General features: G+C 37.3%; 1 non-coding gene across 1 annotated transcript; it reads right to left on the reverse strand.

Moving 5' to 3' along the window:
* Nucleotides 1-28,979: 28,979 nt before the first annotated feature.
* LOC131175184 (small nucleolar RNA R71) lies at nucleotides 28,980-29,086 on the reverse strand. The gene has a single exon (XR_009145346.1). It is a non-coding gene; the product is annotated as a small nucleolar RNA R71 (small nucleolar RNA).
* Between the last annotated feature and the right edge of the window lie 43,003 nt (nucleotides 29,087-72,089).

Below are 72,089 nucleotides of genomic sequence, written 5' to 3' on the forward strand. Positions count from 1 at the left end.
TTTTGGTCATGGTGCATACCCAATCCGAATTTGGCTTTGATTCAAACACTTCTAACATACTTAATTAGGTCACAAATGACCATTTCTTTCCTTAAACTATGTCAAAGACATCATTTACCCCTTCTTCACATTTTTGGTCTCTAAACCCTAATGTCCAAACCCTAATTCACACTAATTTTTGCATTTACTTGATTCCATGCCTTTAACCATAGTCATTCAACTAACTAAGGTTTATATAACCATTCAAACTATTCAAATCATGCAAATCACCCTCCCCCTTATGCTGGTCGAAATTCAGTAATGGTCCCTCACAATTTTTTCTTTTTATTATAAGCATATTTACAAGCTAAATAAGTTAGAAATATAAGAATCAAACTCAATTTATCAAATTTGATTACTAACCTTTTTATGCAGAATTTCCTTTTCGTCAAAACTCCTTCCTTTCTTTTTCTTTTTGTTGTCAAGCTCCTTATCTAGGTCTAACTATAATATTTAATGTTGGAGAGTAAGGTTTTTATGGTGGAATTGAAGGTTTATGAAGCTTGACTTAAGAGCTCTAATGGAGTTTGAGAGAGAGAGCTAAGGGAAAGAGAGAGAAAATCTTGGAAGGGAAGAAGAAGACAATGAATTTTTTTTTCTCCTTTCTTTTATTTATTTTGTCTTATGGAAGAACCCAAAAATCCATTTAATTTATTTTATTAATTATAGGATTTATGGCATCATGCATGATGTCATGCATGATGTCATCTTCCTACACTTTTTTCATTTTCTTTCTTTTTTTTTTCTATTAGTTCTTTAATTTAATTCTCGATTCCAAAATTTTCTTTTCTCCGATTTTATTTGCTAGTTAGATCAGGAGTCAGCTCTCGAGGTCAATTGACCAAATTGCCCCTCGTTGGTTCATCCCGGTTTGCAATTAATTCCATATTTCTTCTGGCTCCCTGACCTAATTATTTGACTGGCTTAATAGTTCTTTTTCGTGATTTTCTCTTTTCCACTGTGTTCATAAGGGTCCTAAGGACCGCAGCATCACATTTTACGGTTTGAAATTTGAGTTTAAAATGGCTTCGTAGTTCTTCCTGAGATGGTAACCCATCGCTGTGACTCTCGGCTCGTTTAACTTCTTATGTTCTGGTTTTCTTATTTATACCTAACTAATTGGCAATTACTAATTATTTGTGTTTATAGGTTATCTAGTTGTCTAAAGTGTGGTTCTAATCCCCTTAATTGTTCGGATCGACACCGATCACCGGAACAGTGAAATATACAAGGCTATGCAAATAGGGGTTTTACAATTCTCCCTCCCTTAAAATAAATTTTGTCTCGAAATTTTACCTGGTATCAATCTCTGATTAGCTGTGGGCGCTGTCTCCTCATGCCCTCCTCACGTTCCCAAGTAGCCTCCTAGCCCGAATGATGGTTCCACAGCACTTTTACCAATGGTATCTACTTGTTCCGTAGCTGCTTTGCCTCATAAGCCAGAATCTCTATGGGTTCTTCTTCATATGTGAGGTCTGGATTTACTTCAATTTCCTCTACTGGTAGTACATGAGATGGGTCTGATTAATACCTCCTCAACATAGACACATGGAAGACATTATGTATCTTCTCCAACTCTGGAGGTAGTGCCAAACGATATGCCAAAGGACCCACTCTTTCCAGAACCTTGTATGGCCCGATAAAACGAGGACTCAGTTTCCCCTTTTTGCTAAATCTCATAATTCTCTTCCATGGAGAAACTTTGAGGAAAACTTTCTCACCCACTGCATACTAAATATCTCTTCTCTTCAAATCAATGTAGGACTTCTAACGGTCTGATGCAGTCTTAAGTCGATCTCGGATCACCCTGATTTTCTCTTCAGTTTGTTAAACAATTTCGGGTCCAATCATCTTTCTTTCACCCACGTCATCCCAACACAATGGGGTTCTACATTTTCTGCCATACAAAGCTTCATATGGAGGCATCCCAATACTTGATTGGTAGCTGTTGTTGTAAGCAAACTCAATCAAAGGCAAGTGTGTATCCCAACTGCCCTTAAACTCAATCACACAAGCCCGCAACATATCTTCCAATATCTGAATTACCCTCTCAGACTGGCCATCTGTTTGTGGGTGGAATGCAGCACTGAAGTTCAATCTAGTTCCTAGGGCTCTCTGAAGACTACCCCAGAATCTAGAAGTGAACCTAGGATCTCTGTCTGATACGATGGATATTGGCACTCCATGCAGTCTCACAATCTCATCAATGTACAACTTGGCCAATCTTTCTAAACTGTAGTCCATCCGGACTGGTAGAAAATGAGCAGACTTGGTCAGTCTCTCAACAATGACCCATACTGCATCATGACTCTTCTGTGTCCTCGAAAGTCTCATCACAAAATCCATTATTATTCTCTCCAATTTCCACTCTGGTACTGATAGTGGATGTAACAACCCAGTGGGTACTTGATGCTCTGCCTTCACTTGCTGACAAGTTAGGCATTTGGAAACAAACTCTGCCACATCTCTCTTCATACCCATCCACCAGTAATGATCCTTTAGTCCTCTATACATTTTTGTGCCACCAGGGTGCATGGCAAAAGGAGACTCATGTGCTTCCTTTAAAATGATTTGCCTCAAATCAACATCATTAGGAACACACATTCTGCCTTGGTGTAGTAGTAGACCATCATCTCTAATTGAGAATTCTGGTTTCTTGCCCTACCTGACTTCTTCCAATAGCTTTTGATACTTTTGATCATTCTGAGCAGCCATTCTGATCTAATCAATTAACACTGGCTGTACATGCCATGCAACTGCTGTCTGCCCATCATCATTAATCTCTAAGGTGGCATGCTATGATCTTAACTCATGTACCAAAGACAAAGGAGTAACCCGTAGACTTACCATAGTCTTGTGACTTAAGGCATCAGCCACCACATTAGCTTTCCTTGGCTGATAGTCTATCTGACAATCATAGTCTTTTATTAACTCTAACCATCTCCTCTGTCTCAAATTCAGCTCTTTCTGGGTGCCCAAATACTTCAAACTCTTATGATCTGTGTAGATGTAACACTTTTCTCCATACAAATAATGTCTCCAGATCTTAAGAGCAAACACAATAGCTACAAGCTCCAAGTCATGTGTTGGATAATTCCTCTCATGCGGTTTTACCTGGCATGATGCATAGGCAATGACATTCCGATCTTGCATCAACACGCAACCTAGCCCATTGTGAGAAGCATCGCTGTAAACTGTATATTCTTTACCCGGTATAGGTAAAGTCAGGACTGGAGCTTCAGTCAAACATCTTTTCAATTCATCAAAACTCTGTTGGCATTTATCTGTCCACTGAAATTTTACATCTTTTCGGAGTAGCTTAGTCAATGGAGATGCCAACATGGAAAATCCCTTTACAAATCTACGGTAGTATCCAGTTAAACCCAGAAAACTGCGAATCTCTGTGACATTTCTGGGTGGCCTCCAATTAAGGACAACTTCAATCTTACTTGGATCTACCTTGATGCCCTCTTTTGATACTACATGCCCCAAGAAAGATATTTCTTTCAGCCAAAATTCACACTTTGACAATTTGGCATATAGCTGTTTCTCCCTTAAAGTTTGCAGTATAATCCGCAGATGTCTATCATGCTCTTCTGTATTCCTCGAATAGACCAATATATCATCAATGAATACCACAACAAACTGGTCGAGGTATGGTCTGAAGATAGTGTTTATCAGATCCATAAAAGCAGCCGGAGCATTAGTTAACCCGAATGGCATGACCAAGAACTCATAATGGCCATAACGGGTTCTGAAGGCAGTTTTAGGAATACTTTGCTCTTGTACTTTCAACTGATAATAACTTGATCTCATGTCAATTTTGGAGAACACAGCTGCACCTCTCAACTGATCAAACAAGTCATCAATGCAGGGCAATGGATATCTATTCTTTATTGTCACCTTATTCAACTGTCGGTAGTCAATACATAAGCGGAGAGTGCCATCCTTCTTCTTTACAAACAGCACTGGCACTCCCCAAGGTGACACACTAGGGCGGATAAAGCCCTTGTCAAGCAACTCTTGCAATTGTACTTTCAACTCTTTTAGTTCTGCAGATGCCATTCTATATGGTGCTATGGAGATTGGGTCCACACCAGGCAAAACATCAATCTCAAACTGCACCTCTCTTTCTGGAGGTAAGCCTGGCAATTCATCAAGAAACACATCCGGAAAGTCACATACAGTAGGGATGTCCCTTAGTGCTGGGCTCCCCACTTGGGTGTCTATCACGTGTGCCAATTTGCTAAGTATGCTTCACACCCCTTTCTGATCATCCTTCTGGCTAGTGCAGCCGAAATGATGTTTGATGGTAGTAAATGCCTCTCTCCATGTATTACCATATCACCGTACAAAGGGAGACCAAAAGTGACTGTCTTCAGTCTACAGTCAATCATGGCGTGATGCCTGGCTAACCAATCCATGCCCAAGATAATATCATACTCTCTGAAGGGCATTTTAATCAAGTCTGACAGGAAAACATGTCCTTGGATTACCAAAGGACAGTCCCTATAAATTCTGTTGACCCGGACCTCTTGTTCTAATGGACTAGTTACTAGCACTTCAAAACCCATTTGCACACATGGAACAGCAAGTGAACTGACTATGCTAGCACTAACATATGAATGGGTTGAACCCGGATCAAATAATACAAATACTTCTTGATCAGAGATAAAAAATATACTAGCTACTACATCGGAAGTCTCAGCCTCTTCTCGTTGTCTCATTGAATAAACCCTGACTGAAGCACTTCCCTGTGCTGACTGACCAACTATGCCCTAACTGCCTGAAGCAATGCCTCTACCTCTGCCTTTTCCTCTGCCAACTGACTGTGAACCTCTGGGAGCAGGACTCTGAATAGATCCCTCGGCAGTAGTAGGAGCTGGACCATATCTCGAAGACGGAGCACTAGTGCAGTCTCTTGCTAAATGACCCTTGCCTCCGCAGTTAAAGCAGGCTCCAGTGGCCCAATAACACTCCCCCCCATGAATCTTGCCACAAGTCTCACAGGGGTAGGCAGAATGTGAAACCCTGCTCGACTGCTGATCAGACCTAGGGGGTCTCTGTTTAGAAAATCTACCCCTACCAAATCTTCCACCTCGACCCCTGCTGGGTCCACTAAATTTCTTCTTCTTCCCAGAAGTCCCACTAGAACTCTGTTCTACTAACTTTTCCCCCTTTTCTTTTTTTGATTTCTCAGCTTTCTCTGATTTTTCTTTCACTGGGGTTGCTTCTGATTCAATTCTCTCCAGCTCAAGTGCTTGAGACATAAGTTCTGAAAAATTGCTGTGTCGAAATCCCACAACTTGCATCCTTATGCTAGGCTTCAAACCCATCTCAAATCTCTTGCACCTTGCCTTGCTGGTAGTAAGGAGACTCCCTGCATAATGACTTAAGCGGGAGAACTCCCTCTCATAACTGCCACTGATCTATTCCCTTGTTTCAAACTCAAAAATTCTTGCAGTTTCTGATCAACATATGCATCTGGGATGTATTTCTGTTTGAATTCTCTGATGAAGTCATCCCAAGTCAGCACTGGTGGTTCAGCCAAGCTGTGGGGGATGGTCTTCCACCAATCATACGCATTCCCTTACAGTAGCGACACAGAATACTCAAACTTTAGTTCATCTTGGCAGTGCAGCTTCTTAAATACTCTGTCCATTCTTTCAAGCCATTGCTCTGCCTCTAAAGGGTCCACTGTACCCTTAAATTCTGCAGCCCCATACTTCAATAATTTATCATACTGTCTGGCTGGAGGCAGTGGTTGTGCCACAGCTGTCTGAGGTGAAGCTTGAGCAGGCATACCCCCAGCTATTTGTTGAAACATCACGACCATCTCAGCGCGAATCAGGCAGAAATCGCGCATTTGCGGGGCTGGTGCTACTGACCCACTGACATTCGATAAAGCTGGGACTTCCCCTTGTGCCTTAGCTTCAATAGATTGCTCAACTGAGCGATCCCCCTCTTCCATTTCAGTTTGAAGTTAGGGTATCTCCTGAACAAGTAACACATGGAGATTTCCTTCCATTAGTTCATATTTATGATGTAATGCACTGTATGTAAAAAATATGGACATTGAGCAGTTGTACTTAACAAGGAAAGACACAAATTCATAAGTTAAAACACATTTCAAAAATTTTACTCTGATACCACTAAAACATGTCACACCTTATCCCTCTGTAAGGCATAACATGATCCCGTAGAATACCTAATGAACTACCGCATTTCATCTACCGATAACTCATTAAGTATCCTACAAGGGATTTTAAAACAATTTTCTTATTTTTGATAAGTGGTAAGCGTTTTCTAATAGGTATTTAAAACATTTAATTAAGTTTGAAAGCTAGTTGGAAATTTTGGCCCATTTTATTTTTTTGCAAATTTTATAAAAATTTTGACAGAGTTCTGTCTGTATTTTAAGAAAACAGTTCTTCAAATACCTGTAAAAAGCACTTTTAAAAAATTTTTTCTCAACCACTACTTCAATTTCACAATCAAACTCAATCAATTTCAACAACTCCACAATCATTTCAATCAAAGTTCAAAATTTAATAATCCTCAAGGTACAATCAATCAATTGCATACATTCATATTTCTTTAAAGATAAACAATTTATATATACATCATACAAAAATTTACATTAAGAAAATCTAAACTAAAATTTGTTACAAATTTTATACAGATTTTGTACAAGCTACTCAAGACCCATTTTCACATCTCCATACATTTCTGTGCATTACATACATTAAAATAAATATTTACAATCAGGGTATATATTATACCTAATAGCCTCAAAGCGGGAAGATCCTCAATCCTCAGCAGCTCAGTCTGCTGCTCCTCTAGTCTCTATATCTGCGACAGCAATAAAAGCTATCGCTGAGTACTAGGACTCAGTGGTGCACAACATACTAAAATAATCTTTATGCAAAATATAAATCACATTTATTCAAAAATTTGACTAAACATGAGCATTAAACACAAAGCATGAATTATGAGATTTTAATGCAAACCAAATTCATTTCAAAGTATTAAAACACATTTCATAAAACCTACAGTTAGATCATGCCATTCGAAACAAATAGAATCTCAATAGCCAAAGGCTAAAGAGAAATCACATCACAAGTCTAGCTAGCTCAAATATATGGATATTCATTCACATCCTCTTCTACTGGCACAACTCAACACTTCTCCAGAGAAGGAATCAAAATTCGAAACTAATTACCCCCACCAGTCGTGCTAGTGAGGTGTTCAAATATATGGTCATGACACTGTGGTTTCAAAATTTATCTTAACAATTTGCTAAACATTGTCATTTCAAATATACACAATAACTTTCAATAATTTAAGTCAAAACATCATAACTAATGTCACAAATAAATTTTCAACAATTCAAAGCAAATGTAAAATACATATTTCATTCACTTTATCAATGAATTTTAAAGCATAGTAATGTTGTGCACAAACCTCAAGCGAGTCACCTCTTGGCCTTGACTCGGTTCCTTGGGTTCCTTCCAGGTATTCTTTTCAACTGAGACACACAATTTTATAGTATTTCAGTATCATAACTTAGCATAAATCCAAAAATAAATTTAACTTCACTTTTACCTAACTCTAACGTGCTAAACTCGACGTTCTTGAAATTTTGTGTTTTGGGTTACTATTCACTATACTATTCAAGTCAAATTATTGATTTTCTAAGGCTTAATAGGTATGGGAATTCCAACTTTACCCACATACCACATTTTGGTCACCAAACTTGTTGGTTTTGGTTGTTTTCTAAAAACTTAGGTCTTTTAGGCAAAATTGCCAATTTTCAATTTTGGAGTCCTAAGTTGCACTGTTCCATTGGTCACTTACTATTAGAATTTAGCAAAACATTCTTCATAGAAAATGTTCCCTAATGTCTTAAGTTTATTCTCCTTTTTGAATCACCCCAATTGGAGTTTTTTTAGCTCAAGTTATGGCCATTTGAACCATAGCTGCCGGATTGGACACAACCCAGAATTCTAGGTAATTTTCTGGTGCTGGCAGATTTGAGTCACCAACTTTGGGTGGCCAAATGACTTGGTTAATGGCATAATTTGGGTTTGTGTTCTTCATGAAAGTTTTAGGTCTATATCTCATCTAACCACTGGTAACATTTTAGGTCATTTAGACCTTCCTAGCTCAAGTTATGACCCAAACACGATTACTGTTCATGTGTACTGTTCATACTACAGATTTTCAAGTTTGGTCAATTTGTTCACTAGGTTTTGGTCACTTTTTGGGCATGCTTCCGAAATGAAAATTGTGTCATTTAGTGCCTAGTTTCAGTCCCAATTGGTCCCATACCAATTGGACTTGTAAAATTCCATTTTTGGTCCCTCAAAGTTGACTTTTGGTCATGGTGCATACCCAATCCGAATTTGGCTTTGATTCAAACACTTCTAACACACTTAATTAGCTCACAAATGACCATTTCTTTCCTTAAACTATGTCAAAGACATCATTTAGCACTTCTTCACATTTTTGGTCCCTAAACCCTAATGTCTAAACCCTAATTCACACTAAGTTTTGCATTTACTTGATTCCATGCCTTTAACCATAGTCATTCAACTAACTAAGGTTTATATACCCATTCAAACTATTCAAATCATGCAAATCACCCTCCCCCTTATGCTGGCCGAAATTCAGTAATGGTCCCTCACAATTTTTTCTTTTTATTATAAGCATATTTACAAGCTAAATAAGTTAGAAATGTAAGAATCAAACTCAATTTATCAAATTTGATTACTAACCTTTTTATGCAGAATTTCCTTTTCTTCAAAACTCCTTCCTTTCTTTTTCTTTTTGTTGTCAAGCTCCTTATCTAGGTCTAACTATAAGATTTAATGTTGGAGAGTAAGGTTTTTATGGTGGAATTGAAGGTTTATGAAGCTTGACTTAAGAGCTCTAATGGAGTTTGAGAGAGAGAGCTAAGGGAGAGAGAAAACGTCTTGGAAGGGAAGAAGAAGACAATGAATTTTTTTTTCTCCTTTCTTTTATTTATTTTGTCTTATGGAAGACCCCAAAAATCCATTTATTTTAATTTATTAATTATAGGATTTATGGCATCATGCATGATGTCATGCATGATGTCATCTTCCTATACCTTTTTCATTTTCTTTCTTTTTTTTTATTTTTCTATTAGTTCTTTAATTTAATTCTCGATTCCAAAATTTTCTTTTCTCCGATTTTATTTGACAATTAGATCAGGAGTCAGCTCTCGGGGTCAATTGACCAAATTGCCCCTCGCCGGTTCATCCCGGTTTGCAATTAATTCCATATTTCTTCCGGCTCCCTGACCTAGTTATTTGACTTGCTTAACAGTTCTTTTTCGTGATTTTCTCTTTTCCACTGTGTTCATAAGGGTCCTAAGGACCGCAGCGTCACATTTTAAGGTTTGAAATTTGAGTTTAAAATGACTTCGCAGTCCTTCCAGAGAAGGTCACCCATCGCTGTAACTCTCGGCTCGTTTAACTTCTTATGTGCTGTTTTTCTTATTTATACTTAACTAATTGGCAATTACTAATTATTTGTGTTTATAGGTTATCTAGTTGTCTTAAGTGTAGTTCTAATCCCCTTAATTGTCCGGACTGACACCGATCACCGGAACAGTGAAATATACCAGGCTATGCAAATAGGGGTGTTACACCTCGTGTGCCAAGTTTCTTATGAGCTTCTGTCATAAGTTAGATTCAAATTCATTTCAATTTTAGAGGTAAGCAAATCTGTGTGCTAGTGGATCCACTCTTTCTAGGACCTCGTACGATCCTATGGGTGAGAACTTAGTTTCACTCTTTTCTTATCAAATCTCTTGATCATTTGATGCAACCTTCAGTTTAGTTTAGAATATTTTAGTCTTTTCTTGTTGTTGTTTTAGCAATTATTTTCCTTTGTAGTCTTTTTTCTTTTTTTTTTTTTAAAATGACCTTGTTGGTTATATATGAATTGCTTATCTCTTTATTAGCCATAGGTCCATAACCATTATCTTACCATCTCCATTTATGACCAATGCCTATGTGCGATTTTGCACCATCTTGTTTGCTTTTGTTTAACTTATTTCCTTCTTGATAAAATAGTTTGGGATATCGTTACGCATCTTAAGTAGGTTGTTTGCCCTAGTGGCAATTCCTCATCTGGTGTTTTTCTCATTTCTTATTGTTCTATTTGTTTTTTTTTTTCACAGCTTAACTTTAATTATTTTATTCCTCAATCTTATCTTTTTCCTTAACTTGACTGTCGAGTCATGATTTAGCACCTCTTATCATCCCTAATAAATCCACTATACTTCAATATTACTTTGATTTGGTCCTCTAACCATTCTAGTCAACACGTTAACTAATATTCATAATGTTTCTTTATTACATTTGCACCAACTATTCTAATTTTTACTTCCACAACTCATTTATCTATCAATATTCTATAGCTTATTTTTCGCTGGTTTGCGATCATTACCCTTTTTTTTTTTCAACCATAAACAATTTTGTAATCTTAAGAAGGGAGTCTACCAGACTCTCCTGTTTCCCATGCTATTCAAAAGTTTTGCTTTAATTCTAATCTAATCCTTATGATCCGCACAATAAAATTGTGCTCTTCCTAAAGAATACCTGGCCAACTAGGTCCTATCGAATAACTATTATCAGTAGAATATCATTTCTTAACTGTTTTATAAGTTATAATTGTCATCCATAGCATCCTGTCTCTTATAGGGGAACAAAATTATATTTTGTGTCTTAATGCTACACAAATAGAATACTGTTCCTTACTAAACTTTGAGCAAAAGATCCATTGCAATACCAAAACAACTATAAACCCCATATCGGAGACTGGATGACTTAGCCCTATAGGTGTTATTTTTAAATTTTTACCATGCTAAAATCTCTAGTCCCATAACAATTCTTGATGTACTATAATTCATACTAGGGTAACGGAGTCTTTAACTCTCACTACCTTGCAACTATGATCTTTTGATATTCTAATTATAGAGTTTTAAATCCCAAATTAGGATTTTCAAACTCAGTTCTAGTAATAAAACTCTATTCTGGTATATTTATACCAGAGCGAAAGTCATTTATAACTATTCTTATCCTTATGTACTATTGGGTAGTACGTAGCTCTATACAATAAATCTCAAGTCAGTACTGTAATCTGCAGCTTACAGCACAAACATCAAGAATATTGCATAGTTACTATGATACATCCCAATAGATCAAACTTCCCTATATCTTATGTCTTTCAAATCCACTAATATCTTAAACTTATTTTGATTATGGTACCCACTGACATCTATCAGCAGTAAAACCTTTACCTGCATCTATGGTAGCTATATTACTATAACTTACTTTTAGGTCCTTTTGCCTTACCTAATTAGGCTTATTAATTAATTTTATAATTTATCATAGTCTAGGAGATGTATCTCACTAGAAACTTTTCCAAAATTAATTCCAATCATGCTTATTATCGCAATTCTTATCTTAAAAGACTAATTACTAACACATAAAAATTTATCTCTATGTAAGGGAATAGCAGTAGAACATATAATTTTAGCATTAGCATATAAACAAGTAGAGCCGGAATCAAATAGTACATAATTGTTCCTTTCACAAGTTAAGAATATATCGGCAACTACATCTGAAGTCTCTGCTTCTTCCCCTCGATGCATGGCGTTCCCTCTTTCTAATGTATTCCTCTGCTAGGGTTGGTCCATTGTGCAAGGATTACTCGAAGTGCTGTCTCTACTTCTATCTCTACCCCTACTAACTATTAATGAGCTTCTAAAATTAGAATCTTGAACTGATTCCTCTGGTGTAGTATGTGGCATAAATCGACGTGCACTAGTACAATCTCGAGCGAAATGTCCAATTCCACCACAATTGAAGCAGGCTCCAGTGACCCTATGGCAAATACCCCCATGAAATTTTCCACAAACGTCATAGATACGGATAGGGTAGGAACTTCTGGTTCTTTGACGAATGGTTCTTGATTGCTTCCACTCTAAAGATTCGCCTCTGTCATACTTAGGAGCTTAGGGTCCCTCAAAATCTTTTCTTTTTCCCAAATTACTACTTGAACTTTGACTGATGGGTTTCCCACTTTTCTCTTTTTCATGCTGCTCTTGAGGGGTTTGGGTTTGTACTTGGGCCTGGGCTGACAGATTATCAGCTATTTGCTAAAAGAACATGACCATCTGCTGGGCCATTTGTGCAGTAATTCGTATAGGAGGGACTGGTGCAATTGGACCTTCAACACTCTGCGAAACTAGGGCCTCTCCTTGTATGTTAGCTATATCAGACTGCTCTACTGTTTTATCCCCCTTGTCCATATCTATTCACAGGATTTTTTTTTCCTATTTCTTGTACAACCAACACAAGGAGATTTCTCCCCGTTAGTTCATATTTATGATGTAAATGTACTATATGTATCAAACATTAGAGCAGTTGTACTTATCGAAAAATATTTCAAATTCACAGGTCAAAATTTACTTAAAAACCTTTGCTCTGATACCACTAAAACATGTCACACCCTACTCCTCGTAAGATGTAACATGCTCCCATAGTACACCTAATGAATTATCGTACTTCGCCTACCGATAACCCATTAAATATACTACAAGGGATTTTGAAAAAATTTTCATTTATTTTTAAATTGGTGGGTAAAATTTTCTCAGATATTAAAAATCTTTATTTAAAGTCCAAACATAAATCTATTTTTTTATATTTAAAATCTCTGCAATTTTTACAAAAATTTCGGCAGAGTACTGTCTGTATTTTGATAAAATAGTTCTTCAAAATCTGAAAATAAAGACACTCCCAATATTTTTCTCAATCACAACTCCATTATTTAATCTCATTTCACAAAACAATACAAATAACTCAATACACAGTTTAAATTAAATCAAACATTGAAATATATTATTAAGGTAACGAAATTAATATTTACATTCATGGGATCATAAAAAATTTAGTAGTGCAAAACTTTATAAATACATAAAATCTCAAGATAACCTTATAATAATTTGTATTTCATTACAATCCAAAAATATATTACAAAAGAGTTAGTACAACTGCTCATATTAAATTTCATACAAACAATTACAGAATTACATCAAAATCTAAAGTACAAGGGTATACCTATGATATACTCGAAGATAGTCTCACTATGCCTTTTAGTAATCTTGCTCAGCTGCTTTATATTTTTCTTTCACCTGTTACAGCATACAAAGCTATCGCTGAGTGGTGAACTCAGTGGTGCATAAATTAATAATTTAAAACTTAATACAAGTTATGCTTGATAATTCATAACAAATAAAAATTTAAAATTTCTAAATTTTTCAAAATTCATAACATTCAGAAATCAATATTTTCATTCATGCAAATTATTCATTTGAATAACATTTTGATCAAATAGTAACTATTTATCTACATTTTTTTTAAATCCCAAAACAATACAAAAATATTTTAAATCACTGATAAATTATTTATTTCAACCACAATTTATCAAACTATGCATAATTTAAAGGGCGTTGCCAACAATTCACACAGTTGAACCCATGACCCAAAATTCAAATAGATGTCGTGTTGTACACCATGACATTTCACACTCTCCCAATAACCGAGGCTAAAAGGGAGGAACAAAGACTAGCTAGTATATATGAGTACTCATTCAAACTCTTCCCCAACTGGCAAGCAAGAGAGGAAGGAACTCGCCCCATCTAGTGGAGGAGATATCTCACTAGACAAGCTAATGAGAATTCACAACATTTTTTGCCATGTCAACTGTGGTTTCAAATCATATTCAAAACAATTTCTGTTTACAAATTGTTTACAAATCATCAACATATTTAATCATCATCAATTCATGCTCAAGGTTGGTAACACATCAAACTTAAAATTTACAATCCTCAAAACCATGTAATAAATCCTTAAATGCATAAGAAAATTTACATTATACAATTTCATTCAACAAATTAAAATTCTCAATACAACAAAATTATAAATCATAAAATAAACTTGTTCAAATCAATTTAGAAGTGAAAAGTAACAAAATAGTTAGTTGTGCACAAACCTTATACGAGTCGCCTCTCGGCCTTGACTCGATGTCTCGGGTTCTTTCCCGGTATTCTTTTCCACTGAAACACACTGTTTCATAGTGTTTCAGTATCACCATTTATCATAACTCCAAAAATAAATTCAAATCTACTTATACCTAGCTTTAATATGCTAAACTTGACGTTCTTTAAAATTTGTATTTCGGGGTTACTATTCATGATATTATTCAAGTCAATTTGTTAACTTTCTAATGCTTAATAGGTATGGGAATTTCAACTTCACCTACATACCACATTTTGGTTACTAAATTTGTTGGTTTTGGTTGTTTTCTCAAATTCTAAGTCTTTTAAGCGGATTTGCAAATTTTCAGTTTTGGTGTCTTTTATTGCATTGTTCCATTGCTCATTTTTCTGTTAGAATTTGGCAAACTTTTCTTCATAGAAAATGTTCCCTATTGTCTTAAATTTATTCTCCTTTTTGAATAACTCCTTTTGGAGTTTTTTAGCTCAAGTTATAGCCATTTGAATCATGGCTACCGAATTGGACTTAACCCAGATTTTTGGGCACCAAACTGGTTCTGGCAGTTTTAAGTCACTAACTTTGGGGAGCCAAATGACTTGGTTAAGGGCATAATTTGGGTTTGTATTCTTCATAAAAGTTTTAGGTCTATATCTTAGCTGTCCACTGGTAAAATTTCAGGTCATTTAGACCTACCTAGCCCAAGTTATGGCCAAATGAATAAACACTGTTCATTTGGTCATTTTTGTACAGGTCAGACTGCATAAATCTGGGTTTGATCAATTTGTTCACTAGGTTTTGGTCACTTTTTGGGCATGATTCCTAAATGAAAATTGTGTCATTTTGTGTCTATTTTCATTCCCAATTGGCCTCACACCAATTGGACTTGTAAATTTTCAGTTTTGGTCTCTCAAAGGGACCTTGGTCCTGCTGCCTGCAGCATGACCCTAAGCAATCCGAATTTGCATTTGGTTCCAATACTTCTAACATACTCCAATTGGTCACAAATGAACATTTCTCACCTCAAACCAAGTCCAAACACCGTTTAACACATTCTCACATTTTTGTCTTCTAAACCCTAAGTGCCAAACCCTAATTCACCAATATGTTGCATTTAACTACTACAATGCATCCCAACATCACTTCCATACTGATACCCACTTACCTACACTTTGAATTCAATCAAATTCATGCACATACACATCAAAACCCTAGCTAGCCAAATTTTCCTCTTGTCCTCCAACAATTATTTTCTTTTAATTTTAAGTTAAAATCTAAGCTACTTGAACCAAAAACATAAAAATTAAACTAAGAAATGGAAGTTTGCTTACTAACCTTACTTTGAATTTTCACCTCTTCAAAACCTCTTCCTTTCTTCTTCTTTTTGTTGTCAAGTTCTCTATCAAAGCTTGAAATCAAGATATAATGATGGAAGTTTAACTTTCTATGGTGGGATTTAAGGTTTGATCAAGCTCAAAATGAGCTTCCATGGAGTTTTGGTGAGGGAGAGGTGAGAGAGAGATGGTTCATGTTTTTTAAGAAGATGAAGCCTTTTTTTTTCTTTTCTTTTTCTTTTATGAATTTATCCTTTAGGAAGACCATAAATTAAATTAATTAAATTTTAATTATAATATTTATTGTATCATGCATGAGGTCATGCATGATGTCATCACTTTTTACTTTTTCTTTTTTTTATTTTTCTATTAGTCCTTTAATTTAATTCCCGATTCTGAAATTTTCTTTTCTCCAATTTTATTTGACAGTTAGATCAGGAGTCAGCTCTCGGGGTCAATTGACCAAATTGCCCCTCGCCGGTTCAACCTGATTTGTAAATAATTTAATATTTCTTTCGGCTCCCTGACCTAATTATTTAACTGGCTTAACAATTTTTTTTTTCGTGATTTTCTCTTTTCCAATGTGTTTGTAATAGTCCTAAGGACCGCAGCGTCACATTTTACGTTTTGAAATTTGAGTTTAAATCTACTTCGCAGTCCTTCCCGAGAAGGTCACCCATCGTTGTGACTCTCGGCTCATTTAACTTTTTATGTTATATTTTTCTCATTTTTACTTTTTTATCTGGTAATCACTGTTTATTTTCAATCAGGGCTTTTCTAGGTGTCTTAAACACAGTTCTAATCCTCTTAATTGTCCAGACCGATACCGGTCACCAGAATAGTAACATATACCAGGCTATGCAAATAGGGGTGTTACATCATATCTGCAGTGCACTTGGTAGGACATTAGGATTCTGGATTGTATTTTGTATTTTGCATTTTGTATTAGTTTTTTATTGTAATTACAAACTCATGAAATTATATGATAATGTAAATATATGAAATTTCATGTTATTACATTATCATGTTACTGAAATTATTTGTATACTATGTTGAAAAATGAAATGTTGGGAAATATTCATGAATGTGATTCGAATTGTGATGTGAACAAAGATTTGGAAAATTGTGTTGAGATGTGTATATTAGAGTTCTGAATCTGAAAACCATATTGGAAGTGTCTTTTAAATAGGTTCAGAAGAACTGTTTTCCAATTTACAGCCGGCACTCTGCCAGATTTTCCATAAAAATTTATGAAAATTTCAGATTAATCAAATTTGAAAATAAATGATATAATTGGTAAATTTTGCACTTGGTGAATAATAAATAAATAAATTATGGAGGTAAATTGTTAGGAAATAAGTTATGGTGCTCCGCACACTGTGTGGCATATCTTGCTCAGCTACACTATAGATGGGTAAGAGGTGTCACAAATATGGTACATTATATGAATAGTAAAATAATTGAGGCAAATGTGCAATTTATGAAACTTTGAATAATTAAATAATAAAATTTACTTAAGCACTCCACTAACTCAAATCTTGGTACACCTATATATGTCATTTTTGCATAGAAACCATCATCTTCAACCTTGAAAATAAACCAGCTGATTGAATCTCCATCGAAGTCCACCATGGCCGAATGAGTTCCATCACCATGCACCATTGATTTAGCCATTATTTCCACTTGGTTTCTTTATTAAAGCTTGCACACTCACCTTGAAGAAGCTTTTGGGAGTAAGAAAGGAAGGATTTGGTGAGGTTTGGGGAAAGCTCTCAAGAGGTAAGTGTCCAATTTCTCTTCCTTTCTTTAGTAAAAGTGATGCATGAGTTAAGGGATATTGTTTAGTGAGGAAAATTTGATGAATTGTTAAGTATTGGGATTGAGCCATTTTCAGCAGCCATGAAAGCATGAATTGCTTGAGCTTTTCTTACCACTAATGGATGGAAATTAGGGTTGATTAAGTCAATTTGAAGTTGTAGCAAATTAATTTCTATGTATATGTATGTTAGCATTTGAATTTAGGAGTTTGAAAGGAAAACTTGATACCTTTGCAAACTGCCACTTTTCGCAGCCTATAAATTCATGAATTAATTTTTGATTTTATGAAATTCATTGATTAATTATGCTGATGATGAATTAAGGGCAGTGTATATGTGAATGTTAGAGGAAGTGTATGTATAAATTAAGAGATTATGTGTATTGATATTAGGTTGAATTAAACTTTGAAAATTAAGGGTGTAATGTGTGCATTGAGCACTTGTGTATTCTGCCCAAATTGCCTTAATTGAGTTGTATTGAATGGTATAGAAGTTCCATGAATGTAATATTATAGTATTAGGAGGAGGAGAATTGCCAAATTGGGAGTGTAATTTTCATGTGCAGTTTGAGTTGTTGTTGGCAGTAGCTAAATTAAGCTATAAGTGCAAATTTATGACCTCAATTGGTATGAGGCCAATTAGAGGTAAAATTAGACATAAAATAGGCCAACTTTTATGCAAAAATATTGACCAAATTCTGCGTGGAAAGTGACCATTAATTTGCCCTAATCCGGATTTGGTAATGTGTAAAACCAAAAATCTGACCATATGAACAGTAATCACATAATTGGCCATAACTCCCTGTAGATAAGTCCAAATGGCCTGAAATTTATACCGATGAAAAGCTTAGACATAGGGCAAGTCAAATTGCTTGCATAAGTTGAGGTATCAAAATTGTCTAGAACCATTATAACCCAGAATTTGACCATATGAACAGTAGCCATTCAATTAGCCATAACTCACTCAAAACAGGTCCAAATGACCTGGAATTTATATCAATGGAAAGCTTAGACATAGATCTATAACTCTTATGAAGAAACCAAAGCCTAGAAATGCCAGAACCAAGTCAAATTGATTGGCCAAATTAGGGTACCAAATCTGCCAGAATTGAACTTGACCTAAAGTTGCATTGAAAATACAATCTGTCCAGCTTTAGTAAATTGACCATATCTTGGTCTATACAACTCAGAATGACCTAAAATCTGTGCCAAAAGTTCAATAAGACATAGAACTACAAATTTACTTCTTTGACCAGAAGCTAAAAATCAATGGGAATAGGACATTTAGCTAGATCAATCTAGCACACTAAAACTGAAAAATTGACAATAATATGCAATGAAGCCTAGAAATAATTTGGCAATAAATGCTAACTTGTGAGAATTATAAATTGCACTATACTGGCAGCATATTGAAATGTGAATTGTAACATGTTGATACTAGAATTAACTTATCCATGATGTATAAAAAGGTCAACATTTTCATTGACCAGTGAATTGTATAATGACCAGTAAACCCTAAAAATAAAGAAATAAATATTTAATATTGTAATATGCCCTAGTTTGCCTAGTTGACTAGTTTGGATAGGTTGGCATGCCAATAGGATTCTAACAGCTGTTCTTTAAATGGCTTCACATCGGACTGTATTTTCTGGCTTATTATGCTATACTATGATTTTAATAGCCTATGGCTATACGGATTGTGTTATTATACTCGGCTTAATGCTTGATTGATTATATGGTTTTTTATCCACACTGTTTGCACACCGGAAGATACTTTGTGACTGATGGTGTGACAGGCCGAGGTACTAGGTACCTAGTGCTAGTATATCCATTAATCCAGTCTAGTCAGTGTATAGGCTACATGGGCAGTTAATTTAAGTATTATTAAATTCAGACAGTTAAACTAAGTGTATTAACATGCAATACAACTAAATTAAGTATAAATGAAATATGCTCAATAAAAACATGAAAAGCTTTAGAAGAACAATCTTATTAAAGATTACTGAAGAATTAGTCTGCAAAGACTATAGGCATCGAAAATCATAAAAAAATTAATTTATTTTGTTTTAGTTTATTTCTCTTTATACTTGGCACCACTAAGCAGAATTGCTTAGCGCGTTACTTTTGTAACGCATAGGTATTGGAGACACAGCTGGGGAGCCTAGCCAATCTACGAACGGGTGAGAGATAAGATCTACAAAGGAGTCCAGAGTCATCTGCACTGCATTGCATACATGGTAGGACTTAGTGATTTTTATGTTCTCTTTCTGATGTATTTTGAAAATTGGCCTTGTATTTTGTAATATTATGAAAGCTTTAAAGTTTATAATAATTTGTACATATTAAATAACATGAAGATTTTCTGGATATATTTGAATTATTATGGACTGTATTATGGAACTATTTAATGACTGTGAAAGTCTATTGACTTTACTGAGAAATTAAGACTGTGAATAAAATTGTGATTTTGAGAATAATATATTGAGACTGTTTTTAACAGGTGCAGAAGTACTGTTTGTCCAATTTACAGACAGCACTTTACCGGATTTTTGTTAAAAATTTTGCAACACTCAGTTTTATCAAAACATAAAATAATAAACAATCGTGATATAAATTTCACACAACAGTTTCCTAAATAAAGTTGAGTATTCAAAAAAATAAGATAATCACAGACTAGGTGCTCCGGCATGCCATGTGGCACGCCTTACTCAGTTACACTGTAGACGGGTGAGGGGTGTTACAATTACAGACATTACTAAATTAGTGGAAGCTGCTTTAAAGGTTGAGAAAGTCAGGATAAATGAGCAAACTAGAAGGGAGAGACAACAGAAGAGGGGTCCAGGTCAGTCCAGTTCATCCTTTGCACCTGGGAAGAAATTTAAAGGTCCACCTACTCAGAGTTTGGGTTAGCCTCAAGGTCAGGGTCAATCCCAGGACCTGCACCACGATTCACACCGAGAGAGGCCATGCAGACGATCGGGCGCTCTCGGGGGCGATGTTTAGGGGACCAGCCCCAGCATCTTCTACCTGCCCACACTACCTGTAATGGCATAAGGGGGAGTGTTGGAGAGTGACGGGTGCCTGCCTAATGTGTGGGCCTACAGAGCATAAGTTAAGAAACCGTCCACGCAGAACTACTACAGTTACTCCAGCACAAGCAAATAGACCTATCCCTGCACCTCAAAGGGTTAGAAAGTCCAGTAAATTTGAGGCAGCTAGTCCATCACAGAGACCTACATCTGAGACAGCCGACAGGCTAGAGGCTAGAGTACCTACCAGGGCTTATGCCATGAGAGCTCAGGAAGAGCAAGATGCCCCACATGTCATTAGGGGTACATTTTCCCTCTACAACATCTCTGTACATGCATTAGTAGATCCAGGATCTACCCATTCATATATCTGCATCAAGCTACCTGTAGAAAGGGGGATATTAGTAGAGGAGAGTGACCAAGACATTCTAGTCACTAATCCACTAGGCCACAGTGTGGTTGTAACACCCTCACTTTAGCTAGTCCATGCATTCGACTGTTTCGGTGATTAATGTCGGTCCGGACAGTCGGAATGTATGGAAGTGTATGTAAACTAGAGTGAGAGTCATAAATAATTCAAATAAGTATAAGAAAAATTCAGGAAAAATTTTAAAAATAAAATACAACTAAGTTAAATGGGCCGGTGCCCTAGTTATGGGTAACCCAGTGGAAAGTTGCAATTTTCATAGCTAGAAGCCCTAAACCCGGGGAAAAATTCATAAAATAATTTTTTGGGACTCTAGAGAAGAGTCATTGAGGTTTCTATGGTATTAGAATGCCAAGAAAATGCTTAGGAAAATTTATAGATCGGTACAGACGATTTTGGCTCAATAAGCCAAACGGAAGGCATTTTGGTCATTTCCTCTTCAGAGATGATTTTTGGCCAACTTGTCCAGTTAAGTAAATAATTATTATGATCTAAAATATGAATAAATATTGCTACAAATTAAATTGAAATTGAGTAGAAAAGAAAAAAAAAGAAAAAATAAAATATAAGTAGATTAATGACATCATGCATGAGGTAATTAAAATTGCTAACCAATGGGAAATGGATAAGTCACTTAAAAGGGATAAAAACTAAATAAAAATGAGACAAAAATAAAAAATAAATATGCTTCATCTTCCTCAATCAACCGAATCAAGAGAGAGAGAAAAGGAAAAGAAAGAAATAAAGAAAGGAAGAAGGAGAAGGAGATGAACAGTAGCAGAAACAGGGGTTTAGCAGGGGCAGCATGTTTCTCTTCCGTCCAGGTGAGTTTGGTTCAACTTATACCATTGATTTTTGGATAAGTTTGAGGTATGTATGTGTAGAAGTTCTGGTTAAAATTTGGTGATTGTTCCACAGTTGGATTTGGAGAGATATATTGTTGAACACAGGCTGTCTGCAAGTTGAATTCTGAATTTTGGCTACTGAAATTTGAGAAAAAAAATAAATAGTTAGTATGCTTATAAAATTATTAAATTTGATACAAATGATATTTGGGATGTTGAGGCTGTTGTATTAAAATTTGGTGAATTTTAGACTTGTGGTTTATGAGATATAAATTGTTTTGCATGAGCTATTTGAGTAAGACTGATTTCTGCAAAAATTCAGATTTTGAAGGGTTGAATGAATATTTGATATCTCATAATATAGAGATGATTATGCTAAAATTTTTACTGATATTGTATAGGGATGTCTTGAATATATGGTTAAAATTTGGGTTTTATCTGAGGGTTAGATCATTATATATAAATTTGAATGCACAAGCTGCCAGAATGGGTATTAATGATTTGTGGATTTGAGATTTATGATAGGAGTTTAGTCCAATTTAAGGGGAAATGCTATTGAATTTTTATTGGATATTTAATTTGGAAAAGTGAAGTTATAATTGATTATGATTATTATAGTTCTAGGAGAAATCTTGAAGAATAACAAGCTCAAGTTTGGTTTTAAAAAGGTTAGTGCTCATTCATCCTTAAAACTTTGTATATGTATCGTGTGGAGTATGAAATGAGGGTGAAATCAAGAGAATTGAAACAAGTTTTGCATGAATAAATTCTACCAATTTTGGCAGCCTTAGGATACATTAGGGTTTCATTGATTAGATTGAGTTATAGTTGTACATGGCTGCCATTGAACATAAATTTGATGCTTTGATTCATTGATTGCATATATATGGAGAATTGAAGTGGTTGGAGTTAGGGTTTAGGCAACAAATTTATGATTTTGCTCATGTATTGGTGAAAGGAAATTCTAATGGTCAATTAGTGACCATTTGGTTTTGTTTGAGTAAGAATTGAAGTGAATTGTGCCATGGGAATTGAGGTTAGAGGTGCTGCCTTGTGTGCCCTGCAGGTTTAGATGTGAGTCTAGCATGTTTGGATAGCTATAACTTGGGTTGTGTAGGTTCAATTGGCGCAAGGCAAATTGGATATGAAATTAGACACATAATGGCACAACTTTGATGAAGGAAACCTGTCCAGAAACTAAACTTAGGATGCTCTAAAAATTGACCGAATCCGGGTAACTTACAATCTGCTGGGCAAAATGATCAAATGAACAGTGTTTATTCATTTGGTCATAACTCAGTGTGGAAAGGTCCAATTGACCTGAAATTTATATTAATGGAAAGCTGAGGCAATTTAGAACAACTTTCATGTAGAATACAAACTCTAATTCTGGACTTAACCAAATGAAATTATTGGCCAAAGTTGAACTACCAAATCTGGCAGAATGGTATTCTACCCAGAATTTTTGGGTAGATACCAATTCGTCCAGCCTTGCTCAAAGTAGCATATCTTGAGCTAGAAAACTCCAAATGGAGTGATTTAAAAAAGGAATTAAAGAAGACACATAAAGGAACAACTTTCATGAAGGCAATATTGTCAAATTCTTACTGAAAAATTGACCAATGGAACAGTAAATCAAGTATTTGAAATCTGAAAATTTTAAATAACCAACCCTAAGCTTTGAAATGGAATTGACAACCAATGCCAACAACTTTAGAATGCAAAATGTGGTATGTTGGTGATATTAGAACCAATATATCTATTATCTATGAAAAAGTCAACATTTTAATTGACTAATAAAATGAATAGTAGCCATAAAATTTCAATTTCAAAGAATTACATAAATTAAAAGTGTTAAATGCCCTAGTAGGCCGAATGTGATTGGTTTGGATAGGTTGGCTTGCCAATAGGGTTCTGATAGCAGTACTGCGTATGGCTTCATGCCATTCTGTGATATGATAGCCTATGGCTATGCTGATTATGATGTTATACTTGGCTTTATGCCTTATTGCTTTTATGGCTTATTAGCCATTCTGTCTGCACACCGAGAGACATATTGCGACCGATGGTGTGACGGCCTGAGGTACCTAGTACCCAGTGCTAATTTACCCATTTATCCAGTCCAGTAAATTTGTATAAGTTACTTGGGCATGGAAAAGTATAAATGTAATTGAATTGATTATTAAAGGAAGGAAATTAAATATCAAGATAAAAAACAAGTATGATTAAAATAAAAAAAGGGGCTCAAAATCATCAAGAAAACGATTAATAAAATGCTAGAAATAGTTAATATCATAAGATGTAATTAGCCTTCAACTAAACAATAAGTTAAGAATATTAGCAACTAAAAATATTAGCAATTAAATAAATGATTAAGAATATTTAAAATAAATTAGAAAGATATTAAAATTTAATTATTATGAAATAATCTGTGATAACCTAGGAAGTATTGAAAGAAATGATAAAAAGATTTACAATAGAGATATAACTTAATTTCTTGGAATTTTTGGGGATGGTACAGTGAATTTAAGAATTAAAAGCTTCTGAAGAGGAATAAATTAGAACAAAGGATAGTTGACCAAATTATGATCCATTTCTTTCTTTATTTGTATATATTATTTTCTTGTCATATTATTGCACCACTAAGCAGAAATGCTTAGCACGATGGATTTGTTTCCTTCACGTAGGTACTAAAGGCAAAACCCAGTGGATATAGACTGGGATTTTGAAGTCTAGATCTACAGAAGTGTCAGAAGCGTTCAAGGTTGTCACCTCCTCAGTAATGCATGTAGATAGGGCCCATATAAGTTATTTTATATATTTTGTATATTATGTATATTATAAACTTGTGTAATTAGTTTATAAATCATGTCAATTTATGTAATTTGAAAATTTTTACATATGAATTGAGTATGAATGGAAATGTATGGAAATAATTATGAAATATATGGATGAGATTTGAAATATGAGAAAATTATGAGAATGATTGATGAGATAATTATGATTAGCATGGATAAGATTTTATTGTGAAAATATTGTTGAATTTTCAAGCAGGTAAATAGTAAATCACATCAAACGATATTAAAATAGGGGAAACTCCGCTAGTTTCTCCCATCAAAAAATAATTGATATTAAAATATAACGAGAACAAATTATGTTAAGAATAAATTAAGATAAAATAGGGTACTCCGGCACCGAGTGTGACATGTCTTGCACGACTACACTGTAGTCGGGTGAGAGGTGTCACAGTGGTGGTGAATAAGGTGTACAAAGGTTGCTCATTAAGGATTTAGGGGTATGAATTCTTGGCAGATCTGTTTGAATTGCCTTTCCATGAGTTTGACATTATTTTGGGAATGGACTGGTTGTCACGTCATCAGGCAATGGTTGACTATAAACTAAAGAGGGTTTCTTTGAGAACTCCTAAGGGAAATGAGATCACAGTTGTGGGTGAAAGGACAGATTTCTTGTCCAATGTCATCTCAGCTACTACTGTAAGAAAATTGATGAGAAAGGGCTGTAAAGCCTACCTAGCACACATAGTTGATACTAGGTAGGCTAAGCCAAACCTGTGTGATATACCCACAGTAAGAGATTTCCCAGATGTGTATCCTGAAGAATTGTCTAGGTTACCACCAGAAAGGGAAGTAGAATATGCTATTGAGGTACTGCAGGGTACAACACCAATTTTCATTGCTCCTTATAGGATGGCACCCATAGAATTGAAAGAGGTGAAAATCCAGTTGTAGGAGTTACTAGACAAGGGTTTATATGCCCCAGTGTGTCACCATGGGGAGCTCCAGTGCTATTTGTAAAGAAAAAAGATGGGACTTTAAGGCTATGCATTGATTACCGGCAGTTAAATAAAGGGACTGTGAAGAATAAGTATCTGTTGCCTAGAATTGATGATCTGTTTGATCAGTTGAACGGAGCAGGAGTATTTTCCAAAATTGATCCCAGATCAAGGTATCATCAGCTGAGGGTAAAGGATGCAGATGTGCTAAAGACTATATTCAGAACCCGGTATAGGCATTATGAGTTTCTAATGATGCCCTTTGGCCTAACAAATGCACCAACAACATTCATGGACCTTATGAACCGTATCTTCCATCCATATCTAGATCAGTTTGCAGTGGTCTTTATTAATGACATTCTTATGTATTCCAAGACCAAGGCAGAACATGATGAGCATTTGAGGATTGTTCTGCAAACCCTGAGAGAAAAGAAGCTATATGCTAAGCTATCTAAGTGTGACTTCTGGTTGGGTGAAATTGCATTCCTTAGACACATAATATCAGCTGATGGGATTAGAGTGGATCCCAAGAAGATAGAAGCAGTGATGGAGTGGAAGCCTCCCAGAAATACAACTGAGGTTAGAAGTTTCTTGGGGCTAGCTGGGTATTATAGAAGATTTATGAAGGGGTTCTCTTTAATAGCTGCTCCAATGACCAAGTTGTTACACAAGAATGTCGGATTTGACTGGAACGACAAACGTCAGGCCAGTTTTGAGAAGCTAAAAGCTATGTTGACAAAGGCACCAGTGTTAACATAGCCAGTGTTGGGAAAGGACTTTGTGGTCTATAGTGATGCCTCGCATAATGGGTTAGGGTGTGTATTGATGCAAGAGGGAAAGATGGTCGCCTATGCTTCCAGGCAACTAAGGCCACATGAATAGAACTACCCTACCCATGATCTGGAACTTGTAGCAATTATCTTTGCGCTGAATATATGGAGGCACTACTTATATGGTGAAAAGTGTTATATATACACGGACCACAAAAGTCTGAAATACTTGCCAACCCAAAAGGAGCTCAACCTTAGACAGAGGCGATTGATAAGTGCATAATTTATTAATTTTACTCCCATCACATTTAGTGTTTTTAGTGTGTTTTTATGTTTAATTCAGTTGGTTAAAATATATTTATCATTTAGGCATATTTTTAGATAGTTGTCGAATAATTGTGTTAAATGGAGAAATTTTCAGCATTTGACCTTTGCTGCATTTTACAGGTGTTTCTAAAGTTGTGGGTCTTCAAATTGAGTGCTGTTTAATCCATTGAAAAGCTAAGATAGAGCATTTCAAAAGATAAAGAGGGACCAAAGCCCCAATCAGTCTTCAAAGTTGACAAAATGAGCTATGAATCTATTACAAAAGCTTAGACTTGATGTGTCACGATCAATTTTGGTATTTATTTTATATATGAAGTTTCAGATGTCCAAATGAAGCAAGACTAAGCCCAATTAAACCTTAAGAGCCACCTCTACAACTTCTATGAAGGGCTGAATGCGAGATAAGGCCATTTTAATTGTCAAAAATGACAATGAAGTCGTCTCTATGGGCTAGACCGTTTGTCTGTATCAGTCCTAGTTTTTAAACCATAACTTGGGCTATAGACCTCAGATTTGGGCAAATGAGTACCCGTTGGAAAGCTAAGAAATAGGGATACAACTTTCCTGAAGAGGGAAGAGGCAGATTCAGAAAGAAAGTCACTGAAAATAGACCTTGATTCTAAAGACGTGAATGCAGGCTAAAAATCTAACTTTTGAATTTCAAAACTTTTCCTAGTTTGGTTCCTATCTTTGGGATTAGGTTTTTTATTACAAATACGTCTTTGGGCAGCAGCTAAGAGCATCTCAATTCAGACTTTTATTCTCTGTAGAGGACCTTTATTCTCCATTCTCTTTTTAGATTTCTTCTTTATTTTTCCTTTATTTTTCTGTAAGTCATGAACATGAGTGGCTAAGTTTTTTAATTCAGTTCAAGGGATTCAAGTTCTTATGTGTGATTTGTGAGACCAGGTTCTTAATTTAATTTGTGTCTTTTTGAATATCTATTGTTTTCTGCTTTAATTATTTTTTATCTATTGAATGATTTGCTAAAAAGGCCTATTAGTTAATTGTTTGATTTAATCAATTGCTAGTTCATTTTCATAATCCGTAATTGTTGTGTAAGATTGAACATTAGTAGCAATTAGGTTTTATTGATTATGATCCAAGTTTTTGATAATAACCTAAGGAAATAATAGGGTGAATTAAATGATTTATGCTTCATAAATTATTGTTCAGCTTAACTACTTCCTATTCTTAAAGTAGTTATTAATTTAATGAAGATTGCTTAATACCAATTCAGTTAATAATTAGAGTCAACAAGAGTGTTGGGCTCGAATTGATAAGTATAGGGAAGTCAGGGGTTTACCTCGCTGTTTGGTAAATCTACATTAAGTATTCAATAAGATATAATTGTATTTCTTTTGTCAAAGATCAAATCAATGCATTGGAATGCAAATTACCTTGGACTAAAGTTTGTTTAATTGGAGAGTTTCTTATTTTTATATCTTAATTTTGGATTTTTATTTCTTCTTTGGATTGTGAATTAACACCCCCCCCCCCCAACCTTTGTTTCTTTTTCCATTACACAAGTGCATGAAATTTAATAATTCAGTCTCTAGGGTTCGACCTGGATTTACCACTTACTGCAGAAAATATTTCATAATTGGTGATTTTAGTTAATTTTATTTCTGGTGGATTCGACACCAATCAAGAATTTTTGCGCCGTTGCCGGGGACTGAAGTTTATTGGAATTTATGTTTTTAGTGTTAGGGTATTTTGTTATTAATTTTGTTTGTGAAGTGTTGTTATTTTTAGGTTTCCGAAAAAAAAAAAAAATTTACGGTGTTACTATTCATCAAGAAGTTTGGTTGAATTTGGAGGGTAGCCCATACCTATTTTGAAGGAAATGACGTTTTGATCAAGACCAATCAACCCTTAAGATTCTTGGGCCCCACCATCTTGAGGCCAAATTCGATTGTTTTCTAGGGTTTTGAGGCATTTTTCTATTTTTACTTTGATTTCTCTTTGTTTATGACAAGAACTTCTCAATCTGGTGAGTTGATCTTTGATCCAGAAGTAGAAAAAACAGCTAAACGGTTGAGGAAATTGGCTAAGTAAGCTAGGCAGATTCTGAGTACATCTGAAAGAGTTTAATCTCCAAAGGTGCTAAGTTTGGATTCAGATTCAGAGTCAAGTTCCAAAAACGAGACCATGGCTGCTAGGACTTTGAAAGAGTTGGCTGCTCCTGATCTAAACCAACAGCCTTTGTGTATTCAATAACCTGCTTTAAAATGTTGCTTTTGAGTTGAAATCTAGACTAATCCATTTGTTGCCTGTGTTTCATGGTCTTGCAGGTGAGGATCCACATAAGCATATAAAATTTCATGTTGTGTGTTCCAGCATGAAACCTCAAGGAGTTTCAGAGGATCAGATCAAGCTTCGAGCTTTCCCTTTCTCATTGGAGGGCACAGCTAAGGATTGGTTGTATTACCTTCCTTCTGGATCTGTCAACTCGTGGAATGGGATGAAGCAGATATTTCTGGAGAAGTATTTTCCTAATTCCCGTGCTGCCAACATAAGAAAAGAAATTTGTGGCATTCAATAGTACAATGGAAAGAGTTTGTATGAGTATTGGGAGAGATTTAAGAAACTGTGTGCAAGCTGTCCCCATCCTCAAATAAGTGAGCAGCTTTTGATTCAGTATTTCTATAAGGGACTTCTACCAATGGACCGCAGTATGATAAATGCTACTAGTGGAGGAGCTTTGGTTAACAAGACACTAGAAGAGGCAAGGAGGCTGATTGCTAACATGGCAGCAAATTCTCAGCAGTTTGGAATGAGAATGGATCACACACCTATGAAGGTTAATCAGGTAAGTACATCTAACTTTGAGAAACAAATTTCTGATTTAACTTCTTTGGTGAGGCAGCTGGCTGTAGGGAACATGCAAACTGTTAAGTTATGTGGAATTTGTTCGGGTTCGGGTCATGCTACTAACATGTGTCCTGCGTTACAAGAGGATGAATCAATGCAACATGCTAATGCAGTAAGAAATTATGGACAACCACAACGCAGGTATGATCCCTTTTCTAGTACCTATAATCTAGGATGGTGAGATCATCCCAATTTGAGTTATGGGAATCAACTGGTGCAAAACCAATACCAGCAGCAAAGACCACAAGTGAATCAACCACAACCCCCTCCACCTCCCTCAAATCAAGGTATGTCACTTGATGAAATTGTTAAGGCTTTGGCTAACAATACCCAACAGCTTCAACAGGAGACTAGAAATAGCATTCAAAACATAGAGAAGTAGATTAGTCAGTTAGCCTCATCTGTGAGTAAGCTGGAAGCTCAAGGTTCTAGAAAGCTCCCATCACAAATAGTCATGAACCCCAGAGAAAATGCGAGTGCGATACTGTTGTGGAGTGGGAAAGAAGTTGATAATCAGACTCCACATGAGCCAATAAAAAAGAAAAAGCAAAGAGCTAAAGAGTCTGAAGTTCCTAAAGTTGAGGTAAATACTAAACCTAAACTGAATAAGGTTAATAATTCTGTTCTTCCTCCATTCCCATGAAGGTTAGCTAAAAATAAGAAAGAAGAACAAGAGAAAGAAATTTTGGAGACTTTCAGAAAGGTGGAGGTGAATATACCTTTACTTGATGCGATCAAAAAAGTTCCCAAGTATGCTAAATTCCTTAAGGAACTATGCACTACAAAGCGCCAGTTGAGGAATAATGAGAAGATCAGTGTGGGGGAAAATGTGTTGGCATTAATTCAGCAAAAATTACCCCCTAAGTGTAAGGATCCACGTTCATTTTTTATTCTCTGCAGAAGAGGTGATTCTAAGTTTGAACATGCAATGGCAGATTTAGGAGCATCTATTAATGTTATGTCAAATTTAGTTTTTCAAACTTTAAATTTGGGTCCTTTGAAAGAAACCAGTGTCATTATTCAGTTAGCTGATCATTCTAATGCTTACCCATTGGGAGTAGTTGAGGATGCGTTGGTGCAGGTTGGAGAATTGATTTTTCCTGCAGATTTTTACATTCTGGATATGGAGGATAGTGTTCCCACATCAAAGTCAGCTTTGATTTTGCTTGGAAGACCTTTCCTAAAAACTGCCAAGACAAAAATTGATGTGGATGATGGTACCTTAACTATGGAGTTTGATGGAGAAACTGTCAAATTTAATATCTTTGATGCCATGAAGTATCCTGCTAATGATCATTCTGTCTTTTCTATTGATGTTGTTGATACAATTGTGCAGGATGTCTTTGAGTTAAGCATGGAGGATGAGTTAGAAGTGGTGATTAGTCAAGGAATTCAAGAAATCAGTACCAATCAACCATTAAATGTAGAGGTTCAAGAGGCAGTAATGGCATTGCAGTCATTACCTCCTGTTCAAAAAAGGTATGGAGTACCAAAGATCGACTTACCTGTATCTCACACAAAATTGTTACCTTCTGTTGTGCAAGCACCAGTCCTTGAACTCAAGCCTTTACCTGAGCATTTGAAGTATGTTTACTTGGGAGACAATGAGACACTTCCAATTATCATCTCTAGTAATTTAACAAAGATTGAAAAAGACAGATTAACTAGGGTTCTAAGACTACACAAGGAAGCAATTGGATGGACAATAGCTGACATCAAAGGTATAAGTTCATCAATGTGCATGCACAGGATTTTAGTAGAGGATGAGGCTAAACCAAGTAGAGAATCTCAAAGGAGATTGAACCCACAGATGATGGAGGTTATGAAGAAGGAGATTTTAAAGCTACTAGATGCAGGAGTTATTTACTCAATTTCAGACAGCAAATGGGTAAGTCCAGTCCAAGTAGTGCTAAAAAAATCAGGAATCACTGTGGTAGCAAATCAAGATAATGAACTTGTTCTAACAAGGATTCAAAATAGATGGTGAATGTACATAGACTACCGCAAGCTAAATTCAGCAACAAGGAAGGACCACTTCCTGTCGCAAGGCATTTTGTGGTCGCCTAGACGAAGCTCTTCACCGAAGTGGGAAAAATGAGGAGTCGCCACTTTAATTTTGAGGGAAATTAAAGAAAACCATATGTGAAAATAAATTAGAAAGAAACCACTTCGAAAATAGAGATTCTAGGTTCGGGGTCCGAACACCTTCCCCGCCTCGTCCCTCGACGAGGGTAAACAGATTTAATGTTATGCTCTTTCATAAATTAAAAGGATAATTAGGGGATTGGGATAGTGATGATGTCAATCCTTTGTGCAAAATAAAGGAATATTTGATGTTTCGCTTATTTTGGGTTGCCCAAGAACACGAGTTTGTGAGATGCCCTTTTAGTGAATAAGTGTTCGAGTAAAGTTATCTTGTGTATTGGAGTTGTGTTGTTTAATTTGGATTTTTGTTAAGAGAGCTTGGGTGAGAAGCTTCTCCCGATCTCTAGATATGTTTTATTAAGAGTTTTAAGTGGGAGATTTCGGATAAGAGTTCTCCTTCGATCTCCACATATTTTATTAAGGTCTTGGCTGAGAAACGGGTAAGAACTCTCCCCCGATCTCTTAAAATATTCAGTTTAAAGTTTTTAGTGGAGGATCTTATAAGAACTCTCTTCCGATCTCCGTGTTTTTTATTTGAATGAGAATCAGGTAATAACTCTCCCCCGATCTCTTAAAGTGTTCGGTTTAAAATTTTAAATGAAGGATCTTGGATAAAAACTCTCCTCCAATCTTCACGTTTTTAAAACGAGAATAAGGTAAGAACTCTCCCTCGATCTCTTAAAGTGTTTGTGATATAAGACTGAACTTTTCACCGATCTCCTATATGATTACCTTGTTAGAACTCTTTGGCTGGCTATATCCGATCTCTTTTGGTTACTAGTCTGGGATCCGATCGTATCTCGATTCCCGTTGTATTATGCTATCTCCTAGACTCGTTTAGTAGCCCGACCTCATAACTTTTCCTCTGATCTACTATTCAACCTTTGGTTATTTTTATTGGTTTGAAAAAACTTTCACATTAAGATACTTCTACCAACATTTTATTAAGTTACCTATAAGTTATCCACAACCAGAACAACTATTTTCGAAGGAAATGAAAACTAAGAAGAAATAAATAAAGTTTACGGATGAATAGAAGTAAACATCGGGAAATAACTATCGGCCTAAATAATCTACATTGGGATTTTAGTGCAATTGAACTTATTAGAAATTTGAAATAGATAAACTGAAACACGAGCATCCAGTGAAATAATAGTCGAGATGCTTACCTGTGGGAGGTCGAGGATGTTGAGCTAATTCTAGTGTCCACCAATCTTGTAGAGGTGGAAACTGATGGCCAAAGGATTAAAACTTACTCGAAATAGCAGGAACCAAGTCGGAATGAAGTTGAATAAGGAGAGTAATGTACCGATATCAGGGAAGTGGGAATGAAACTGAGTAAAGAAAATGGCCTTTCGGAGCGGTGAACAAGCACAGAAAAATGGATATTTCAGGGTTCAGAACTCCTTTGATGAAGATACTTAAGAAAACTATTTTCTAAAGTTTCTTGAAAGTTCAGAATAGCAGAGTAGTATGACTGAATTAGATTTCAGAGCCTTTCCACTATAATCACCACCACCTTTTTTTTTTGTCCGTCCCTCTACAGTATTGCATGCAGGTATTTATAGGGAACGGGTGCTCTTAATGAAGGGTCAGGATCTCCCCTGGGGGAGACAGAGGGTTTGGATTCAAAGGTACATGATCTGATGTTTGAGAATTTAAGAGAATTAAAATGGGCGGCTGAGATCCTATTCAGAATATCTATCCTTTCTCTTCTTAATCCAATGGCTCAGGGTCTTTCCTGTCAAAACGGATCTGAAGGCTGGGAATAAAAGGCAATGGACCTGTCTTCTGTTTTTTGATCGAAGGGCTCCATGTTCGTCCTTACAAGTATGATTAACAGTGGAGATTGAGATGTATAAGACTGCCATAACTGTCTTGGCGTCTGTCAGCAATGTGGGCGATTCTGCAAATGAGGCATGCGGTGAAGATTTGATCACATCAGCAACGCTTTAACTACCTTAGCTCTGATTATGTAGAGAGTTATTGGAAGTCATCTCATCCTCTTCGTCCTTTACGATCTCTATTCCTTCCGATCTCTTTATTATGACCCTCTTCTTTTTCGATCTTTCTCATATTGAGCCCCTCATTGCTTCCCGATCTCTCCCATTCTAGAAATTTCCTCTTTATCCGACCTGCCTTAGTCAAAGTAATTAATTCTTCAGTTACCTATGCATTCGCTTCGGTTTCTGTATGCAATAAATGCTCAAGCCCTATATATATGCACCAGTGAGAAAACTTCTCCACACTTCATTTCTCCTCCTTCCATTTCTCCACTTATCCTATTCTAACTTCTCCGGTAACGATTCTAACTATGGTGACTGCTTTTGATCTTTTCCGACTGTTTTCTTTGCCCCTCACCTGAAAATTTACAATCCCGGTGATCGGAGAATCATAAGAATAATATCTGATGATAGTGAGGGAACTGGAATAATTTACCGACCAAGATCGAAAATGACGATCATGCTGATCTCGAATCGGTCCACCAATATAATCGGTAGGCCGATCTCGGGCAAGAGTACTGCTAATTTCAATCTTAATGTCGGTGACAACCTCTTGAAGTTCATTTGGCTCCTCACCACATCGCGCACCCCAACTATAGCTCAGTTCTGGTCGATGACATCGATGATGTCTCCGCTCACCATTATGAGAGTCATAGTCACCCCATCTGAGCTGCACATATATCCAATACTTTTGGCGAGCTTTCTGATCAAACACATCTTTTGATTCAGCCACAAGACTAGGCTTTGACATAGGTCCTTACTAGGTAAGATGTAGTGCTGATCTTTAGAGATCGCCCAAATGATGTAATCTGATCTTTAAAGGTTCTCTTAATGATGTAATCCGATCTGACCTTTTGGAAATGAAATGAAATTTTATTTGAAGGTTATTATTTAATTATTGCATTGGTTATTTTTTCGATCTCTGATGTGCATATCCGATCTGATCTCCAACTAAAACGTCATTAGCCGATCTGTGGCTCTGAAAATTTGCCCAATTTGATAACCCTAGCTAACCGATATCATTTTATTCGATTTTATTTATTGTGTTTCTGGAACCTTCTCGCAACGTGTCAGGAAAGCAGCCCGATTTCGCTAACCGATGCACCGCTTGGGACTCAGTAAGCATTGAATGCTCAGACGGGTATAAATAGTGTCCATCAGTTGCTCCCTTATGTCACTTTCAGCACTTTGCTAGCAACTTCAACATTTTCTCATTTCTTAGAGTATTTTCGACACCGATCACATTCCGGTAAGGGTTTTGATCCTTTTCTTAGTTAAACTTCTTTTGCTTCTTTGAAAATGAGCAACGTCAAGGGTCAAAGAGCTGCGAGCCCGCCTTCTGTCCATTGCGGCTTTTCAAGGCATAATACCTTGCGGGTTTTCAAGCGCCCTTGTGGGTTTTCACTTTTTCTTCTGCATAGTTGACTAGAAGCGCACTTCCGGGTTTTCACCCCTAGTTTTTTTTTTTCCCTACAAATCTCATAGCAAAGTACATGAAGTTATCAATATTCAAATCCTAATCTTATGAAAAAATTTTAAAAGATTAATAGCGCATAAAATAAAGATATATAAGAAAGATAACATTATGGGTATGAGTGTAAGCAAAAATTAAAGTGTAAATATATAAAGAAGATAAGTTAAAGTGAAAGAATGACTTTATTATGGCTTGAGAGAAAATGGTACAGTCTCAAAGAAAAAGGGTATAAGAATGGATCGTACAGATTCCTTGTAGTTAACTTTGAAGTCCCTTAACTGCCATTATTTCAAGTACTATATTGACAAACATTTGTGCTGTGGTGGCTTATTTCCTTTCCTGGTTCCATATTCCCATCCTTATTTCTCCATTTTCTGGCTCTAAGGGCGCCCTTTTGGGTTTTCACCCCTAGATTTTTTTTTTTGCTCACTTTTTCAGGGTGTCTTTTCAGGTTTTCACCTTTTACTCATTTTATAGAAAGCGCCCTTCTAGATATTTGCCCTCTTTCGCACATTTTGCTAGGAGCGCCCTTTCGGGTTTTCAACCCTACCTTTTTTTTTAAAAGGCATAATACCTTTTGACAGCGTCGGCATTCACGGGTCTTGGGAATTCTTCGCCCTCCATGTGGGTCAAGATCAGGGCACCACCAGAAAATGCCTTTTTAACTATATAGGGTCCCTCATAAGTTGGCGACCATTTGCCCCGGGCATTATTTTGATTCAAAAGAATTTTTTTCAGAACCAGATCTCCTGGTTGGAATTCATGCGGGCGAACACCTTTGTTAAATGCCCTAGCCATTCTTCTTTGGTATAATTGCCCATGACACGCTGCTATTAGCCTTTTCTCATCCAGCAAATTCAATTGGTCTAGCCTTGATTGGATCCATTCTGACTCATCGATTCTTAATTCTTTCAAAATTCTCAAGGAAGGAATCTCTACTTCAATAGGTAGAACAGCCTCCATTCCATAAACCAGTGAGTATGCAGTTGCCCCAGTTGATGTCCTTACAGAGGTCCGATATGCATGAAGAGCGTAGGGAAGCATATCATGCCAATCTCTATAGGTGACGATCATTTTCTGGATTATTCTCTTAAGATTTTTGTTAGCAGCTTCTACCACTCCATTCATCTGTGGACGATATGGTGAAGAATTAAGATGTCGGATTTTGAATTGGTCATATTAACTTCGAATCTTTGGACCATTTAAATTCTTAGCATTGTCAGTTATAATTTCACTAGGGAGGCCGTGTCAGCAGATGACATTATTTCAGAGAAATTTGAGGAATGTATTCTACGTGATGTGGGCATATGACGTCGCTTCGACCCATTTAGAAAAATAGTCGATAGCTACCAAGATGAACCTATGCCCATTGGATGCCTTGGGATTAATGGGACTAATTACGTCGATGTCCCACATTGTGAAAGGCTAAGGTGAGGCGAGATTGAACAATTGATGAGGCGGAACGTTTATTGGATTTGCATAGATTTGACATTTATGACATTTTCGAAAGTACTCGATGCAGTCCTTCTCCATAGTAGTCCATAAGTATCCCTGTCTCATGATTTGCTTGGCCATCATTTGTCCATTAGCATGGGTTGCGCAATTTCCCTTATGAGTCTCAAAAAGGATCCTCCTTGCTTCTTTCACATCTACGTATCTCAACAATTCACCATTTGAGCTCCTTTTGTACAGAATTTCACCGCTGGGGAAGTATCCCAAAGTTAATCTCCTGATCATTCTCCTTTTGTTTCTGCTTGTGCCTAGAGGGTATTCCCTACTTTTGAAGTAGACCTAAATATCATGGTACCAGGGTTTGCCATCAGTTTCTTCCTCAACCATGAAATTGTAAGCTGGCTCATCCCTTGCTTTTATCTGCAATATCTGAGTTGTCTGCCTTTCTTCCATTTGAGTCATGATAGACAGAGTGGCTAGGGCATCCACAAATTGATTCTTGTCCCGACTGAGGTGGGTGAAAGAAATTTCTTCAAATTTCTTGATCAATTCCAGTAGGTACTTTTGATATGGGATCAACTTCGAGTCCTTGGTTTGCCATTCTCCCTTGACTTGATAAATGATGAAGGCTAAATCTCCATCCACCTCTAACTTTTTGACTTTCATTTCGATGGCAGCCTGTAAACCCATCACACAGGCTTCGTATTCTGTGACATTGTTAGTGCAGTCAAATCTTAACTTGATAGCTATCGGGAAGTGTTTTTTGTTAGGGGATACCAACACAGCTCCGATCCCATTACCAGACAAATTGATAGCTCCGTCAAAATACATTTTGCTAGGAGATCAGCAATTACGCTCACTTTTACTGCTTTTCTAGTCATATAGACAATATCATATTGAGAGAGTATGACCTACCATTTTGCTATCCTCCCTGGCATGAATGGGCTTTCAAATATATACTTGATGGGATCCATCCGGGAGATGAGCCATGTCTTATGATTCAATATGTAGTGTTTAAGCCGATTTGCCATCCAGGCCAACGCGCAACAAGTTTTCTCTAGGAATGAGTACCTTGACTCGTAATCATTGAATTTCTTGCTCAAGTAATAAATAGCCCTCTCTTTTCGACCTGTGTCATCATGCTGCCCTAGAACACACCCCATTGAGCTCTGTTGAACTGCCATGTACAGAATTAATGGCTTTCCTGCCACTAGAGGGACCAATATTGGCGGATTTGACAGGTACTGTTTAATTTTCTTGAAAGCCTCCTAACAAACTTGGTCCCATCTCGTGGTGTTATTTTTTCTGAGTAACTTAAAGATGGGCTTGGCTTTAGCAGTGAGGTTGGAAATAAACCTCGAGATGTAGTTCAGCTTTCCCAGCAAACTGCGCACCTCCTTTTCTGTCTTTGGGGATGGCATTTCTTGAATGGCTCGAACTTTGTCTGGATCCACTTCTATTCCCTTTTCGCTTACTATGAATCCCAATAGCTTTCCAGATCTAGCTCCAAACACACATTTGGCTGGGTTCAATTTCAGCTGATACTTCCTAAGTCTTTCGAATACTTTCCTCAGCACTTGTACATGACTTTCTCCTTCCCTGGATTTGATGATCATATCATCCACATAAACCTCCACTTCTTTGTGCATCATGTCATGGAATAATGTGACCATAGTGCATTGGTAGGTAGCTCCAGCATTCTTTAACCCAAATGGCATGACCCGATAACAGAATACCCCCCACTGAGTGATAAAAGCAGTTTTCTCTTTGTCTTCTTCATTTATGGGAATTTGGTTGTACCCGGATGCCCTGTCAATGCATGAACATTTACCCATCCCACAGCGTTGTTTACTAGCATGTCTATGTGTGGGAGAGGGAAATCATCCTTCAAGCTTGCTTTATTGAGATCCTTATAGTCAACACATACCCTGACTCTCCCATCCTTCTTCATTACTGAGACAACATTAGCTATCCACTTAGGGTACTTGACTACTTCCAGAAATCGAGCATCATACTGCTTTTTGACTTCATCCCTAACTTTGAGCAAGGTGTCGGGATTCATCCTTCTTAACTTCTATTTTAATGGAATTGTCCTGAGAATTAGGGGAATCTTGTGTTTCAATATCTGATGGTCTAATCCGGTCATATCGTCGTAGCTCCATGAAAATACATCCAAGAATTCTTTGAGCAAACTAACCATAACTTCTAATTCTCCACTTCCCACAATCTTAAGTTCTCTCTTTATTTCTTCAGTGCCTAGGTTTATAGTGTGCATTTCATCCCTGCAAGGCACCAGGGAAGGTTCATCTCTTTCACCCCATTCTTCTAGAGGTTCTTCTTCAAAATCACTTGAAGCAATGGCAGTTATGGGAGTTTCAAAGTTAACATAAGGAACTTCTAAGTCAATTGAATTATTATGTGTGAATTGGTCAATGGTCCTGGAGAAATGAAAATGGAATATATTAAAAAAAATGGCTTTCAATGGCAAAAGAAAAAGAGAATAGGACACAAAATGCGCTTAATTAATCTGTTAATACTTTAATCATAAGCAAAGGGTCCATTTACAGCATTACACTTGTCACCATGGATAAAATGATCAAGTGTTGATAACAAAATGTACTTTACTCTAGATTGAGCACAGGAAGGTCTTTTGCTTCCCAATTATCCAACTTTTGCCCCTCAGCCATTGGGGAGATCAGGGCTTCATATAAGGAGTCTAGTTGTATGACGTCAATGGATGGTTCTTCGAGAGATTCTTCACTTTCCTCTAGATTCTCAATGGTTGACTTGGTGAAAACATCTGTGATTTTTGGGACAACCTTCATTTTCTCGATTCTCTGGTCAAACCTTTGATCCCGAAGCATTTTCCTCATCCAGAATCGCCCATCCATGAGAGCATCCTCCTCATATCCCAGACCAAAATGGCCAATCTTCTGAATAGCTAGTATGAGTTCAATAATACCCTGTAACATGGTGCCCAATCCCTTGCCTACCTCGTATCCGCTCTTAAGCATCACCTTTGCAACCATGGCTATAGCCCCTTCATCCCTCAGGGTAGTTTCTTGCAACTCTAGAGCCTGGAAAGAACTTTCTAAGGACTTTTCAGTTGTTTCCACATAAGGAAGTGATTGCAACTTGGTGACCAGCATGGCTTCTTCCCCCCTTACAGTGATGATCCTACCGCCCATGATGTATTTAATTCTCTGGTGCAGGGTCAAAGGTACGGCATTTGTTGAATGGATCCAAGGTCTCCCTAGCAGCATGGTGTATGTAGGTTCAATGTCCATCACTCGAAATGTGACGTTGAAAGTGCATGCCCTAATTTAGAGGGGCAAATCAATGTCTCCCAGTACCTCTCTACTTATGTCGTCAAAGGCTCTTACCACCATGGCACTTTGGCATATGTTTGATCGGTCAACAGGTAGCCTTGCCAAGGTGGCATTGGGCAAGACATTAAGAGCAGATCCATTGTCAATCAAAACCTTGGCAACTATGCACCCTTTGCATTTGACTGTCAGGTATAGGGCTTTGGTATGCTTCAAGCCAGCCGGGTCTATCTCCTCTTTCGAGAAAGTGACGAAACTAGATGCCTGAATTTGTCCAACTATTTTCTCGAATTGCCTCGGTGTGATATTGGGGTTTACAAAGGCCTGATCCAGAATCTTTTGTAGGGCTTGGCGATGCACTTCTGAGCTCAAAATCAGTGACAGCAATGAAATCCGGGCAGGCATCTTCCTCAGTTGCTCGACAACATTATATTCACTTTGCTTCATTAGTTGAAGCAACAGTTCCCCTTCTGCACTTGGTTCAGTAGATTCTTCTTTCTCAACTTTCTCAATCCCCTCTTTCATGTTCTCTTGTGGCTTTCTCATTTTTACTTTCCCTTTTTTCTTTTCCCTCTCATCATTCCCGTAACATCTCCCACTTCAGGTTATAAATTCTACCTCTTGCTCTGGTGGGGAGGAGTTGTTGGTTGTGATAGGTTTTGGGTTCAATTGGGAAGTAGCATCGCCGAAGGGTCCAGCGTAAGTCATTTTGAAGTGCTCTTGGGGAGCAAAGCACGGTCTGGGAGGAGTGATTGGTTGAACTTGAACCTGGTTGAGGGTAAGAGTTGGAGTGCTGCTGGATGCACTTTGAGTAAATACCTGGAGATTGAAATTCCAAGGTATTGTGTGGGTGTTGGTAACTGGGAGTTGAGATGGGGTTCGAATGACTGTTATTAGTGGTGGTGTTGGTGCGTTGGGAGCAGAAAAGTTTAATCTGGGATTAAAGGTGGAGGCATTCTGGCCAAATCTGGTTGTGTTCACTTCACCCTCTACCTTTGACCTCTTTTGATATCTCAAAATTTTGAGGGATAGCATCCTCTGGACCTCTTACCGGAATCCCTCACAGTTGCGCAGCTCATGATTAGCTATTCCTCCATGGTAGGGGCATCCCGTATCAATTTCTGACCCTGATGCCTGAGGGAAAAGGTAGCATTCCCTTACTGCCATTGCAAAAATTTTCTCGAAGTAAGGAATCAATTGATCTACCTCCGCAGTTGACTTTTCATCCTCAAGTTCTATCATGTTCACACCACTGCCCGTACCATGATTGGGTAGGGGGTTTGAAGTGACATTGGGGAGAGAACTATTTCCTTCAATCTTCAGCCACCCATTTCTGATCAGGGCCTGTACTCTTCCCCTAAGAGCCCCGCAGTTATCAGTTGAGTGGCCAAGTGCCCCTCCATGATATTCACATCGGGCACTGGCATCATACCATCTGGGGTATGGTGGCTGAATTGAATCAAGGGGGATTAGCACTATCTGATTTTTACCGAGAAGGTATCGGTATATTTCGCTAAGTGAGAAGGGGAGAGGTGGATCAGGATTTCTCTGTGGTCCAGGATTATTTTGGGGAGGAGGTGGTCTTGATTGAACAGGTTAAGGAGGCGGCCTGGGTTGGTAAGCTGCTTGCGGTGGATACTGTGGGTGTGGGTGAGGATAATTTGGAAAAGAGGATGGAACGTTTGCTACTGTCGAGCCATGAGCAGGAGGATATGGCCGAAAATTATTCTGAGAGAATGGAGGTTGGGCTTGTCGAGTGATGGAGTGCACATCACCTTCTTTCTTCTTACCAAAGCTGGCAGTCTTCTTTGCAGGATTCTCAGTCAACTCCTGCAATCGTCCTAACCTTAGGTTAGCTTCGATTCTTTCACCAGCTTGGATGATATCTGAAAAGCTGTTGGAGGTATTTCCAATCATCAAATTGAAATACGGAGCTTTTAACGTCTCAATGAACAGGGAGCAGAGTTCATTGTCGGTCACTGGAGGATACACTTCCACTGCTTTCTCTCTCCATCTCTGGGCATACTCCCTAAAGCTTTCTCTTTCTCTCTGCACTAGATTTTGGAGCTCTTTCCTTGTAGGGGCGACGTCACAGTTGAATTTGTACTATTTTAGGAAAGCGTCGGCCAAATCTTTCCAGGAGCACAGTTTGCTCCTATCTAGTTGAATGCACCATCTCAGGGCTGCCCCGGAGAGACTCTCGTGCAAGAAGTTGACTAGGAGTCTATCATCTTCCTTAAGGGCGGACATCATGGCAATGTAAGTAGCCAGGTGAATGCCAGGGTCTGAATTCCCAGTGTATTCATCGAAGTCTGGGACTTTGATTTTGGGTGGCACTACCACATCCAGTACCAACCTTAGTGATGACACATCTACCAAACCATACATATTCAAGCCCTCTATTGCCCTTAATCTTTCTTCAAGAGCAAAGAGCTTCTCATTCTCTCTCGCTCTGCTCTCTCTTACTGTGTGAGCAATCCCCCCTGTTGGGAGATAAGGCGTAGGATGAGCTGGAGGTATCGGGATAGAAGGGTGTAGCTCGGCATTTGAGACAGCCGGGTAATAGGGGAAAGGTAAGTCATTATTTAGGAGGGTTAGATTGACAGTGATTATCGGATCCGGAATAAGTGGCTAAAAAGTAAAGAGGTTAAAGCTTGGTGAGAATCAACCGTTGCAGGAAGTGGGGGAGGTAACGATAAATTTGGTTCTGATACAGGCTTATTTTGGGACATCTCCTTCATCAGTTTCATAAGCTCTGATACTTGATCTATCAATTCAAAATTTTGTCCCTGTAGGTTCTAGATTTGTTCATGATCTTCCATTATCTTCTTCGTTCGTGATCTTGTTAAGTACACTCGTCTTGGTCGAATTGCTTGTTCGATCAGGCTTGCTTTGCTTGAAGCAAAGTTGATTTCCTGTGGGAAAAATCATTAAATAAATTTCAAATTTTGTTAAAAATTAAAGGTCCTAATTTGGACAAAGGATACGGTGGCATCTGAAAGTCAGGAATGGGGTCTGTAAAAGGATAATTGCATCAATTTTATCATAGAATCGCTCGATAGTCTGACGGTGAATGACTGGATCAAATGCATGTCTATGATAATTGTCCATATGGCACATTCATCTTTTCGCATAACCCTAGCGAGGATATTTCCTACGGGACTCATACTGTTCATTCACAATTCTACTAAACAATGGCCCTAAGTGATTTTATTAATTGAATAGTTCATACATAGCATTCTTTACATTGGCCTAGGCTGAGGGAGATTTTTTAGAATGCAATGACATCTTTTGAGATACACATAGTCTTTCCTCTTGCTTGGCGGGGTTGAATGTTCTCAAGGCATATTCAAATTCTGGCAAGAGATATTGCTTCCCTTGTGCTATCATTCTCTCCAGCTAGTTAACATTTTCTCTCAGCTCTTGATGGAGAGTAGCTTGTCTTTCTTTTTCCTTTCTTTCTTTGGCACACTCCTTCAAAAAATATCATTGATAAGCTATGCTTGCTCTTTTAGTTCAAGCTTCTTCTTTTTGCCCTCTTATTTATACTCTTCCATGAGTATCTCTTGGTATTTCATTTTCTCTTGCAATTCGTCATTCCGAACTCCTGCCTCCCTTATTGCGCCTTGAAGGGAGATATTTTTCCTTTCCGACCACGTTTCTTATTTCTCAAATTCTGCCTTTTCTGTCATTGCTTCTTCCCTGAGCCTTTTTACCTCCCTTTGGAGGATTTGCTGTCGGTCCTCCAACTAGCTTATCCGTTCTAGTAATTGCTAGTTCTTGGTATCAGATCTTTGTAGAGAGCTGACCAAATGAGCATTAGCTTCTTCTGAAAGGGTGTTTTGATGGGGGATGCTACCTTCAGGTTCTGTTGGCTCGGCAGTTGGGTATCCTTGATTCCTGCTGGCCCTCCATCTAAGGTAACCTTCCGTGGCACCCGGCCCTTTAGGCGATCTCTCAATCATAGTAATGCTCTCCTAGGATTTGCGGAATACTTTCAATTCTTCCTTGTTGTCGAGCTCATGATAGAAATGACCTTGATGGTATTCTTCAACACCGGGCACGGATTGGGTTGGACTGAACTACCTTATTACCAAATCCGGGGCGTAACTCGTGTATTCGGTCACTCCGATCAAAGATACAGAATGATTACTCCTCGTACTGAACAAAATAGGTTGACCCAATGTCCATAATTTCCTCCAGCAGTAGTTGTGACTTTTGAAGCTTAGAATCCACTCTTGCCACTACAGCTCGTTATTTGGACTGATTGCTAATCTAGTCATTTTCTCAATAAGAGGCTGATCAGGATACCAAGTTAATCCCTTAGTCTCCAAAGCACACATATGACTGAGGATCCAAAGGTGTAACAATTGAGAACAACATTTAATAGATCCCTTGCCTTGTCGTCGATAATAAGTAAGAGTCAATAGGGTCTCTGCAAGGATTGCCAGTATTGGGTTGACCTTCTGCTTTTCTACTGCCCAGAACACTTTCGTAACACTGCAGGTTATAATTCCTAAAGGCCCAAGAAATAAAATTAGGCCATAGATCCCCAAAGCTAGTGCCAACGAAGCTTGCTCCCATTGTTCATTCTGAATGTACAGGTCCAACTGCTTCTTGAGGTAGGTCCAATACCACCCATGTGTGTTCCCTTTGATAGTTTCTCTTGCCTTTGCTTCCTCTGGGGGGATCCCCAACATATGTGCGAACCATTTCTAAGTCTGCCTATGCTCGAGGTGTAGGTAGATCTAATTCTGTGCCACATAAGGAATCTCTAGCAGTGCCTGATATTCTTCCATAGTGGGGGTCGTATCGATGTTGTTGAAGGAGAACACCCCATACTTGGGATTCCAAATTGACAGCATGGCCTTTAGTGCTAGAATTTGGACTTTGACCCATATTAAGGTCGCAATCCTTTTGTATTTTTGCTCAAACTTTGCCTTGACGTGATCGAGAAGTGATTTCCAACTACTGGATAGACTCTCGAGACTGGTCATTCTGACTTCGACCTTGCTTGGGTCTAATGGAGGTAACAGGCCAGTATCTGCCCCAGTGACATCACTTTGTGGGGACACTGAACTATGAGGTGGTCTAGACCATGGTTTAGCATTCTGTTCTTGTTTAGGAACTTCTTCCATCGACTGACTCGAGGATGCCATGTTAAAATTGACGTTTATTCTTTTACAGACCCTAATTCTGTGATGCCTGTAGAGAAAACTCGTTAGCAGGACAAATTCAGGTAATTTTGAATTATACCGTTGGTAGGGCGATACCTACACATCTATCAAAGTAGGAAGACGTGTAAATCATGCTAACAGTATGATCCAAAATTACCCTCAAAAATAAAAAACATAAGAAAACATAAACAGAGTAGGGTGAGAGTAAGTATGTCTCTTTTGTCCTAAAATAGGGAGAATCCTAGTACCAGGTAAGTGCTATCTAATTGAATAGTTCTATCTCATGAGGTAGTTTGCTACAGCTTCCAGCTACTGTGATAGTTTAGCTCAAGATCTAATTTTCTAAAAGCTACAAGTTCCTAAATTGCCCCTACTGTAAATAGTAAAGCCCCATTCCTTCACCATGATACTAACGGGAGAATTCCACGGGCATCGCAGTAATGGAACGAGCCTTCACTGATACTAACGGGGTAAAACCTATGGGTACCGCTACATGAGTCCCTCCTACTTCCCTAAAGGGTAAGAAAGTTCGGGTATAGGGCTGAAGTGTATGTGGATATTGTGTAAGTACTTAGTGTGTGAAGGGACACATTTACCTCTTCCCTTCGTGGGGGAGTTTTTTTTACATTTTTTTTTTATGAAAGTTGCTATGGGAAATAAGACAAGCAAAAATGGTTAGAACAATAATAAATCAATATATCAAGATTTTCGAATTTTGCAAATTAAACCCCCCCTAATTACGATTTCAATTTATATGAGCATGAAACTAAATCTATTCTTAGACCTCTAAACTGTGGTAGAAAAAACCAACTCCCCAGCGGAGTCGCCAAGCTGTCACAAGGTATTTTGCGATCACCTGGACGAAGCTCTTCACCGAAGTAGGAAAAGTGAGGAGTTGTCACTTTAATTTTGAGGGAAATTAAAGAAAACCATATGTGAAAATAAATTAGAAAGAAACCACTTCGAAAATAGAGATTCTAGGTTCGGGGTCCGTATAAGGGCGGGGAAGGTGTTAGGCACCCCGCCTCATCCCTCGATGAGGGTAAACGGATTTAATGTTATGCTCTTTTATAAATTAAAAGGATAATTAGGGGATTGGGATAGTGATGATGTCAATCCTTTGTGCAAAATAAAGGAATGTTTGATGTTTCACTTATTTTGGGTTGCCCAAGAACACGAGTTCGTGAGATGGCCTTTAAGTGAATAGGTGTTCGAGTAAAGTTATCTTATGTATTGGAGTTGTGTTATTTAATTTGGATTTTGGTTAAGAGAGCTTGGGTGAGGAGCTTCTCTTGATCTCTAGATATGTTTTATTAAGAGTTTTAAGTGGGAGATTTCGGATAAGAATTCTCCTCCGATCTCCACATATTTTATTAAGGTCTTGGCTGAGAAACAGGTAAGAACTCTCCCCCAATCTCTTAGAATATTCGGTTTAAATTTTTTAGTGGAGGATCTCGGATAAGAACTCTCCTCTGATCTCCGTGTTTTTTATTTGAATGAGAATCAGGTAAGAACTCTCCCACGACCTCTTAAAGTGTTTGGTTTAAAATTTTAAATGAAGGATCTCGGATAAGAACTCTCCTCGAATCTCTGCATTTTTAAATGAGAATCAGTTAAGAACTCTCCCCTGATCTCTTAGAGTGTTCGGTTTAAAATTTTAAATGAAGGATCTCCGATAAGAACTCTCCTTTGATCTTCGCATTTTTAAACGAGAACCAGGTAAGAACTCTTCCCCGATCTCTTAAAGTGTTCGGTTTAAAATTTTAAATGAAAGATCTCGGATAAGAACTCTCCTCCGATATCCGTGTTTTTAAATGAGAATCAGGTAATAACTCTCCCCTGATCTCTTAAAGTATTTGTGATATAAGACCAAACTTTTCACCGATATCCTATATGATTACCTTGTCAGAACTCTTTGGCTGGGTATATTCAATCTCTTTCAGTTACTAGTGTGGGATTCGATCTTATCTCGATTCCCGTTTTATTATGCTATCTCCTGCACTCATTTAGTAACCCAACCTCATAACTTTTCCTCTGATCTACTATTTAACCTTTGGTTATTTTTATTGGTTCGAAAAAACTTTCACGTTAAGATACTTCTACCAACATTTTATTAAGTTACCTACAAGTTAGCCACAACCAAAACACTTATTTTCGAAGGAAATGAAAACTAAGAAGAAATAGATAAAGTTTACAGATGAATAGAAGTAAACATCGGGAAATAACTATCGGCCTGAATAATCTACATTGGGATTTTAGTGCAACTGAACTTAATGGAAATTTGAAAAATAAAAACAGATAAACTAAAACATGAGCATCCAGTGAAATAATAGTTGAGACGCTTACCTGTGGGAGGTCGAGGATATTGAGCTAATTCTAGTGTCCACCAATCTTGTAGAGGTGGAAACTGATGGCCAAAGGATTAAAACTTACTCAAAATAGCAGGAACCAGGTCAGAATGAAGTTGAATAAGGAGAGTAATATACCGATATCAGGGAAGTGGGAATGAAACTGAGTAAAGAAAATGGCCTTTTGGAGCGGAAAACAAGCAATGAAAAATGGATATTTTAGGGTTCAGAACTCCTTTGATGAAGATACTTAAGAAAACTAGTTTCTAAAGTTTCTTGAAAGTTCAGAATAGCAGAGTAGCAAGATTGAATTAGATTTTAGAGCCTTTCCACTATAATCACCACCACCTTTTTTTTTCGTCCGTCCCTCTACAGTATTGCATGCAGGTATTTATAGGGAACGGGTGCTCTTAATGAAGGGTCAGGATCTCCCCTGGGGGAGACAGAGGGTTTGGATTCAAAGGTACATGATCCGATGTCTAAGAATTAAAAAGAATCAAAATGGGCGGCTGAGATCCTATTCAGAATATCTGTCCTTTCTCTTCTTAATCCAATGGCTCGGGGTCTTTCCTATCAAGACGGATCTAAAGGCTGGGAATAAAAGGCACTGGACCTGTCGTCTGGTTTTTGATCGAAGGGCTCTGAGCTCATCCTTACAAGGATGATCAACGGTGGAGATTAAGATGTACAAGACTGCCATAACTGTCTTGGCATTTGTCAATAATGTGGGCGATTCTGCAAATGAGGCGTGCGGTGAAGATTTGATCACACTTGCAACACTTTAACTACCTCGGCTCTGATTATGTAGAGAGTTATTGGAAGTCATCTCATCCTCTTCATGCTTTCCGATCTCTATTCCTTCCGATCTCTCTATTATGACCCTCTTCTTTTCCGATCTTTCTCATATTGGGTCCCTCATTGCTTCCTGATCTCTCCCATTCTAGAACTTTCCTCTTTATCCGACCTGTCTTAGTCAAAGCAATTAATTCTTCGTTACCAATGCATCTGCTTCAGTTTCTGTATGCAATAAATGCTCAGGCCCTATATATATGCACTAGCGAGAAAACTTCTCGACACTTCATTTCTCCTCCTTCCATTTCTCCACTTCTCCTGTTCCAACTTCTCCGGTAACAATTTTGACTATAGTGACTGCTTTTGACCTTTTTCTGACTGTTTTCTTTGCCCCTCGCCTGAAAATTTACGATCCCGGTGATCGAAGAATCATGAGAACAATATTTGATGACAGTGAGGGAACCGAACTAATTTATTTTACCAAGATAGAAAATGACGATCGTGCTGATCTCTATTCGGTCCACCAATATAATTGGTAGGCCGATCTCGGGCAAGAGTACCGCTAATTTCAATCTTAGTGTCGGTGACCACCTCTTGAAGTTCATTTGGCTCCTCACCACATCTGGCGCCCCGACTGTAACTTGGTTCTAGTCGATGACATCGACGATGTCTCCGCTCACCATCATGAGAGTCATAGTCACCCCATCTGAGCTGCACATCCATCCAATACTTGTGGCGGGCTTTCTGATCAAACACATCTTTTGATTCAGCCATAAGACTAGGCTTTGACATAGGTCCTTACTAGGTAAGATGTAGTGTTGATCTTTAGAGATCGCCCAAATGATGTAATCTGATCTTTAAAGGTTCTCTTAATGATGTAATCCGATTTTTGAGATCGGCCAAATGATGTAATCTAACCTTTTGGAAATGAAATGAAATTTTATTTGAAGGTTATTATTTAATTATTGCATTGGTTATTTTTTCGATCTCTGATGTGCATAGCTGATCTGATCTCCAACTAAATCATCATTAGCCGATCTGTGGCTCTAAAAATTTTCCCAATCTGATAACCCTAGCAAACCGATATTATTTTATTCGATTTTATTTATTGTGTTTCTGGAACCTTCTCACGACGTGTCAGGAAAGCGGCCGATTCCGCTAACCGATGCACCGCTTAGGACTCTGTGTGCATTGAATGCTCAAACGGGCATTAATAGGGGGAGGGTCCATCAGTTGCTCCCTTATGTCACTTTCAGTACTTTGCTAACAACTTCAACATTCTCTCATTTCTTCGAGTATTTCCGGCACCGATCACATTCCGATAAGGGTTTTGATCCTTTTCTTAGTTAAACTTCTTTTGTTTCTTTAAAAATGAGGAGCGTCGAGAGTCAGAAAGCTGCGAGCCCGCCTTCTGTCCACGTTTTGTGGACCTCGAAAGAGGGTGACATAATCAGATCGTGTAGTCAAACCAGCACGGCCCTCGTTCCAATAACTGGTCCGACTGTCAGACCGAGGCGAGGGGCATCTTTGAGGAGAGACAACTTGCCAATCAATGAGTTGCCTTCAGTCTTAAGGGAAACCGATCTTCAATCTATAAGCTAGGAGTACAATCTACGGATCGACTCCTTTGAACTGATCAAATGCCACGGTGATCATCGAGCCGATCACTTCTTCGATGAGAATAATCTCATCATGGTGTATAAAGAGCAGTTGAAGGCTGGGCTCCGTTTCCCTTTAGAGGAATTTTACAAAGCCGTCCTAAAGTTCCACCATGTCTCGGTAGCTCAAGTGCATCCGAACTCCTAGCGAACTCTAATAGCCTTCCAGGGCCTCTACCGAGCTAAGGGACTGAAACCCACGGCCAAAGTCTTTGCCGAGCTATATAGGCTTGCCCAAAGGAAGGATGATGAATTCTGATTCTTCCAAGCTAAGCCTAATTGTTCTCTCTTTACCGATCTCCCTTCTTCATTGAAGAATTAAAAGAACTGGTTCTTTATTTTGAGGAGCAAGATTCGGAACGGCTTTAAGGACATCCCACGGAGTTGGCAACACCTGGTCGCTCCGATCCCAAAAAAGATCGCCTTAAGTAAGGATGAAGACGCCATAGTGAAAGAGTTAAAGTCTCAGGCGTCCACTCAGAAATTCTCGTGCTTAGACGCGATGATGGTCGAACTAAAGTATTGGATGATGCAACTGATCACTGACAAAGAATACGAGCTTCAGCTTTTTGACCTCGACCTTAGTACTACCCACATCTCTGGTCTTTGAATCTTAATGAACTCACTGACTTCTTCTTTGTGCAAGTATGGCAGGCGGCGATGCTTCCAAGAAGAGCCGTAAGCGAAAGAGGGAGGTCTCCAGAAAAGTGAGGGCAATGAAGGGGGCCACCATTGCTGATGCTCAAACCCCTCATCGTGAATCAGTAGAGGTGCCGAGCTCTCCTCCCCGATCTTAAAGCAACCAATCCCTGAGGTAGAGGTCATCGCTCCTGCTCCTCAGCAAATCGAGCTTCCACCTCCCCCTCCTCCTCCAATCTCTTCCGATGTGGAAGGGGAGTCTTTCAGTCCCACGGTCAGGACACTTTCTCGGGGTGCTCAACTCCTAATCCAATCACTAGAAAGGAACCGCTCTATGAGCGGGAATCCCGACCTGGCCAAAGTCATGGGAGCTTCCATTTGCTTCCAAGAAGATCAGAACAGGTTAGCAGAGGAGTGCTTTGATGATATCTTAGCTCAGACAATGAGCTTAGGCTTATAGGCCATTACAAACTAGCACATACTCAGAGAGAAAGCCCACGGCTTGAAGAAAGAGATCCTTAAGGCAGTCCAATATGCCTCCGCTGCACAAGCTCAGCTCTCCTCAGCTAATGACTACATCGCCAGAATGGAAGATCAGATGAAGCATTAAGAGGAGAGGATAGCGGAGGTGGAATGAGAACTTGTAGACTCTCGAGCTGGTTGGTCTACCGATCTCACTCGTTATGCTGAAGACCTTCAGGCGAAGGAGGAAGAGCTCAGAGCCAAGGATGAGGAGCTCAAAGCTAAGGAAAAGGAGAGCACCACAAAGGAGGCCGAGACTTATGTGAATGCCCATAATGACCTTCTGGCCGAGCTGAGGAAGCAGTATCCTGAAGAAGTCTTCTCCTGGATGAATGAGCTCACCCCAGAGGCCGAAGACGAGAGCAACGAGGAGCCCGAGAGAGAGAGAGGAAATGAGAGAAATGATGATGTACTTAGAGAACAGGCTGGGGGAGACCCTCCAGCCAAATGACTTGTAAATTTTTATTTTGAAATGAAATGAAGTTCTCTCTTTTGTTCAATTTCTTGATGAGATCAGAAAGCGTCCCAATTGTATGAGTACTTGATTGTTTGAACGTATTAGAACATCAAACTTAAAAGCAACTATTAACCTAAGTATAAGAGATCGGAAAAACATTGTAAGCATGAGATCGGACTAAGCCATGACCAAACACCGGGTAGAACATTAGAACATTAGAATTGGAAAGACTTGATTCAAATTCTTAAGATCAGAATCATCATTAAATCGGATTGACACCTTAACTTTATTTTAAGGAATATCTAGGACATACAAGTGAGAAACCCGATTCTAGCATTAGCTAAATGACTTTCCACAATATTTGTAAAGAGAGATCGGGAGACAAGACTGGATGGTACGGAGACTTGAAATTGGTTCAAACCCCTCTGATAAGAGATCGGAAAACAATCAACTAAGTGTGGGATCGGTTTATTTCTTGATCAAGCAATTGATGCATTTGGAAAAGTCAGTTGTAATCGAAGGACGCCAGCTGGGAGTCGATCTTAAAGTCCTTTGACCTCGGTGATCGGCCAAAATATGGTGTCGACACTTCCCACTGCCATTCATTGATCAGATGCTTAAGCGGTTGGCAGGTAAGTCTTATTTCTGTTTTCTCGATGGCTTTTCTGGATATAATAAAATTGTGATTGCACTAGAGGATCAAGAGAAGACTACTTTCACTGGCCCTTTTAGAACTTTTGCTTTTAGAAGGATGCCCTTCAGGCTTTGTAATGCACTTGCCACATTTCAAAAATGCATGATGAGCACATTTTCAGATTACATTGATACTTGCATTGAGGTGTTCATGGATAATTTTACTGTGTATGGTGATTCATTTGATGCATGTTTACATCATTTAACTGCTGTTCTTGAGAGATACATTGAGAAAAATCTTGTTTTGAATTTTGAGAAGTGTCATTTTATGGTGGAACAAGGGATTATTTTGGGTCATGTTGTCTCTAATAGGGGTATTGAGGTGGATAAATCTAAAATTGATCGAATTGTGAACTTACCCTACCCCACAACTGTGAGGGAAGTGTCACACCTTATCCCTGGTAAGGCATGACATGTTCCCGTAGCATACCTAATGAATTACCGAACTACACCTACCGATAACCCATTAGTTATGCTACAAGGGATTTTGAAACAAATCATAGCTTTTTGTCTTATCAATTCTGTTGCGGAAAATTAAATGAGAATAGTTAAAATTCCATGTAAACATTCATTGGAAATAGTAGTAGAATAAATATTGCAAAAGTTACATTTTCATAAGTCTCAAAGTGAACTACAAAATAGTTACAAACTCAAAATGTGATAGCAATGCAGTGCTTTTAAATACAAACTGCTCAATGTCCGTACATCCATACATATCGGTACAAAATACATCAAAAGGAAATTACAGAGGTATACCTACTATATATACCCACAATCAAAACCAAAATGTTGCTTCCAAGTCTCTCACTCAGCAGCCTTCTCCTTTCCCTTTCCTGCGACAGCATAAACAAGCTATCACTGAGTATATCACTCAGTGGTGCACAACTAAAATTTCAAAACTTAAGGTAAAAACACAATTTGTCAAAGCATAACAAATCACATCCTTCTTAAGCATGAAAATATCACAATAGTTCTAAGTTCATAAGAACCATTTATTGGAATAACATATCAAATGAGAAATCACATTTCATAAATCACAATTCACAAAGCATTAGTGTTGCCAACATCAACACACAGTTTAGGCCATGACATAAAATTTCACGATCAGTGCCGTGTTGTACACCACGACAAAGCAATCTCAACCTCACTAACCGTTATTAATGAGGGAAGGGCTAGCTAGCTAATGAGTACTCATGTAGACTTACCCCACTAACCATTATTAATGGGAGACATAATCAATATCAATTATAAAACCCCAAGTAGCGTTACTCGGGAGTTACGAAAAGGGATTATTCTAGCGTGGTTTCAAAACAGTTTTCAAAATTTTCAATTCAACAATCACATTTATAAACTAATAAACACATTTAAATGCATCATAATATCCAAATAAAGGTGCCAACACCTAAATTTCTTAAATGCAAGAGAAAAACCATATTTCAGTCAAAGTAAACTTGTTCAAAGCAAACTCATTCAATTTAACACATTCCAAGCAATTTATAAGTTTAAAAATGAAGAAAATGTTGGTTGTGCACAAACCTTCAATAATTCTCCTTCCTTGTTACCTACTTCTCCTTATCCATTCTAACTTCTTTTTCTACTAAAAATACACAAATAGAATACCTCAATACCAATCTCAATTGCTGCCAAGAACTCATTACATGTATGTCTAATGCATCCCAAGTTAGCTTTGAAAATTTTAGAATATTTTGGTTTTGGGACAGCTTGGTGCCCCAATCTTTGAACCCAATTTGTACCTAGTTTCGATCATAATTTGATGAGGTTTTCTTCATAAAAATTGTTCATTTAGGTCTTAACTTTATTTTCCTTTTTAAATCGCCTAATTCAGAGCTATGTAGCTCAAGTTATGCCCAAAAAACCATTACTGTTTACGTCACTGTTCATGCTGCAGATTTTGTTCTGGCAGATTTATTGATCCAACTTCGTTCAGCAATTTGACCAAGTTAAGTCCATAATTTGGTCTAAATTTCTTCATATGAAATGTTCTACTATGTCTTAGGTTTCCATCGGTTTAAGAATCGCCTAAATCGGAGTTTTCTAGAGAGAGTTATAGTCTTACAAATTTTACTATTTATTTCGTCAATTTTAGGTGCCCAGATTCTGGCAGATTCGGTGACCCGAATTCGTTTCGCAATTTGATTGAGTTAAGTTCATAATTTGGCCTAACATTCTTCATATGAAATATTCTACTATGTCTTAGATTTCCATCGGTTTAAGAATCGCCTAAATTGGAGTTTTCTAGAGAGAGTTATAACCATTGAAACTTTACTGCTCATATGGCAATTCTGCAGTTTTGCAGATTCAGTAACTCAACTTTGCTCAATAATTTGATTGGGTTAATTGCATAATTTGGGTTTGTGTACTTCATAAAAGTTTTAGGTCTATATCTCATCTAACTACTGGTAAAATTTCAGGTTATTTTAACCTGCCTAGCTCGAGTTATGACCCAAACACAATTACTGTTCATGTTTACTGTTCATACTGCAGTTTTTCAAGTTTGGTCAGTTTGTTCACTAGGTTTTGGTCACTTTTTGGGCATGATTCCTAAATGAAAATTGTGTCATTTAGTGCCTATTTTCATTCCCAATTACTACATACCAATTGGACTTGTAAAATTTCATTTTTGGTCCCTCAAAGTTGACTTTTGGTCATGCTTCATACCCAATCTGAATTTGGCTTTGATTTAAACACTTCTAACACACTTAATTAGGTCACAAATGACCATTTCTTCCCTTAAACTATGTCAAACACATCATTTAGCACTTCTTCACATTTTTGGTCTCTAAACCCTAATGTTCAAAAACCTAATTTTTCTCCCATTTGGCCAAAACCCTAGTTTAGGTTCCATATATGTTTTCTTTCATTTTCTTATGAAATTTCATCATAAATTAACTTCATTCCAAGCTTATACAACTAATCTAACATGAAAAGAAAATTACCTCTTGTTGATTTCTTTCCAACTTTACTTTTCTTCCAATTCTTGTTCTCTTCGCTTTTAATCTCTCAATCAAAGATCTCTTTGATGTTTTCTTTTAGTGGGCTATGGAATTTACGCAGGGAATTTAAGGGAATTAAAACTTGGGAGGGGAAATCAATGAGCGGAAGAAGTGGAAGAAGAAGAGAAAAAGAGAGAGAGAGAGAGAGAGAGAGAGAGAGAGAGAGAGAGGAAGAGAGTGTTAGTAGTATGCCCTAGAGCATATCATTTAATATGTATCTTGTACATATTTTTATTAATAAAAGGCATTTCCACTTTTCCGTTTACATAATATATTTATGTGTAATAGAAAAGGTCCATTGATATTTTGTTAGAAATATTATTCTTAAGTTGTTAAGAATATGAGTGACAATATTTCTAGTACAAAGTATCATAAATAGGTTCACAATCGAGGATACTTCATAATAAGGACATGACTTATCCAGAAAGATTGTATTCATGTTTGTTCCCAAGTTATTTATATGAGATATAAATAAGATGGAATGGTGAGTCTCATGCCATATAACAAATATGATAGGCACTTATAAATGATAAGTAGGCCGAACCAGTGACACTTATGACAAGCACATGGAGTTTACTCTTGTCAATGTTTTGCCATAAATCATATCAGTCCATATAATCTTTAGACCTGAGATAGCACAGTTATGCTATATATAGGTAGTTTGAGTTTGATACTGCTTTCATACTTGTACTATGTATGGGTATATGGGCATGTGTTGACTCCTACTAGTTATATATGGAGGTAGGTGTTAATTAAGATGGAATCTGTTCCTCTAAGTAAATAGAGATAAAATCCTATGTTCATTTAATTGTTCTTGATGTTTCAAGTTCTGGCAGACAGATAGATTTATTCAGAAAAGAGTTTCTGATGAGAAAATCTTTTTAATCAAGAACTGGAATTAAAAGAGAACATAATATTCATAGCAAATGGAGTTTGACATAAACCATAACTCCAGCTTGAGTTGGGATTTTGTAACAGAGAGATTCTAGTGCATGGTAACATATGATTATAGGTTCATTTAAGGTAAACCTTATTACTAATTGGGTGGCCATGGCATGCTATGCTAAGTGTTAACCATGGTCTATGAGGTTCATAAAATGATTTAGAGAAATCATTTATGGTAAGAAAGAGTTCTGATGATATAAAGAGTTGATATCATGTCTCATTGCCAATTAGTGATGAGCCTAGTAAGTCACACACATACACAAGTTATCACCTAATTAAATATGATTTAATTAATTAATTAAAGAGTTTAATTGATTAATTAAATAGGTTTGGTTTGCAATTAGTTTGCAAAGTCCCTAGCATGACTTGAAACCAAATCTAGATTGTTGGATGTATAATATAAGTTAAATTTATATTTAAAGTGTTTAAATATGAATTTAATTAATGAGAAATTAATTAATAGAGATTAATTAATTAATTTATATTTGATATAAATTAATTAGAAGAAGAAAAATAATTATTTTGGGTTGAAAACTCAAAATTAAGACACAGGGGCATTTTGGTCATTTTGCAGTGTGACACGTGGCACCATGAGATGGTGACACATGGCATAACACATAAGCTTGCCAAATGCTTTTTAATCATGTAAGATGATTAAAATCAAGATTACATATAGGTTTGACACTTGGCACAATATGATTGGGTCGCTTAAACCTAGAGCTAATCAAAGGGTGACATGTGGCAAGGGTTTAATGTGTTAACCTAGCTATTTAAGTGTTGTTATGAGAAAATAAAATACAACCAGCAGCCACACTCCTTGGTCACGCCATTTTGTAGCCCTCCCTCTATTCTTCTTCATCTCTCATCAATTCAAAGAGATTAGCCATCAATCTCTTGAATTAAGAACACTAGAAATTGTTTTTAGTGTCCTGTTTACATCTCTAATCTCTTAAAAGGCAGAACTTGAATTTCTAATTAATAGAAAAGGCTTTAGAAGCTGTTCAAGGGCTGCCATAGGTGTTCTTGGTGTGGACAAGCTAGAGGGACAACATCTGGTGTCCTGAAGACGAATCTCAAAGCGCGAGACATTGCGGTGCATCAAGAGGTTAGTGTAATCGTTCTTGATTTAATCTAGGGTTCTAAAATTAATCTGATTAATTTTAAAATCTTAAATGGAAAATACAGATCCAAAAATATATTAAAAGAGTTTTAATATGTTGTTTATCATTGAAATCAAATAGATAAAAATAAATCTTGCATGATGCATGTGACCCTAGGTGAAAATTTTTGAATTCAATGGTATAATTGTTAAGCATGAGATGTTGTAAATATGTAAATGGTTTGGTGGCCAATATTGGATGTACCTGAGGACATTAAAATTATTTACATAATTACTGGCTCAATGGGATCAACTTAACTAATGCAAGATAAGTCAATAATGGATGTACCTGAGATTTTGAGCATTAGGGGCTAGGTAAAGGATTGAACCTCACATAAGATGTGATGGGCAAGGAGTTGCTCACTTATAGTTTATTGTAATTCCAATAATGGATGTACCTGAGGATGATCAATAGAATTATAAGAATTCAATCACCCACTAGAAATCCATCCAACTAGGATTTCCGTTTCCTACTTTGGAAGTGTAGGATTCGCTAAGTTAGTGGGAGGACCAATTTGATTAAAAGACCATAATCATTTTGGTTAATTACATGATACATTTACTAATTAATCTGGTTATTTTCTGCAGTTAATTTTCTGATAAAAATAAGCACAAAACAACCACCACCATCCAATATCCTTGCAAGCATACTTGATCACAATAGGTTGACAGGACCAAATCATGCGATTGGCTAAGAAATTTGAAGCTTGTCCTGAACCTTGAACATATAGGATATGTTCTAGATTCAAATGTTCCTGGTCCCTTACCTCCAGAGGCCACACAAGAGGAACATGATACTTTGGACAAGTGGAAGGAGCATGATATGAGAGCTAAGTGTTACATGCTTGCTTCCAAGAGTAATGAGTTACAGAAGCAACATGAGAACATGCAGAGTGCGAGTGAGATCCTCCTTCACCTATAAGAGTTGTATGGTGAGCACAGCAGGAATGCTAGGTATGAGATATCTAGACAGCTATTCCGTATGAGGATGTCTGAGGGACAGAATGTTGGGGATCATGTCCACAAGATGATTCGGCTGATTGAGCAGTTGGAACATCTTGACTTCAACATGGATTTCCAACTACAGACGGATTTGATTCCATATGACTAAACAGGAATGCACCTTAGCTGGTTTACTCAACATACTCGTTATTGCCCAAAAGAATATGCCAGGCAATAAAGGAAAAGAGGTAGCTTTGGTTGCATCTTCTTCTGCTGGAAAGTCCAACAAGAAGAAGGGCAATAGGAAAAAGAAACCTCTAATTCCTGGTCCTTCCAAGAAAATAGCTAAACAGAAAAGGAAGACTAAAGCTGATGGAGGCAAAGGAAAGTGTTTCCACTGCCAACAGGAAAGTGTTTCCATTGCCAGTAAGAAAGTGTTTCCACTGGCCAGAGTATAGCAATCTAAATGAATGCAATGCCATGGTGAAAACCAACTCAAGTTCAAAATATATTTGGCACTTAAGGTTATGTCATGTTGCAGAAGATAGGATTACAAAATTGGAGAAAATGGGGATTTTATCCTCATTAGGCTCTGAGCCTACTTCAACTTGTGAATCTTGCCTTCAGGGCAAAATGACTAGATCACCCTTTGTTGGACAAGGGATAAGAGCTGAAAATATTTTTGAGCTAATACATAGTGATGTATGTGGTCCATTTAAAGAAATGGCTAGAGGGGGTTTTCATTATTTTATTACCTTTACTGATGATAAATCAAAGTTTGGGTATTTGTATTTGATGAAATACAAACATGAATCTTTTAAAAAGTTCAAAGAATTTAAATCTGAAGTAGAAAATCAAACAGGAAAGAATATTAAAGCTCTTCGATCAGATAGTGGAGGTGAATATTTAAGTACTGAATTTGATGAATACTTGAGAGAGCATGGCATTGTTTCTCAGTTGACTCCTCCGAGGCATACGGTGAATGGTGTATACGAAAGGAGAAATCGTACCCTATTGGATATGGTACGTAGTATGATGAGCTATCTTGATATGCCAATCTTCTTTTGGGGATTTGCATTAGAATCGACTTTGTATATTCGAATAGGATTCCATCAAAATCAGTTTCTTCCACACCTTATGAGATATGGCATGGAAGAAAACCAAGTCTTAAGCATGTTAAGATTTGGGGTTGTCCACTTATATCAAAAAGTGAACAACGATAAATTGGAGACGGATCGAGAAAAGGTCGATTTGTTGGATATCCAAAAGATGGTTTTGGATATTATTTTTATTTGCCTACTTCACAAAGGTTGTGATAAGTAGAGATCGACATTTCTTGAACAACGGTTTGTTCAAGAAGGAGGCAAAGGAAGGCAAATAGAGTTAGAATTGGAGAATTCGACCAACCAGCATCGGATGGATATAGATCCATCTAGTCAACCAATACCGTTGATGAAACATCTACAATTGTTCCTCGTAGAACAACGAGGTATCTCACCCACCAGTGAGATATGGTTTTCTTCATGAAGAAGAACAAGAGTTGTCTACTCATGAAGAAGTAGATCATGGAGATGATCCACTTACCTATGAAGAAGCTATATTAGATATAGACTCTTCAAAATGGATTGATGCTATGAAATCCGAGATTGATTCCATGTATAAGAATCAAGTTTGGGATCTTGTTGGCCCACCTGAAGGTATTATACCTATAGGGAACAAATGGGTTTTCAAGAAGAAAATTGGTTCTGATGGAAAGGTAGAGACCTATAAGGCAAGGCTAGTAGTGAAAGGGTTTCGCCAAAGGCAAGGAATCGACTATGAGGAGACTTTCTCGCCTGTTGCCATGCTTAAATCTATTAGGATTTTATTAGCAATAGCTGCATACTATGATTATGAGATTTGGCAGATGGATGTCAAAACAGCTTTTCTCAATGGATACATTGAAGAAAACATTTTCATGGAACAACCTAGGGGATTTGAATCCCAAGATGGTTCCAAGGTATGCAAGCTAAAGCGATCCATTTATGGGTTGAAATAAGCTTCAAGGAGTTGGAACATCCGTTTTGATGAAGCCATTAAATCCTTTGGTTTTATCAAAAATGAGGATGAGCCATGTGTATATAAGAAGGTTAGTGACAGTGCTATCACTTTCCTTGTCTTATATATGGATGACATACTATTGATGGGTAATGACACAGGTATGTTGACGACTATAAAGGTATGGTTGTCAAATACATTCTCCATGAAAGACTTAGGGGAGGCAACTTGTATTCTTAGAATTCGCATCTATAGAGATAGAGCGAAAAGAATAATTGGTTTATCCCAAAGTCTATACTTGGAAAAGGTGTTAAAGAGGTTTAACATGCTTGATTCCAAGAAAGGATTGTCACCAGTGAGACATGGTATCCATCTTTCTAAAGAGATGTCTCCAAAGACACCTGAAGAAAGAGATAAGATGGCCAGAATTCCATATGCTTCGGCTATTGGAAGTTTAATGTATGCAATGTTGTGTACTAGGCCGGATATCGCATATGCTGTTAGTTTGACTAGCAGGTATCAATCCAATCCAGGTTTGGAACACTGGATAGCTGTCAAGAATATTCTTAAGTACTTGAGAAGAACTAAGGATTTATTCTTGATTTATGGAGGTGGAGACTTGCAATTGGATGGTTATCACGATTACGATTTCCAATCGGATATCGATGATAGAAAGTCTACCTCTGGATATGTGTTCATTTGTAATGGAGGTGCGATCAATTGGAAGAGTTCCAAGCAGATGCATTTGCAGATTCCACTCTGAGGTGAGTATATTGCTACATCGAGATCTTTGCAAAGGAAGCTGTTTGGATAAAGAAGTTCGTGACAGAACTTACAGTAGTTCCTTCCATTGAGTCAGCAGTTCCACTACACTGTGACAATAATGGAGCAGTCATATAGGCTAAGGAACTAAGGTCTCACCCAAAATCCAAACACATAGAAAGGCACTACCACATTATCAGAGATATAGTTGGGCAAGGCGATATAGCCATGCAGAAAAATAACATCAGCTGAAAAAATCCAGCTGATCCATTCATTAAGCTTTTGTCACAAGCTCAGTTAGACCGACATCTTGAGAAGATGGATCTAAGGTATTGTAATGAATGGCTCTAGTGCTAGTGGGAGATTGTTAGTAGTATGCCCTAGAGCATATCATTTAGTATGTATCTTGTACATATTTTTATTAATAAAAGGCATTTCCACTTTTCCATTTACATAATATATTTATGTGTAATAGAAAAGGTCCATTGATATTTTGTTAGAAATATTATTCTTAAGTTGTTAAGAATATGAGTGACAATATTTCTAGTACAAAGTATCATAAATAGGTTCACAATCGAGGATACTTCATAATAAGGACATGACTTATCCAAAAAGATTGTATTCATGTTTGTTCCCAAGTTATTTATATGAGATATAAATAAGATGGAATGGTGAGTCTCATGCCATATAACAAATATGATAGGCACTTATAAATGATAAGTAGGCCGAACCAGTGACACTTATGACAAGCACATGGAGTTTACTCTTGTCAATGTTTTGCCATAAATCATATCAGTGCATATAATCTTTAGACCTGAGATAGCACAGTTATGTTATATATAGGTAGTTTGAGTTTGATACTGCTTTCATACTTGTACTATGTATGGGTATATGGGCATGTGTTGGCTCCTACTAGTTATATATGGAGGTAGGTGTTGATCAAGATGGAATCTGTTCCTCTAAGTAAATAGAGATAAAATCCTATGTTCATTTAATTGTTCTTGATGTTTCAAGTTCTGGCGGAGACAGATAGATTTATTGAGAAAGAGTTTACGATGAGAAAATCTTTTAATCAAGAACTGGAATTAAAAGAGAACATAATATTCATAGCAAATGGAGTTTGACATAAACCATGACTCGGCTTGAGTTGGGATTTTGTGAGAGAGATTCTAGTGCATGGTAACATATGATTATAGGTTCATTTAAGGTAAACCTTATTACTAATTGGGTGGCCATGGCATGCTATGCTAGGTGTTAACCATGGTCTATGAGGTTCATAAAATGATTTAGAGAAATCATTTATGGTAAGAAAGAGTTCTGATGATATTAAGAGTTGATATCATGTCTCATTGCCAATTAGTGATGAGCCTAGTAAGTCACACACATACACAAGTTATCACCTAATTAAATATGATTTAATTAATTAATTAAAGAGTTTAATTGATTAATTAAATAGGTTTGGTTTGCAATTAGTTTGCAAAGTCCCTAGCATGACTTGAAAACCAAATCTAGATTGTTGGATGTATAATATAAGTTAAATTTATATTTAAAGTGTTTAAATATGAATTTAATTAATGAGAAATTAATTAATAGAGATTAATTAATTAATTTATATTTGATATAAATTAATTAGAAGAAGAAAAATAATTATTTTGGGTTGAGAACTCAAAATTAAGACACAGGGGCATTTTGGTCATTTTGCAGTGTGACACGTGGCACCATGAGATGGTGACACATGGCATAACACATAAGCTTGCCAAATGTTTTTTTAATCATGTAAGATGATTAAAATCAAGATTACATATAGGTTTGACACTTGGCATAATATGATTGGGTCACTTAAACCTAGAGCTAATCGAAGGGTGACATGTGGCAAGGGTTTAATGTGTTAACCTAGCTATTTAAGTGTTGTTATGAGAAAATAAAATACAACCAGCAGCTACACTCCTTGGTCACGCTATTTTGCAGCCCTCCCTCTATTCTTCTTCATCTCTCATCAATTCAAAGAGATTAGCCATCAATCTCTTGAATTAAGAACACTAGAAATTGTTTCTAGTGTCCTGTTTACATCTCTAATCTCTTAAAAGGCAGAACTTGAATTTCTAATTAATAGAAATGGCTTTAGACGCTGTTCAAGGGCTACCATAGGTGTTCTTGGTGTGGACAAGCTAGAGGGACAACATCTGGTGTCCTGAAGACAAATCTCAAAGGCGCAGACACGCTGCAGTGCATTAAGAGGTTAGTGTAATCGTTCTTGATTTAATCTAGGGTTTTAAAATTAATCTAATTAATTTTAAAATCTTAAATGGCAAATACAGATCCAAAAACATATTAAAAGAGTTTTAATATGTTGTTTATCATTGAAATCAAATAGATAAAAATAAATCTTGCATGATGCATGTGACCCTAGGTGAAAATTTTTGAATTCAATGGTATAAACTTGTGTTTTTCACGCTTCCGTTCCTTCAGAGAGAGGAGAGGGTTGTGGCCTCTTATGAAAAAAAAGAAATGAATAAGACATTTGTCTTCTTATATATATATATATATATATATATATATATATATATATATATATATATATATATATATATATATATATATATTTATCCCCAAAATTAGCTTATTAAAATTATAAATTTTAATTGTGTCATAAGGATAATTAAACTTAAATTTTCATTCCTTTTTTTTTTTTTACATTTACACTTAATTTTTTTTTCTTTTAATTAAATAATTAAATTTAACTATCAAAAGCCCATAAGTCTTTCATTTTAATTTTGTCATAATGGAAATGAAAGTTTAAGTTTTCATTTCTTAAATTTTCCCTTACATATTTTTTTACTTGAATTTTTCTTCAATTTTTACCCCATAATTCAATTCATTAATTTCATTTAATTTAATTGACATTTTGGTCAAAAGTCAACTCTCAAGGTGAATTGACCAAAATGCCCCTCATCGGGTCATAATCCTTCTTTTTATAATACCCGATGAGTCCTTAGCTTTTTTGTTCACTAGAATTTTTATTGTATCTATCTCAATTAATTTTCTATTTATTTTTGGTCCTCAAGGTGTCTTTGAATAGTATTAGTCACGGACCAAAAATGGTACTATTCATAACCCGTAGGTTCGGGGTGTTACAATTCCCCTCTCCTTAAAAATAAATTTCGTCCTCGAAATTTACTTGGTCTCAGTCTCTGAATAGCTATGCGTGCTGTCTCCTCATGTCCTCCTCACGCTCCCATGTAGCCTCCTAGCCTGAATGATGGTTCCACAGCACTTTGACTAGAGGTATCTGTTTGTTCCTCAGCTGCTTTACCTCATATGCTAAGATCTTTATGGGCTCTTCATCATATGTCAGGTCTGGATTCACCTCAATCTCCTTTATTGGCAAAATGTGAGAGGGCTCTGATCTGTACGTCCTCAACATGGAAACATGGAATATATTGTGAATCTTTTCTAACTCCGGAGGCAATGCAAGTTTATATGCCAATGGACCCACTCTTTCCAGAACCTCATACGGCCCAATGAAGCGAGGACTTAGTTTCCCCTTTCTTCTAAACCTCATGATCCTCTTCCATGGGGAAACTTTCAGGAACACCTTGTCAACCACACTATACTGAATATCTCTTCTCTTTAGGTCAATGTAGGACTTCTGCCTATCCGTTGCAACTTTGAGTTTGTCTCTAATAAGCTTAACCTTTTCTTCTGTCTGCTGCACTAATTCTGGACCAATCAACTTCCTTTCGCCCACTTCATCCCAACACAAGGGAGTTCTACACTTCCTGCCATAAAGTGCTTCGTATGGAGGCATTCTGATGCTTGACTGATAACTGTTGTTGTAGGCAAATTCAATTAAAGGCAAGTGTGTGTCCCAACTCCCTTCAAACTCAATCACACAAGCCCGAAGCATATCCTCCAAAATCTGAATGATCCTTTCAGACAAGCTGTCTATCTGTGGATGGAATGCTGTACTAAAGTTCAATCTAGTCCCTAGGGCTTTTTAGAGACTACCCCAGAATCTAGAAGTGAACCTAGGATCTCTATCAGACACAATAGACATTGGCACTCCATGTAACCTCACCACTTCATCAATGTATAGTTTGGCCAATCTTTCTAGGTTGTAATCCATTCTTACTGGCAAAAAGTGTGCAGACTTAGTCAATCTATCAATAATAACCCAAACTGCATCATGATTCTTTTGTGTACGTGGAAGTCCTGTCACAAAATCCATAGTGATTCTTTCCCATTTCCACTCGGGAATTGGTAATGGCTGTAGCAACCCTGTAGGCACTAGGTGTTCTACCTTTACTTGCTGACAAGTTAGGCATTTGGCAACATATTCTGCAATGTCTTTCTTCATTCCTCTCCACCAATAGTGCTCTTTCACACTTCTATACATTTTGGTTCCACCAGGGTGCATTGCAAAAGGTGAATCATGTGCTTCCTTTAAAATGGTCTACCTCAGTTCAACATTCTCAAGAATGCACATTCTGCCCTTAACAATAAGCCCTCATCATTTAATGATAATTCTGTTTTCTTGCCATCCTGAGCCTCTTCCATCAACTTCACATACTTATCATCCTTCTGTGTGAAGGAATGGAAGCGTGAAAAACACAAGTTTATACGATTAAATTCAAAATTTTTCACCTAGGGTCACATGCATCATGCAAGATTTATTTTTATCTATTTGATTTCAATGATAAACAACATATTAAAACTCTTTAAATATGTTTTTGGATCTGTATTTGCCATTTAAGATTTTAAAATTAATCAGATTAATTTTAGAACCCTAGATTAAATCAAGAACGATTACACTAACCTCTTGATGCACTGCAGCGTGTCTGCGCCTTTGAGATTCATCTTCAGGACACTAGATGTTGTCCCTCTAGCTTGTCCACACCAAGAACACCTATGGCAGCCCTTGAATAGCTTCTAAAGCTTTTTCTATTAATTAGAAAATCAAGTTCTGCCTTTTAAGAGATTAAAGATGTAAACAGGACACTAGAAACAATTTCTAGTGTTCTTAATTCAAGAGATTGATGGCTAATCTCTATGAATTGATAAGAGATGAAGAAGAAGAGATGAAAACCCTCAAAGTGGCGTGACAAAGGAGTGTGGCTGTTGGTTTGTTTTATTTTCTCATAACAACACTTAAATAGCTAGGTTAACACATTAAACCCTTGCCACATGTCACCCTTTGATTAGCTCTAGGTTTAAGTGACCCAATCACATTGTGCCAAGTGTCAAACCTATATTTAATCTTGATTTTAATCATCTTACATGATTAAAAAACATTTGGCAAGCTTATGTGTAATCCCACGTGTCACCATCTCATGGTGCCACGTGTCACACTGCAAAATGACCAAAATGCCCCTGTGTCTTAATTTTGAGTTCTCAACCCAAAATAATTATTTTTCTTCTTCTAATTAATTTATATCAAATATAAATTAATTAATTAATCTCTATTAATTAATTTCTCATTAATTAAATTCATATTTAAACACTTTAAATATAAATTTAATTTATACTACACATCCAATAATCTAGATTTGGTTTCAAGTCATGCTAGAGACTTTGCAATTTAATTGCAAACCAAACCTATTTAATTAATCAATTAAACTCTTTAATTAATTAATTAAATCATATTTAAATAGGTGATAACTTGTGTATGTGTGTGACTTACTAGGCTCATCACTAATTGGCAATGAGACATGATATCAACTCTTAATATCATCAGAACTCTTTCTTACCATAAATGATTTCTCTAAATCATTTTATGAACCTCATAGACCATGGTTAACACCTAGCATAGCATGCCATGGCCCCCCAATTAGTAATAAGGTTTACCTTAAATGAACCTATAATCATATATTACCATGCACTAGAATCTCTCTACATAAAAATCCCAACTCAAGCCGAGTCATGGTTTATGTCAAACTCCATTTGCTATGAATATTATGTTCTCTTTTAATTCCAGTTCTTGATTAAAAAGATTTTCTCATCAGAAACTCTTTTCTGAATAAATCTATCTGTCCTGGCCAGGAACTTGAAACATCAAGAACAATTAAATGAACATAGGATTTTATCTCTATTTACTTAGAGGAACAGATTCCATCTTGATCAACACCTACCTTCATATATAACTAGTAGGAGCCAACACATGCCCATATACCCATACACAGTACAAGTATGAAAGCAGTATCAAACTCAAACTACCTATATACAAGATAACTGTGCTATCTCAGGCCTAAAGATTATATGCACTGATATGATTTATGACAAAACATTGACAAGAGTAAACTCCATGTGCTTGTCATAATTGTCACTGGTTCGGCCTACTTATAATTTATAAGTGCCTATCATGTTTGTCATATGGCATGAGACTCACCATTCCATCTTATTTATATCTCATATAAATAACTTGGGAACAAACATGAATACAATCTTTCTGGATAAGTCATGTCCTTATTATGAAGTATCCTCAATTGTGAACCTATTTATGATACTTTGTGCTAGAAATATTGTCACTCATATTCTTAACAACTTAAGAATAATATTTCTAACAAAATATCAATGGACCTTTTCTATTACACATAAATATATTATGTAAACGGAAAAGTGGAAATGCCTTTTATTAATAAAAATATATACAAGATACATACTAAATGATATGCTCTAGGGCATACTACTAACACTGTGCAACTGCTTTAATTTGTTATGCCAGCATTGGCTTCACTTTCCAAGTAGCTACCATCTGCCCATCTTCATTAATCTCCAAATTAGCATGCAATGCCCTTAATTCATGCACCATGGACAAAGGAGAAACCCTGAAACTAGCCATAGTCTTGCGACTTAAAGCATCAGCTACAACATTTGCCTTTCTAGGCTGATAGTCTATCAAACAATCATAATCTTTTATCAGCTCTAACCATATCCTCTGCCTCAAATTTAACTCCTTCTGTGTGCCCAAGTACTTCAAACTTTTATGATCTGTGTATATATAACATCTCTCCCCATACAGGTAATGTCTCCAGATCTTCAAGGCAAAGACAATGGCTGCCAGCTCCAAGTCATGCGTGGGATAATTCCTCTAATGCGGTTTAAGCTGGCGTGAAGCATAGGCAATAACATTTCTATCTTGCATCAACACACAGCCTAATCCGTTATGAGAAGCATCACTATATATGATATACTCCTTACCCAAAGTGGGCAAGGTTAAGACGGGAGCTTCAGTTAAATGCCTTTTTAACTCATCAAAACTTTCCTGGCACCAATTAGTCCACTAAAATTTTACATCCTTCCTAAGTAGCTTGGTCAGTGGAGATGCTAGCATGGAGAATCCCTTCACAAACCTTCGATAATACTCAACTAAGCCAAGGAAACTCCGAACTTCTGTGACATTTCTAGGTGGCTTCCAATTAAGAATGGCTTCTACTTTGCTAGGATCCACCTGGATACCTTCTGCAGATACAATATGCCCCAAAATGAAATCTCCTTTAGCCAAAACTCACATTTCGACAGTTTGGCATACAACTGCTTCTCCCTCAAAGTCTGCAATACTATCCTCAAGTGTTTGTCCTGTTCCTCTGCATTCTTTGAGTACACCAAAATATCATCAATGAACACCACAACAAACTGGTCTAAATATGGCTTGAAGATAGTGTTCATTAGGCCCATAAAAGCAGCTGGAGCATTATTCAACCCGAATGGCATTACCAAGAACTCATAGTGGCCATACCAAGTCCTAAAGGCTGTTTTAGGAATACATTGCTCCTGCACCCTCAACTGGTAGTAGCCCGATCTCAAGTCAATTTTGGAGAATACAGTTGCATCCTTCAACTGATCAAACAAATCATCGATCCATGGTAGAGGATATCTATTCTTTATGGTCACCTTATTCAACTGTCTGTAATCTATGCATAGGCGGAGAGTACCATCCTTCTTCTTCACAAATAATACTGGTGCTACCCAAGGTGACACGCTAGGGTAGATGAAAACCTTATCTAACAATTTCTGCAATTGTACCTTCAACTCTTTCAACTCAGCAGGTGCCATCCTATAAGGAGTGATAGAGATTGGCTCCACAACAGGTATAGTCTCAATTTCAAACTGCACCTCTCTTTCCAGAGGCAATCCCGGTAATTCTTCCGGAAAGACATCTGGAAAATCCCATACTGTAGGAATATCTTTAAGATCTGGACTCCCCACCTGGGTGTCTATCACATGAGCTAGATAAGCTTCACATCCCTTTCTCATCATCTTTCTAGCAAGTGCAGCTGAAATGATGTTGGATGGCAATAACTACCTCTCCTCGTGTATCACTACGTCTGCATACTCAGGAATACCAAAAGTGACTGTCTTCAGTCTACAGTCGATCATGGCGTGATGCCTGGCTAACCAATCCATGCCCAATATGATATCATAATCTCGGAAGGGCATGTCAATTAAGTCTGACAGGAATGTATGTCCTTGGATCACCAAAGGACAATCCTTATACAATTTGTTCACCCTAACCTCTTGTCCTAAAGGACTAATCACTAGCACATCATAATCCAATTTCACACAAGGAATAGCAATAGAGCATGCAATACTGGCACTAGCATAAGAATGTGTAGAACCAGGGTCAAACAGCACATATACATCTCTATCAAAAATGGAGAAGGTACCAGCCACAACATCTGATGTCTCAGCTTCATCCCTCTGGCACATGGTGTACACCCTGACTGGTGCACCACTCTGCTCTGGTTGGCTCACTGTGCCTTGATTACCAGAAGTGTTACCTCTACCCCTACCTCTGCCTCTACTAGTTGTCTGTTGTCCTCTAGAAGCAGAACCTTGAACAGATCCCTGAGTGGTAATATGCGGTCCAGATCTGCGGGCACTAGTACAATCTCTAGCAAAATGCCCACTTCCACCACAGTTGTAACAGGCTCCTATGGCCTTATAACATACTCCTTCATGAGTCCTGCCACAAGTTTCACAAGCACGGGTAGGAAAGGAACCCCTAGATGTCTGTTGTCCGGATCTAGGTGGCCTCTGCCCTGAGAATCTTCCCCTACTAGATCTTCTGTTACTTGGTCCCCCAAAGCTCTTCCTCTTACTCGAATTGTTACTTGGACTTTGACCTGTAGGCTTACTGTTTTTCTCTTTTTCAGTGATTACCTTCTCAAATGCCCCTTCCAGTTCTATCCTTTCCAATTCAAGGGCCTGTGATATCAACCCAGAGAAGTTGTCATGTCGAAACCCAACCACTTGTAATCTCAAACTAGGCCTCAAACCGGCCTCAAACCGTTTGCATCTGTCTCTACTGGTAGTGAGTAGGCTTCCAGCATAGTGGCTGAGGTGAGAAAAGTCTCTCTCATACTCGGCTACAGTCTTGTTCCCTTGCTTCAAACTAAGAAACTCCTGTAGCTTCATATCCACATAGGCATCAGGAACATACTTCTGTCTAAACTCCCTTAGAAAGTCATCCCATGTCAGCACTGGCGGCTCAGCCAAACTGTGGGGAATGGTCTTCCACCACTCATATGCATCTCCATGCAGCAAGGAAATTGAATATTCAAACTTCAACTCATCTGTGCAGTGTAATTTCTTGAAGACCCTCTCCATCCATTCTAACCATTGCTCAGCTTCCAATGGGTCCACTGTACCCTTGAACTCTGTTGCCCCATACTTCATTAACTTGTCATATTGTCTGGCTGGGGATGGTGGTTGCACTGGAGGTGCTTGCACAGGAGCTTGGAGTATATTGCGACCATTTGCTTTGAAATAGTGCGACCATCTGCTTAACCGAGCAGAAAGCGCATGGGTGGGATAGGTGCAGCCGATCCACTGGCATTCTGAGGAGCTGGGGCTTCCCCTTGTACCTCAGCTGCTACTGATTACTCTACTGTGTGATCACCCTCTTCCATATTGAATCACAAGGAATTCTACTCCCTAAGCAACCAACACAAGGAGATTTCCTTCCATTAGTCCATATTTATGATGTAATGCACTATATGTATCAATAATGACAATTGAGCAGTTGTACTTATCAAAAAATTTCAAACATGCAATTTCAAAACTTGTATAAAAACCAAAGCTCTGATACCACTAAAACATGTCACACCTTATCCCTGATAAGGCATGACATGTTCCCGTAGCATACCTAATGAATTACCGAACTACACCTACCGATAACCCATTAGTTATGCTACAAGGGATTTTGAAACAAATCATAGCTTTTTGTCTTATCAATTCCATTGCGGAAAATTGCATGAGAATAGTTAAAATTCCATGTAAACATTCATTGGAAATAGTAATAGAATAAATACTGCAAAAGTTACATTTTCATAAGTCTCAAAGTGAACTACAAAATAGCTACAAACTCAAAATGTGATAGCAATGCAGTGCTTTTAAATACAAACTGCTCAATGTCCGTACATCCATACATATAGGTACAAAATACATCAAAAGAAATTACAGAGGTATACCTACTATATATACCCACAATCAAAACCAAAATATTGCTTCCAACTCTCTCACTCAGCAGCCTTCTCCTTTCCCTTTCCTGCGACAGCATAAAGAAGCTATCGCTGAGTATATCACTCAGTGGTGCACAACTAAAATTTCAAAACTTAAGGTAAAAACACAATTTGTCAAAGCATAACAAATCACATCCTTCTTAAGCATGAAAACATCACAATAGTTCTAAGTTCATAAGAACCATTTATTGGAATAACATATCAAATGAGAAATCACATTTCATAAATCACAATTCACAAAGCATTAGTGTTGCCAACATTAACACACAGTTTAGGCCATGACACAAAATTTCACGATCAGTGCCGTGTTGTACACCACGACAAAGCAATCTCAACCTCACTAACCATTATTAATGAGGTAAGGGCTAGCTAGCTAATGAGTACTCATGTAGACTTACCCCACTAGCCATTATTAATGGAAGACATAATCAATATCAATTATAAAACCCCAAGTAGCCATTACTACTGGGGAGTTTCGAAAGGGACTGTCATGCTAACTGTGGTTTCAAAACAGTTTTCAAAATTTTCCATTCAACAATCACATTTATAAACTAATAAACACATTTAAATGCATCATAATATCCAAAGAAAGGTGGCAACACCTAAATTTCTTAAATGCAAGAGAAAAACCATATTTCAGTCAAAGTAAACTTGTTCAAAGCAAAATCATTCAATTTAACACA

This window comes from Hevea brasiliensis, chromosome 16 (assembly GCF_030052815.1).
Source record: "Hevea brasiliensis isolate MT/VB/25A 57/8 chromosome 16, ASM3005281v1, whole genome shotgun sequence".
Classification (NCBI taxonomy): Eukaryota; Viridiplantae; Streptophyta; class Magnoliopsida; order Malpighiales; family Euphorbiaceae; genus Hevea; species Hevea brasiliensis.